Source organism: Rutidosis leptorrhynchoides, chromosome 9 (assembly GCF_046630445.1).
Source record: "Rutidosis leptorrhynchoides isolate AG116_Rl617_1_P2 chromosome 9, CSIRO_AGI_Rlap_v1, whole genome shotgun sequence".
NCBI classification, from domain to species: Eukaryota; Viridiplantae; Streptophyta; class Magnoliopsida; order Asterales; family Asteraceae; genus Rutidosis; species Rutidosis leptorrhynchoides.
Window position 1 is genome coordinate 357,374,731 of NC_092341.1, and position 72,089 is coordinate 357,446,819.

Genomic DNA, 72,089 nt, shown 5'->3' on the forward strand with positions numbered 1-72,089 from the left:
ATCTATATGATATGCTAACTTAATGATTTAAAACCTGAAAACACGAAAAACACCGTAAAACCGGATTTACACCGTCGTAGTAACACCGCAGGCTGTTTTGGGTTAGTTAATTAAAAACTATGATAAACTTTGATTTAAAAGTTGTTATTTTGAGAAAATGATTTTTATTATGAACATGAAACTATATCCAAAAATTATGGTTAAACTCAAAGTGGAAGTATGTTTTCTAAAATGGTCATCTAGACGTCGTTCTTTCGACTGAAATGACTACCTTTACAAAAACGACTTGTAACTTATTTTTTCATCTATAAACCTATACTTTTTCTGTTTAGATTCATAAAATAGAGTTCAATATGAAACCATAGCAATTTGATTCACTCAAAACGGATTTAAAATGAAGAAGTTATGGGTAAAACAAGATTGGATAATTTTTCTCATTTTAGCTACGTGAAAATTGGTAACAAATCTATTCCAACCATAACTTAATCAACTTGTATTGTATATTATGTAATCTTGAGATACCATAGACACGTATACAATGTTTCGACCTATCATGTCGACACATCTATATATATTTCGGAACAATCATAGACACTCTATATGTGAATATTGGAGTTAGCTATACAGGGTTGAGGTTGATTCCAAAATATATATAGTTTGAGTTGTGATCAATACTGAGATACGTATATACTGGGTCGTGGATTGATTCAAGATAATATTTACGATTTATTTCTGTACATCTAACTGTGGACAACTAGTTGTAGGTTACTAACGAGGACAGCTGACTTAATAAACTTAAAACATCAAAATACATTAAAAGTGTTGTAAATATATTTTGAACATACTTTGATATATATGTATATATTGTTATAGGTTCATGAATCGACCAGTGGCCAAGTCTTACTTCCCGACGAAGTAAAAATCTGTGAAAGTGAGTTATAGTCCCACTTTTAAAATCTAATATTTTTGGGATGAGAATACATGCAGGTTTTATAAATGATTTACAAAATAGACACAAGTACGTGAAACTACATTCTATGGTTGAATTATCGAAATCAAATATGCCCCTTTTTATTAAGTCTGGTAATCTAAGAATTAGGGAACAGACACCCTAATTGACGCGAATCCTAAAGATAGATCTATTGGGCCTAACAAACCCCATCCAAAGTACCGGATGCTTTAGTACTTCGAAATTTATATCATATCCGAAGGGTGTCTCGGAATGATGGGGATATTCTTATATATGCATCTTGTTAATGTCGGTTACCAGGTGTTCACCATATGAATGATTTTTATCTCTATGTATGGGATGTGTATTGAAATATGAAATCTTGTGGTCTATTATTATGATTTGATATATATAGGTTAAACCTATAACTCACCAACATTTTTGTTGACGTTTTAAGCATGTTTATTCTCAGGTGATTATTAAGAGCTTCCGCTATCGCATACTTAAATAAGGACGAGATTTGGAGTCCATGCATGTATGATATTGTGTAAAAACTGCATTCAAGAAACTTATTTTGTTGTAACATATTTGTATTGTAAACCATTATGTAATGGTCGTGTGTAAACAGGATATTTTAGATTATCATTATTTGATAATCTACGTAAAGCTTTTTAAACCTTTATTGATGAAATAAAGGTTATGGTTTGTTTTAAAATGAATGCAGTCTTTGAAAAACGTCTCATATAGAGGTCAAAACCTCGCAACGAAATCAATTAATATGGAACGTTTTTAATCAATAAGAACGGGACATTTCATAGGCGTTGTTGATTTCAAAAGTACTGAATGATAATTTCGGTGGTTTGATGTGATAATTCATCATAGAATACGAATGAATATAATTTATGAATGTAGTGATCTTTAGGAAGATAACACCTGCTAAAGATTTACTTGGATTCTGATATGTCAAAATCAGAATATGTAATTGAATTTGTATGAGAATGGTTGTTCCTTAGTGAACGGATACATATGTGGATGTAAGTAGTATAGTTACTGATTATTGAATCAGAATTGGAGAATGTACAATGTAACATATTAATGTGAGATATAAGTATTTCTCGGGTTTTACCTACCCGTTAAAATATTTTCACAGTTAACAGTTTGTACAAAAGGATTTTTAATTACCATATTTATGAAGATATACATTCATATATGTATTCTTCAGGTATAATATAGATTTAATGAGTTAATATAATATTAAACTCATTTGATTTGCGGTTAGAACGAGAATAAATAATCTTCAAAACTTGAGAGATTACATAATCGTCGCGGAATATTTCTTTAATGAAGTTATGAATCAATACTTCATCGTTCATTGTTATTGATATACCTTGGTATATGATGTTGGTGCTCGTGGAATCCTTTTGAACTTCGCAAGGCACGAATAATGTTTTCTAAAGAGTTTCGAGTACATCGAAATTGAAAGTATACAATCAAATAATGCACTTGGTTTATTATGAAATGGAGTTTATTGTGCTGAAGCAGTGATTAATAATTGTTAAGTTATTAACGAAGGATGTACATCATAGCATATTAGTGATATGAATTAACCAAGTAGTACATATTAGTTAAGATTCACACGTAATAGCTTAGTACGAAAAGATTTATTATTGTTCCAATCCATATATATAAAGTATACATATATATAATTCTTCAGGAAGAATGAGTCAATACATCTTAACTCATTGTTACTAATATTCATTGGTATCTATGGGGCGTATGATGTTGATATCCGAGGTACCGAATGTGATGTTGAGGCGTGGGATGCGGATGTTGTTGTTGGTGGTGCTGGTACTGCTGGTGGTGATGCTGATAGTACTGGTGGTGCTGGTCATGCTGCTGGTGCTGCTGATGCTTGTATATATTGCACCATATTCTCCAGAGCCACCACTCGAGCGCGAAGCTCGTTAACTTCTTCTATTATACTAGGATGATTGGCGGTTCAGACAAGGGGACGAATAAGATCTAGAATTATAGATATTATATAATCGTGGAGGGATATCCTGGAAATGAGGGTGAAAATAGTGTTCCGGACGGGTTCGCCGGTAAGCGCTTCAGGTTCTTCGCCAATAGAGAAATGTGGTGGGTGAAAAGGATCACCTTCTTCACTTCTCCATTGATTAAGTAGACTACGAACCCATCCCTAATTCATCCAGAAAAGGTGATGGCTAATTGGTTGGTTCATTCCGGTTACGCTGCCATTGGAGCTCGAGGAATCAGATGAGAAATCCATATTATGTGATCGGATAAGGGTTTCGATATGATATGAGTTGTTGAATACTGAATGATATATTTGTCTCCTTGAATATGTATATATAGCAAAAGGTTTCTGTAATTTACGGAGAAAATTTAGGAAAAGTGTTAGACAAAGTCTATTGGGATAGATATGATAAGATATGGTAAGATATGATTTGTCTATACTCCAATAATGGCAGTATGATGTGTCGAGATCATAAAATGATAAGTATGTAATCTAATAATCTTTCGATTAAAGACTTTCAATTCGTATACTGTGATAACCCAATGACATTTTCCGATTCGCAAACCGATGCATAAAGGCATAAGGCATATAGGTACGTGATATATAACAGGGAGTTATATACGTTTGAGTATGAATAGTAACAATTATAGGAGTTTCAAAAATCATGGATAATGTTTCATGTAATACATATGTAATACACAAAACCATGATAAATGACATGGGAATGTCAAGAATTTCTGAAATCATGGTGTTGCATTTAAATGCGGTGGCGGAATTGGATGGTACTTAGGAAAGTGAGCAGAGTTCTTAGATTAGCTCGGTATTTTAAGATAAGTAAAGTTTCTAAAGTATAGTGTAGCATTTAACATTTAAAGGCAACAATTAAAGGCACTATAGTCAAGGAAAGTTGTAGTCCTACATTGCTAAGGTACCTAATTGTATAAGGCACACATAAAATGCAATCCTGGTTCTCTACAACAAACTACTCTGATACCAATCTCTGTCACACCCCCAAATAGGGCCTGGGGTATTTGTGACTAATTATATCAAATCACAATTGTATAAACAAGAACGACTCTATATGAGACGTTTTATTGAGTTTTGCAGCGGAAGATAAATAGATTACATTGTATTTAATGAACAACGCATTAAATGTCTTTAATTGATATGATATGTAATGAAGACTCCAATCATAGCAAGCAATCATCATCAATTTAGCAAATGCAAGTCTTTCAATTTATCCATGAATGACTCGTTGAAATGTTGCTTTCAATTAGCAAATACACAGCGGAAGCATTATGTAGGACCTGAGAATAAACATGCTTTAAAGTGTCAACACGAGGTTGAGTGAGTTCATAGGTTTGTCATAAACAATGATTTCATTAATAGATATAGACCACAAGATTTAGTTTATAAAGTTGATCTCGCAGGGACCAAAAAGTTATGCCAGTTCGTGATATTTAGACTAAACGTTTATAGTTTGCCCCAATGACAAGTTGTTCTATCCTTGTCGGTTTAATTTCATTATTAAGCAATACAAAGACTTAGTCAAATGTACCGGAGACGTTACTCCCGATAGGCCTACCCCCAATAATTAAGAATGCATTCAACGAGCAATTAAAAATATCACTGTAGGGACTTTGTTGGACATAGCCAGGTATATCATAGTTTAACAGTTGGTACTTGTGTCTAACGTATAAAACAGTTATAAAAGTTGCGCATGTATTCTCAGCCCAAAAATATATGTAAAAAGAGAGCTATGAAAACTCACGATACTGTATTTCGTATTTTACGAGTATGATGGTACTGAACAAGTGCAGAGTTGTCCTCGGATTCACGAACCTATATCAATTATTTATATATTAACATGTATATTGAACATATAATGTTAATCAACCCAGTTTGTGTATAATATATTACTTATAGTAATATATTTGTTATTTAAATTATATATGTTTATATATATGTGTATGTTATTTTTATATGTTATTTGAAAATAATACATTAAATATATTTATTATAATTAATTAAGCAGTGTTCATTATAAAAATATAAATATAGTTCTGTTGTAGGTTTTGAATATATTTTTATACAACGAGTATTTATTTAGTAAAATAATATTAATAAGTATAAATATAAAGTTGTATCTTTTTACGATAATAATAATAACCTAAATGAAATTATAATTTTAATAACAATGTTAATTTTTAATAAAATGATAGTTTTATTAGAAATGATAAATTTGATAACTTTAATTAAAGTGATACTTTTTAATTATAATTATGTTTTAAATATTAATGTTTATAATAACTTTAACATTAGTAATAGTAATAATATCGATAATAATATATAAAATGGTATATTTGATTACGATAATACTTTTAATAATAATAATACTAATAATAATAATAATAATAATAATAATAATAATAATAATAATAATAATAATAATAATAATAATAATAATAATACAAACTATTACTAATTATAATGATAGTAATACTACTAATAATAATACTAATACTTATGATAATAATAATAATAATAATAATAATAATAATAATAATAATAATAATAATAATAATAATAATAATAATAATAATAATAATAATAATAATAATAATAATAATAATAATAAAAATAGTAAGAAAACTACCTTAGGAGCCCTTTCTAAAAAAATGCACAAGACGGGACTCGAACCCGTGACCTTTTGCTAACCCGTCAACACTCTAAACCATCACGCTATACCAGTTTTTTTGATTATAATCTTCACACCTATATATTTATCCTATTTTTCTCTGTGTTCATCTTTTTCACAAAATCAACTAAGCAGAAATCAACAATAGCTTCGAAATGTTTTTTTTTAATTATAAACGAAACATAACAATTAAATGTGGGTTGTTTGAATTATAACAGAAAAAAATATAAAAAAAAAAAATTTAAAGAGTGCAGCTGCTGCTGCTGCCGTCGGTTTGAAAAAGAAAAAATAAATTGATTTCGATTTAGAAAACGTATTAGCTCCTGATTCCTAAATGAAAAAGGTTTTAAATCATTCTTAGAAACTTTAGGAATCATCAATTTTAACAGAAACACTAACACGATAACGAATTTCTTGATGAACAAAAAGGTTGACTTTTTATTTAAACTTTGACTTCGGAATTAGAAATCGATAGAACGAATTGGAATCTAAGATTTAACAGACAGTTTAAGTGAAGAATTCCTAACATGACTGCATTTACAGTTTTTGAAATAAAGAATCAAATTTGGGTTTTCAAATTTGAGTTATGGCGAATAGGGGAGTACCAGGTCTGTTTCCCCTTTCTTTCTTTTTTTTACTGAAAAAATTAGCAGAAGGGAGGATAAATTGATTGGTTTTCATTAACACGACATGGTCGATTGTTTATAACAAATGAGGATGTTGACAGTTTTCAAATCAATGAGGAAGAAATATATATAAAAAAAATAGAACAGGTATCACGATGGAAAAAAAAATAAATACCTAATCAGCTTTGTATAAAATATATGGAAAGTCAAAAGCAGATCACAAAAAAATAAAAATACGTGACCTAATACCTACTGTTATTATCTGTATTTTTTTTATAAAAGTATATATAAAAATAAGAAAAGCAGATCTCCTTTATTTGACTTTAAATAATTAATAATTATATTAATAATAATAATTAATAATAACTATATTAATAATAATACTAATATTATTAATGATAAATAAGAATAATGATAATAATCTTAATATGTCAATATTAATAATAAAAATGATAATTTTAATTATAATTAATAATCATGTTAATAATCATGTTAATAATACTATTAATAATAATAATAATATTAATAATAATCTTAATAGTGATAATACTAACAATATTAATGTTATTAATAATTATTAATAATAATAACAGTAATAATATTTGTAAATGATAATGATTAGTGATAAAAATGATATTAATAATAATATTAATATAACGAATTAATACAAATGCAAAAATTATCTATGAATAATTGTTCGTGAATCGTCGAAATTTGTTGAAGTTTAAATGAATCGTCTCAAAGATTTTGTTCAAATTTTGTCGAAAATTTTCGGGTTGTCATATAATCTCTACAGGAATTATCACTATTGACTATGTGAAGTCAAAGGATAATATTGCGGATCCGCTGACAAAAGGCTTAAGCAGAGAGTTAGTGTATAAGTCGTGCGTGGGAATGGGACTGAAGCTCCTGAAAGGCTAAGTTTGTATGAAGGAAAACCTAACACAGTTGACTGGAGATCCCAAGATCTGAGTTCAATAGGACAACCTACTTGTATGAACTGGCGAAGTCACTGTGGGGGTGTTAATTACTAAACTAGCAACCCCTACACCTTTTAAGAGAGTTTACTAATTATGAGTAGACTTTCTAGTTCATTCCTAAAAGTGGCATGTAAGAGGATAAGCCCTTGGCTTTTAAAGATTCAACCGAAATAATCATGCGTGGTTATTCAATAGCCATTCGGTGGTGAATCACCTATGTGAGAGAGAAGTGGGGTCGCTTCGAAGGGTATTGTTGGAGCACAATACTTGATAAGCTCTCGCAGAACCAGGCTAATGTTCATGACCATAACGAACATAACTATGAGGACTTGAGATTGTCAGGGAGAGTCTTGTATGAAGCATATTGTCGCCTACACAAACGGCAGACGAGTTCAAAGACATCGCCGTCTACTCAGAGCCAGTAGACTAAGTGCGTTTTCACAAGCGAAAGTTCAAAGGGTAACACCTACTTATCGTATGCAAGATTCAACCGCTGAAATTTAATCGGAATATAGTTGTTACTAAGAAATGATCTCCATTCATGTGGGGGATTGTAGGAAAACTTGGTTAAATAAAGTGTGTTTTAACCAATTCTGGACACGAATAAATATATAATAAAATATTATATATGAGCGACTATTTAGTGGGTTTTGTAGTCCATAACAAGGGCTTTAAAACGAACTAATACGTGTCCAAAATGGATAAATAGTGAATGAGATATCGAGTCGTAAAGTTGTGTGTTTGATGTAAAAATGTGGAAAAAATAAAGGGAAGACAACTTGTCCCACATAGGAGTGGAGATGAACTTATGAGTGGTATATAAGTTCTTAAACTCAAAGCTATGTCAAGTTATGTTAGGTTTAACTCCAACACCTACGTGCGCGCAGGGGGTGCAAAAACGTGAATTTAGGCTTGGGATTTCTGATCCAATGTGTGCCCGCACGGCCTGCGGACACGAATGCAGCTCCGAAATTCCGGGTCCGTGTGAGGCCTTTTTTTGCAATTCGGGTTTTTCAGCCCAACTTGCCTCCACATTTTTAAACAGGTTAAAGAAGGAAAAGATCTGACTTATCAACCAAGGAAAATAATTTTTTTGTCCACCAAGAACAATATCATTTTTTTTGTTTGATTTGGTAAATCTTTTCTTTTCTAAAGAGATCCTAACTGCACTATAAATACCATGCTACGGTATTGAGAAAAACGCATCCAAAAACATATACAATTCGTATTACTTCTTTTCACTTTTCTTGCTTCTTCGAACAGCAATCGGTCTCCCCGCTTCATGTCAATTTTTCAGGCAAGTGCTCTCGTCCGACAGTACAATGCTTCGAACCGGTGTACCCTGGGAACAGCCGTCGAATCTGTTTAAGGGAATTGTGCCAAACACAAGCCCAGTTCAACCCTTCATCTCGGTTTGATCGATTTATTTTTCAGTTTATAATTATGTATTTATATAGCATGTTGTTTGTATGAATATTAATGATAATCATTCTTATGTTCTTTGTTTCGTATGTATAGTTTTTCTATACCAACATATTATTATTAGTTTTTTTATCCCTAACTCCATGCCTGCTGCAAACAAAATATTTCAAGTTTACTGTCTTCGGCCCATCTACATCCATTTGACATTTAACTGATTTATGTGTTGATATTCTAATTTCAAAACCGCCTTTTTGTGCATACTATTGATAAAATCGGTATGCATCACCAATACTATCAAAGACGGAACCTGTAATCGGTTTGTAAACATCGCACACTTGAGGCAGCAAATGTGAAATGCCATTATCCGACACGTTCTCGGTCTCGATCAAAAGCGTAATGTTTAAGAACGAAGTCACACTCTCCAGTTATTTTAAAGGTTGAGGTATAACTCATGATTATACTATAATCGAGCAAATATATATCTAATATTGAATATTGATATAAGTAATGGCAAGTGAAACATTCCAAAGTTAACAGTGATCATATGACTCTCATATATAAATACATGTAAAATGTAAACAATACATATGGAAATCGTAAAACATTAGATGAATACGATGATTTATTTATATTTCACATAGTAAAATAGGATGAATTATTTTGTTAAAGAATAGATGCAAAACCATAAATAAGATCGACTTACCATCATCCAAAAAATTCTTCGTTAAATTCTCCGTGATTCGACATCCTTAAAGTAATCGATAACTGCTGTTGTTACTTGGGGTAAGGATGAACGTGTAGTGTTCTGAATATTATAAAAAAATTAACGGAAGTTTGATGTTAAAATTTGATCAAGTTGGTGTAGTTGTTCATGGTACTATAAAATAGGAAGTTGTTTGACCCTTAATTTTTCAAAGCCTGTATTTGTGTGTAACCGCCAAAAAGAATTACGGAATACCATTATACCTTTAATCATGTTTTTGAATTTAATTAAAAATTAATTTAAATTAAATAAATGATTGATTGAGAAGTGTTCTCACAGAAGTTAAAAATGAGAATGTTCTCATTTAAATACATTTCTTACCTTTATATATATATATATATATATATATATATATATATATATATATATATATATATATATATATATATATATATATATATATATATAGTAAGGATCCACAAGGAACCAAGGGTGGGAGATAACCCATGGAACCAATACACACTACCTTCGATCTGTCTGCAGACCCTCAATCTGTATGCAGATTGATTGAAACTTTTTTTTTTTATAAAAAAAATTCAGTCTGTATGTTCAATCTTTGTACAGATTGAACCCAATCTGCACACAGATTGAGTTCAATCTGCACAGAGATTGAGTTCATCTATCATATTCACCTACCATATTCATCTTGCTCATCTTGCATATGCATCAATGAACAACTTTTGTGATGATGTTAACTCCAAAACATCATTAAATTCGCAAAAAATCATGATGAACAGGAGGTTCATTTGAATATGAACATGAAAAATTGGGAACTCGATTCAATCACTTTTAGGCCTCGATCCCTCTATGAAACTTGTTGCAATTGAACTCATTAACACTCGTCTAACACCTCTTCAGTTTGAAGATCACTAAATCATTCCAATTTGAATTCTCACTTTTCAATCAAAAACCTTAGATCCGAAAATCCATCAAATGATGTGTTTAATCAAAAAGGATTGCTCACGAAGCTCAAATGATCATAGAGAAACTCGAATCTATGAACAATTTGATCCAAGAGTTGCTGTAATGATCCAGAGAACTCGGTATGTTGACTTTTTGTTTGACCGACGATGAACAAAATTTGCAAATCGTTGAATCTGATAGAAATCTTTGGAATTGCTGAGCATCGAGGCTTAGATTGAGGTTTAGGAATGAGAAATTGAACAACATCTGTTGTAATGATCATGGATTTTGTTTTTTTTGAAGATGCAGATTGAAATACGATAAGGATGTAAATGAAATAACATGGTGCTATGAGTTCTGTCCCTAGTCAAGTTCTCTCATGATCCTTTCAATATATATATATATATATATATATATATATATATATATATATATATATATATATATATATATATATATATATATAAACAATATCAAATTCTTTCTACTAGTATGAAATATGCGTTTGTAAGATGTAGACAGGTTTAAGAAGAAAGTCATTTATGTATATGTTTATATAAATAAATATTCCTATTCCTGTGTCTCTTATTGTCGGGTTGAATCTCGCGACTACATGGACAATTCGTGCAATTTTTTCTTAATAAATTATTCCTATATCTCTTATTGCATTGGTGAATCTCAACTATTTATTGATTTTGTTGACATTTCATGAGTTTAAACTTGGAGAGTAACTCCAACTTGTTCCTTTTGTATCCAGTAAATCATTTTCCGTTTTGTTGTAACAAAGCCCTCGTTTATCTAAGATCAATAAGGCTTACTTGATGGACTAAACGGTAGATTATATTTGGACGTTTTACAACTAATGGGCTTGAATTTGGTTTTTCAGCTGTACTGAACTTCGTACATTTTAAATTTTGGGAAATTAGTCAACGTCATAATTTTCGAAAGTGCTTAACAAAATGTCCTTAAAAAATCATAATTGCAAAAATTCCCCTTGAACCAGTGGCGGATCTAGGAATTGTAGTCACGAGTGTCACTAGTTAAATGTTCAAAAAAATTTCACTATCCAATGGGGTCACTAAAAAATTTTTACATTATCCACTAGTGTCACTAGTTAAAAGTCCAAAAGGCTTTCCTACTAGATTGCGTATTTCAGTGGTAGCCCGTGCAACTACTAGAACATATATACACCTGCCCCTGCCCTGAACACACACCACGCACCCATATATGCTCTTAGTGCATATACGTGTTACCGAGATACTGATCGAGACAACTAATTTATCCCACGAACACACACCATGCACCAAAGCACCACACACGATGCGTGGTGCCTATTCCTAAAATTGGAGCAAAAACTGACGAACTTCTGGTCACATTGTATAAAAATCTTGAACATAGGAACACGTAGCATATATGCATATACGTATATCTTAATTTGTAAATAATACTAGTAAATTCTTAAGCCGTGCATTTGCACGGCTCAAAAACTTCGGCAAATGCAAAACTGGCTTTAACAATTGACTTTCAAACATTGTATGTATTATATATTTAATTTATTTCAGAAGTCAAGATTGAAGACAATCGCCTTGCTCTCACTTCCATTCATCATTGTGTCTGTCATTCGATTCGACTTTTGATTCCATGCTCAACGTTACCATAAAAAACCTCCATACAGGGTCAACTACTATATTATGTGAGTAGATAAATGGCAGCCGAGGTAGAATCACAGTGGGACTAAGAACAAAACTTGACATCATGTGAGTTGTATGTGCGTTTGCAAGTTTTAGTTGTTTTCTTTTTGCTTTACCAATTGTGTCATCTTCCATGAGATTCTTGTTAACTGAGAATTGAAGGCAAGAAAAAAAGTCTCAATATTGTCTTCGGTGACAGATCCATATAACCTCTAGTAGCATAACTTGCATCGGAACGAAAATTATTTTTGTATCTATGACACCTTGTTTTGCTTTTGACTGATCATGAAGTAACACACAAAGTAAACGCAGATGCACATAGATTATTCTGCAATTATATAACATCCTTCATTATGTAAAAAGTAAAGATGTGTTATATACTTACATTCAATAACTAACTTTACACATAATTTTTTAAACTTGAACAAATATACATATTTGATACTCAGATACATAATAGTGAGTCAATACGTGTTGGTTAAGGTAGCGTTCAACTGCCTCTTATGTTCGCCCTTGAAGAAACTTCCATGCCGTTGTAATATCTCGATCATCAAATATCTATGTGAGGAGCACTTTGATTCTTTAAAGCACAAGAAAGAATTCAATTCAAAAAGTAATTAAATTACAAAGGAATACCAAATGAAAGTTAACAAATATAAATAATAAAAAATTGCACAATATGCGTAAATTCATCATGCAACAAACATAAATGACATTGAAATGGCATAACCAAATGAATTTCTCAACTCTATGATACGTAATATGCCTATAGCTTTACCTACTATTGGGTTACCAATGTTAAGCGTAAAGTTCATGACGCTATTGTTTGTACAATTCTTGGCACACCTTGTTAGCTGAACAAGGAAGTTGGGATCTGATCACTAAATGGACGATATGGGGTGATATGATGGTGGATGTATGCTTGTTGGCGATTCCCCGAAGGTAGTACGAAGGTATCGTACTTTACGCCACCAAGATACGGAGGTAGCTCATTGAGAGTGTTTATGTATGAGTGATTATGACTGAGTGTGTATGACTTGTCCAGGGATCATGCTCCCTTTATATAGAGTTAGATAATAGCCTTGTCATCATTTTTCTAGGTAGATTCAGTCTTCGAGGCAATCTCTGATGAGACAAAGGGGACTTTCCCTTCGGCTGACTGTAATCTCTGGTGGTTCAAGAAAGTTAGCCTGCAGCATTCCTCTTTTGTCATTTGGATGTTAGTGGTAACGAGTTTGGTCAACCCGTTAACTCCTCTCCTTCAGTCTAGGTGATCTCGTGACCTTAGGAGAGGTCCCTGTCCATTGGTAACCGTGATCCCTTCGTCAATACTTTCCTTCGTTACGATTGCTTCGTATGACGGAAGTGAATTTGTACCAACTCTGAATATTGGGATTCTTATTTGATGGCATTCTTCTTCTCTCCTTTGAGCGCCATTATTTGATTTCAAGGATATCCCGCCTTTAGTTTGTATTTGACATATGCGTTCTTGTGATCCAACCTTATGTCATCTATCATCGTTAGGCGTGATACCTTCGTTATCGTAGCTTCGTGTGTCTTGACGGGGGATACACTATCAAGCCCCCAGTTTAATTTTACGAAGCTTTTTAACCAAGCTATGTTGAATTAAACTCAATCTGCCACATGATAGCTTGATTTGACGCCTCTGATCCTTGCAATTAATTACCCGGATGCGATTACCTTTCTGCCCATACGAATTCTTTACTGTTAGAATAGGGTTGAAGGGTGAAATGGTAATTTCCTGGTGCGGTTACCAAAGTAATTCTGTAATTGATTTGACGGTTGCTGCTCAAGGGTAATAAAAGGTTAATCTCTTAATTTTCTCTTTCTTTTTTCCCTTTTCTTTTTCTTTTGCTATTCTTCATCGTCCGATCATACTTCCTATTTCTCAAAAAAGGTATTGCTCCCCATCTTGTTGTTTTTTTTGTTATTTTGTTATGGCTAAAGTAGGGCTTCGATCGATTTCTAGTGCCGTGACCCCTGAGCGTTTAAAACGCCTCTGTAAAACCCTAGGTCTCAAAGGAGACGACATTATTTTGCCGGAATCTGGTAAGTTCATGCTAGATTTTCCGGCGAATTACGTCGGAATGTACACGCAATCATTTACAGAGTGTGATAAGGCTAAAAAGGAACATATATTTCATAACATTATTCCCCAATAAAGACAAGATTTCAGTTGCAATTGTTCCATTTTCAAGTAATATTCGTTTATTTTAAATAAGTGCGAAGACAAAAGGCGAAAACGACGAATTGAAGACGGAAAGGTCCAAAAAGTTCAAATGTACAAGATACAATTAAAAAGGTTCAAAATATTGATGAGGAACGTCTAAAAATGACAAGAGTACAAGTTACAACACACAAAGTACACGATATAAAATAGTACGCAAGGACGTTCGAAAATCCGGAACCGGGACCCGAGCCAAGAAGAAACGCCCGACGCAATGGACCAAAAATATCTAGTCTACTATGCATATAAATATAATATAATATATAAATAATTATTAAAATTATTTATATTTTATATATATTTAATAAATATGTCGACGAACGTAAAAACAAAATGTATGTGAGCTGTCCCTGGTAGCCATGCGAGTCGCATGGCTGGAAGGCCATTCTCATGCGAGTCGCATGAGCCCAAAAATCTGGCCAGGTCTATAAATTGCAACGTTTTCTTGCCAGTTTACAACACCACACACACAAATACATAATAATACTCCCTAGTATAATATAAATAAATATATATATGTATATATAGTATAGATTAGTGTTATATTAGATTAGTTTGGGTTATGTAAAAGTTATTTTTACGGGTTTTTAAAGTCGGAGCTCTGTCCGTGTAACACTACGCGATAAATAATCAATGTAAGATATGTTCTCCTTTTTAAATTAATGTCTCGTACTTAAGTTATTATTATGCTTATTTGAGCCAAAGTAATCATGATGTTGGACTAAATATTAAATACGGAGTAATTGAGTTTTGTACCATAATTGGGGTTTGGACAAAAGAATGACACTTGTGGAAATTAGACTATGGGCTATTAATGGGCTTTATATTAAATTAACGATACCTCGTTAATTTAATATAAAGGTTATGATTTGAAGTATCTATATATAACCACATACGCTTAATCGGACACGATGGGCGGGATATTTATAAGTACGAATTATTGTTCATTTGACCGGACACGGGGATTGATTAATAGTCAATGGACTCATTAAAACAGGGGTGGATTACATTCAAGGGTAATTGGTGTAATTGTTAACAAAGTATTAAAATCTTGGTTTACACACAGTCGATAACCTGGTGTATTCATTAAGCAAAGTATTAAGACCTTATTACAGTTCGAATCCCCAGTTAGTTGGAATATTTGACTTCGGGTATAAGGTTAAATTTGCCGAGAAGTTTATAATTATGACCGATGAACTATTATGGACAAAAACCAGATAGGTTTCAAATACATCCAGGACAAAGGACAATTAACCCATGGGCATAAAACTAAAATCAACACGTCAACCATCATGGTTACGGAAGTTTAAATAAGCATAATATATTTTATTTCATATTTCCTCGTACTTTTATTTATTGTCATTTTAATTATTGTTATTTATTTTATATTGTTATTTAAATATCGTCATTTACTATACGCTTCGCTTAAAATATAAAATCGACAAACCGGTCATTAAACGGTAAACTCTCCTTTTATATATTATTATATATATATTTATATATTTTTGTACAAATATAATTATATAAAAATAAGCGTTTCATAAGCCCGTCTCCCTGTGGAACGAACCGGACTTACTAAAAACTATACTACTCCGCGACTAGGTACACTGCCTATTGTGTTGTAGCAAGGTTTTGGTATATCCATTTTGTAAATATTTAATTAAAACTTGTTAAATTTTGTAGCATTCCGTATTAAAAATATAGTATATTTCGTAACCCCACGCTACGACATCAAGTTTTTGGCGCCGCTGCCGGGGAGTCGGCGAAATATTTATTTACATTTTTAGAAAAACAATATAAAATCTAAAAAAAAAAAAAAAAAAAAAAATTTAAAACCGAAAAAAAAAATATACTTATATATATTTTTAAGATTTTTATTTACAAAATTATCAAATATTTCTATTTTTAGTTTTATAAAAATATAAGTTTTTATTTAAACTATATAAATATTTTATATTAAATTTTAAAACAGAAAAATTAAAAAATAGAAAAACAGAAAAAAAAAAATAATAAGTAATCGGGCCAAGGTACTGTAGCAGCCCAACTTTTGGCCTGGATCCGAACACCATGCGAGTCGCATGATATTTCAACTGAACCCCATGCGAGTCGCATAAGGTCTTCTGACAGGCCACCATTCAACCCTACTTTTGCATTAAATACGGTATATTATTTAATTTTATTATATTTAACCCTAGTTAGTTTATTTGTTTAATATAATTAGTTTTTAGTTTTATTTGTATTTTACTTTTAATTAGTTTTATTAATATATAAATTGATATCTTTAATAAATAATAATATAAAAATTATATTTTTATAAAAATTGTACTTTTTACCATTTTTTTTATATATTTTTATATTTTGTATCTTTTTATCGTTTTAGCGTAATTTGTGTATTTTTATTCGTTCGTGCTTAGTTTTAAGTCTAGTTTTTGCCGTAGTTTTAATTTTTATTTCTAGAATTTTTAGGCTTTGCCGTAAAATCCCTTAAGTGCTTATTCCTTAGACTAAGATTTAGGTGCTTTAGAATTTTGCGACGCCGTGTTTCGACGTTTTTCTTTCTTATTTTTATTTTTCGACACTTTTCGACGCGCAATCTATTTCTTTCTATTTTCTCGACACTCTAATTTTTAGGACCTAGAATTTTCTCTATTTCTTATCTAATATCTCAAACGGAAAGAAAAATTATTTAAGTGGTTAAATTAATGGACGTTGACATTTTTCTGGTTCGTAGTAATAGTTGGATTTGTTAGTGGCTAGTTGTGGGCTTCCGATTTAAAGGGTCCTGGCTACCTGCTGCATCTTTTGGCTATTCGAAACGTGGGCAAAAATCAGAAAAGTCTATTAATTGGACAACTTATTTAAGTTTTTCTATTTTTATAACTAATAGGAATTGCGCAAAACTGTAGCTAAAATTTGGCCATCGCAATAAAATGGAAAATTTTGAAAACAAGGCCTTGGAAACTCTTTTTGAACTCCAAAATCAATTAAATCAATACTCTCAAACGAGTGTTGATGACAATTCGGTCAGTCAATCTTGGATCGCGAACGACGAAACAATAACTGGTTGTGAAATCTGTGGAGATTATCACTCAACATGGGAATGTTACTATTACGTTCCTATGGAAAATTACGCACCCACGGAACCTGAATGGAACGATTATGAAGAACACAATTCAAATTGGGATTATTCCCAAGAATATATCCAAACTCAACAACCAGAAGACGAGGAAAATTACGTGTCCGAAAATTCTTTAGATTATATGAGAATCAAACTCGAAGAACTTGATGCTCAAAAGGAACAAATGAGAGAGTTTGTAAACCGGCAAGCTGAAACTCTATCAGATTATACACCTGTTGATCTGAGGAGTATTGTGCAAGAAAATTTCAAATCATCGAATTTTGATGAATTCGAGAGCTCCGAAATCACCAACTATCCCGATGATACTTTTTATTCAGTCTTACCAATTTCACAACATATCGACACATTAGCCTCTACCGACGAAATCATCAATCCATCAATGGATAAAGATGAAGTAAGGGAGACAAATTGGTACTATTGGGAAAACGATAACGTTGAAAATTTTACCCTCGAGACCAAACCGAACTTCACCATTCCACAACCTTCCAACCCAATATTCTCAATAGAGGAGTCATCTACTGAAGATGAACCACGAGATGTAATAGATAATGACACCTCGGATTTTACCCAATTGGGTAATAGAGGTGAAAACTTTGATCCCAAGAATAAACGGAAGGAAATATTAGGAATTGTCCGCCCTATAATAGGTATGTCGGTGTATATCGATCCATTTGACCAAGAACCAGAAAAGAGACATATCCATTTACTAAAAGCTACACTTAAAAAAGAATTAAGTAGTGACGATCGGGTGAGTCTAAACTTTAAACCCATTGATATATTATACACCACCCGAGATATAAATAACTGGCTCACTATTTTAATTCGAGGAACTTATTCCACCGACTTCACATATCGTCAGCTAAAGTGTAGGGAAGTCTAACCCCACTTAACGTTAAATTAGGGGTTCGGGTTAGAGCATAACTCGTTAACAAAAATGCATGATAAGCTAGGGTAAAAGACGCATTTTCAAAGATTAGCAAACAGTTCATAAAAGCAGCCATTTTTGAAGAAAAACATGTGTGATAAAACAAGAAAGAATAAACGATGAGACGCACCATCTATCATTCGACGAACTTTGTAATTACAAACTGGGTATTTTCAATCACTTTTCTACACTAATCACCCTCATAAATTTATAATTAGAGTCTGATTTCATGCAAATGAGGGCATTGCATGATCTCAAGTGTGGGGAAGGGTTACAAATTCTCTCGGGTTTACACTTGGTTTATTTGCCAAATTTTGTGAAAAATTGAAAAAAATTTCAACTAAATATATTCAAAATCATGTTTATACATATTTATGAACGATGAAAACTAGGTGATAATACCGAAATTATCGTTACCTCGAAAAGGACATAAATTGAGAAACACCCTAAAACGCTTGAATTCATTTAAAATGGAATAAAGGAGAATAAAAAGGCAAAGAAAGAAACTAAGTGTGGGGAGAATGTACCTAGTTATTCAATTAAAAACTATCTAGCACATGTTTCTGTAAAGTTTATTGCAGATGCTTTTGTTTTGGACTAAATTAACTATTTTACCAGATGAAAGAAAAGAAAAGATGGATCTACACGATGAATCAATTCCATCATTAAAAGGAAGTAAAGTCTTCCGAAAAAGACACGCGCTTCTTGATTTAGGTCAAGAAGTTGTCGTCCAGACCAGCTGTAGGTTGACGAAAAATCTAGAAAAGTCATCACTAAAATCAGCATGAAATCCACGGACCTCAGCATAAAACAGGGTCGCCAAGTGGTCAGATTTATCCTAACCATGAGAAGGATTTATCTCGTACAATGGGGAGGCACCGTGCAAATTAGCTTGATAAGACTAATGAATCAGATCCCCAGAAAGGATAATCTCCTTAAAAGATTAAAAATCAGCTTTTAAGCCTGATATTACTCAATCCTTGAGATTGACCTTAAAGATTGAGAATTACAAACTCATGGAATTCGATGATATCTAAACTCGAGCTTGAACGAGAAAATATTTTGATCAAAAATACAAACCGATTTGTTTTCTGAAAACCCATTTTCAATGCGTTCATTACCATTGAACGTAAAATCCTAGGAATTCACCTAGAATTCATTAGGTCACCTGAACCAAATCGGGTGTCAACCGTAAGAACGGTGGTTGCATAGCATGGTCGGAGACAGGACCTTGTGCCAGACCGAAAAATTATAGGATGATCTTTACTATTGCTCCTACCAAGGATAGTTCTAGCATCCGACACGTTTTTAGACCATGAACAAATGCATGTCATTAGACATTGCCTTAACAGTTTCTTGTTTATCGCTTTCCTTTACAACCGGACGGTAGTTTACCGAAAGGTAATATACGGAACAAGTAAACTGGATGTGTGCTTTCCGATACCAGGATAGCAGTGGATTACACGAACCTAAAAGTTTTAAGCCAAAATATTGATCCACAAATATATTTTGCAACACCAAAGAATGGATTAAATCAGAAAACTTGTCTAGGGTAAAATCTAGCTTGAATTTTCAAAAGATCAAATGTTTTCATAAAGATCTAATTTCCTTAAGGATCTACATTTTTATAGTCATGTGGGACTGTAAACCGCCTTTCAAATGTGCACTTTGCTTTGGAAACCGAAAGTAAATCGGCTATTTGATTGTAAGTGTCGTTGACCTAAACCCAAGGCAACTGTGGATGACACACCCACCTTTAACCATGGTTCTATCATTACTATCATTGTTTATACCGCTCTATCAAAATTACTGATGTACAAAGTGTGAAGAATAAAGAAGTGATTCGTGTGATGTATTATATTATTTCAAGACTGTATTGCTTGAGGACAAGCAACGTTCAAGTGTGGGGATATTGATAAGGCTAAAAAGGAACATATATTTCATAACATTATTCCCCAATAAAGACAAGATTTCAGTTGCAATTGTTCCATTTTCAAGTAATATTCGTTTATTTTAAATAAGTGCGAAGACAAAAGGCGAAAACGACGAATTGAAGACGGAAAGGTCCAAAAAGTTCAAATGTACAAGATACAATTAAAAAGGTTCAAAATATTGATGAGGAACGTCTAAAAATGACAAGAGTACAAGTTACAACACACAAAGTACACGATATAAAATAGTACGCAAGGACGTTCTAAAATCCGGAACCGGGACCCGAGCCAAGAAGAAACGCCCGACGCAATGGACCAAAAATATCTAGTCTACTATGCATATAAATATAATATAATATATAAATAATTATTAAAATTATTTATATTTTATATATATTTAATAAATATGTCGACGAACGTAAAAACAAAATGTATGTGAGCTGTCCCTGGTAGCCATGCGAGTCGCATGGCTGGAAGGCCATTCTCATGCGAGTCGCATGAGCCCAAAAATCTGGCCAGGTCTATAAATTGCAACGTTTTCTTGCCAGTTTACAACACCACACACACAAATACATAATAATACTCCCTAGTATAATATAAATAAATATATATATGTATATATAGTATAGATTAGTGTTATATTAGATTAGTTTGGGTTATGTAAAAGTTATTTTTACGGGTTTTTAAAGTCGGAGCTCTGTCCGTGTAACACTACGCGATAAATAATCAATGTAAGATATGTTCTCCTTTTTAAATTAATGTCTCGTACTTAAGTTATTATTATGCTTATTTGAGCCAAAGTAATCATGATGTTGGACTAAATATTAAATACGGAGTAATTGAGTTTTGTACCATAATTGGGGTTTGGACAAAAGAATGACACTTGTGGAAATTAGACTATGGGCTATTAATGGGCTTTATATTAAATTAACGATACCTCGTTAATTTAATATAAAGGTTATGATTTGAAGTATCTATATATAACCACATACGCTTAATCGGACACGATGGGCGGGATATTTATAAGTACGAATTATTGTTCATTTGACCGGACACGGGGATTGATTAATAGTCAATGGACTCATTAAAACAGGGGTGGATTACATTCAAGGGTAATTGGTGTAATTGTTAACAAAGTATTAAAATCTTGGTTTACACACAGTCGATAACCTGGTGTATTCATTAAGCAAAGTATTAAGACCTTGTTACAGTTCGAATCCCCAGTTAGTTGGAATATTTGACTTCGAGTATAAGGTTAAATTTGCCGAGAAGTTTATAATTATGACCGATGAACTATTATGGACAAAAACCAGATAGGTTTCAAATACATCCAGGACAAAGGACAATTAACCCATGGGCATAAAACTAAAATCAACACGTCAACCATCATGGTTACGGAAGTTTAAATAAGCATAATATATTTTATTTCATATTTCCTCGTACTTTTATTTATTGTCATTTTAATTATTGTTATTTATTTTATATTGTTATTTAAATATCGTCATTTACTATACGCTTCGCTTAAAATATAAAATCGACAAACCGGTCATTAAACGGTAAACTCTCCTTTTATATATTATTATATATATATTTATATATTTTTGTACAAATATAATTATATAAAAATAAGTGTTTCATAAGCCCGTCTCCCTGTGGAACGAACCGGACTTACTAAAAACTATACTACTCCGCGACTAGGTACACTGCCTATTGTGTTGTAGCAAGGTTTTGGTATATCCATTTTGTAAATATTTAATTAAAACTTGTTAAATTTTGTAGCATTCCGTATTAAAAATATAGTATATTTCGTAACCCCACGCTACGACATCAGAGTGCAACCTTAGGATTCTCATTTCATCATTCTTTCTTAGTGTTCTTGATTACTTCAAAGTCCATGTTTCGATTGTCCACCCCCTCACCGTTAAAAAGATCTTGGCTTTTGAATATATGTGTAAAGCTTATGGCGGTCAGCCCTTAGTTGACTTGTTTCGCTGTTTCTTTCAAACTGGTGACGCTGGGAATTGGGTTACCATTGCCAAGCGCCGCAAAAAGAGGGGTAGCTTGACTGATACTCCAATGTGTTTTGCTTCTTCCATTCCTGATGTAAGGAATTGGAAGGATTCCTACGTTTATATCAAGAAATCTTTTTTCTTTCCGGATAAATATCCTAATGCCGTTGACATCAGATGGGCCACCGTTCCCAAGCAATATAGTGATCCTATTCCTGAGGATGCTAAAGATGATCCTCTCTTTAGTAGGATTTGTCGTCACCCTATTATTCCTTCAACTCTTCCGGATTCTCTTCTTTTTAAACTCGGCATGGCACCTTCCTGGGAAAAAGGCGAAGCTATCCCTGTGTACTTTTGTGGGGAACGGGGTAGGTGTTATATGTCTTAGGTTTTATCCTTGCTTATACTTTCTTGTGTTAATTTTTTCTAACCTTGCTCGCTTTTGCAGAGATGTCTTTGCGAAACGTTATCAAATCTTTTGGGGTGAAACAGATGACCGAAGCCGTCCGTGCTAGTACTGTGGTTAAAGAGCTTGGCTCTCCCTCCTGTTCTGGTTTTATGGAGGTGGACAGCAAACCGGAGAAAGTGGCTGAGTCAAGTGCCCCCAAGGTTCAACCCAGCACTAAGGTGGAGTCAAGTGCCCCCAAAGTGCAACCCAGTGCTAAGGTTGCCTCAGAGCACGAACCTATTGATGTTGATGCAGAACCTGACATATCTAAGAGCATTTGTGACGACCCCGTCAAAACACTTAACGGATCCGTCAGTTGGTCCTACAGCTTGATCGGACTTAAATGAATTAAGTAAACAAAGTTGCATTCTTTTATTTCAAAAGTTTCCCAAAAAGGAAACAAACCAAAATAAGTAGTTTCAAAACAACCAACCATAGTAATAAACCAAAAGTTGACACAAAACCTTGCCAACAAACCCACAAGTTTAAATTATCCAAAAATAGAATGCAAGCTTAAGTTTCATAAATCGTTTCATAAAATCTGCCCAAATGCATGCAGACTCTTCTAAACACAGCGGAAGCATCACAAAACTCAAGTACCTGTGAAAACATGCAAGTAAACAATCAACACAAAGGTTGAGTGAATTATAGGTTTAAATAATAAGTAAGCTTTAGACCACAAGATTTAAAAAAAAATGTTAGAAAACATTAAACATTATTCCATTATCAATGAGCCACCTGGTAACCACTTAACCCTTTATTTACCCTTGCCAAACACAATAAAAATATACACTTGGACAGTGTATCTACGACAAATTACGAAGTACTAAACATTCCGATTATAAATTGCTAGCGCGACTAGCTCGAAATGGGGTTGTCAAACCCGATAGATCTATCCGTAGGATTCGCGTTCACCGGTAGAAACCAATGATTACAGTTACCAGACTAGGGAATATTTTTGTCCAACTCACAATGAATAATTAAATTTAACTGTTACTTGTGTCTAAACATAAATAAAAATGCATGTAATCACATCCCAAAAATATACTTTGAAAAGTATGTAAAAACGGGACTATAACTCACCTTAAAAGCAACTGAAGAAACCACACAAACAGGCGAACAGCAAATAGAGTAAAGTGATCAGGAATGATCACAACGCCGACCTATAAATAAAGCAGGTCGATATAAATAACTAACTTAGGTCAAGTCTTAGTATGATAGCTATTGTACATGTTGCAAGTAGACATAAAACAATACTCGGCAAGCATCGGTTTGACTGGAACAGCGTACGGACACATACTTTCTATTTATAGAAAGTTTCTATTTTTAGCAGGTTTCTATTTTTGGAAAGTTTCTATTTTTGGAAAGTTTCTATTTTAGGAAAGTTTCTATTTTAGAAAGTTCTATTTTTAGAAAGTTTTTAAGTTAGGAAAGTTTCCTTATTTAGAAAGTCAACAAAAGTCAACTGAAAGTCAAAGTCAACCGAAAGTCAACTCAAAAGTCAACCTTGGTCAAACATAGTCAACATTAATTTGAAAAGTGTAAATTATAATAATAACATAAGTTATAATGTTTATTAAAGTTAAAAGTGTATAATTAAGTCATAACATAAGTTTAATTAAATAAAATGAATTATTAAAGTTAATATAAGTTGAAGTGATATAATTAATATATCATAAGTATTTAATTAATTAATTAAATATTAATCATAATATAAGTATTATTAATTAATAATAAATTTTTAAATCATATCATAATTATTATTAATTAATAATGAATTATTAACCATATCATAAGTTTCTAATTATAATTATTAAATCATAAGTATTTAATAATTAAATCATAATTAAATAATAATTAAGTCTTATAATAATTAAATAATTATTTAATCTTTATTATAAGTCTTATAATAATATTCTCATAAAATAAATTTAATACTTATCATAAGTATTTTCCAATACTAATAAAAGTATTATTAATCGTAAGTTAAATTAAAATGTTAATTAAATCATAAATAATAATTAAATGATATAATAAATATTTATATCATAAGTCTTAAATAATAATAATTACTTCTTTTATCATAAGTAATTAATTAATAATGAAATTCATTATTTTTATCATAAGTTTTAGAATTAATCATAAGTTTTAATTCAAAAGTTCATCGGATCGTATCTTGAGCCCCGGGTGTCGATTTCTGGCGAGCCTTATATGCATCTCCGCCTATTCAAACCACCCAACACAATGGTGCACTCAAGAACACACCAAGAACAGTCCACAAGTCGTGGTAATCAGCCATGACACCACTTGGACCTTCAATTTACTCAAAACCGTGTTTTAGTCAAAACGGGTGAACCGTGGCTCGGATTTAGGTGACCCGAACATGAAAGTTCGTCCCACCATCAGTCCTAACACACTAACACACCATAAAGACTCCAAGGAAGGTCACAAAGTCGGACCAAACCTGGTTCATGTCAATATCAAAATTCAATCTTTACAAAATACTAATTTGATCGTAACTAGGGCTCCGGGAATCGAAACGACATGAATTCGGAGTCTAAAATTAATGTCTTGATGAGAGGAACTCATCTAAATAGTTTATTTTAACATTTATATCAGTCACAAACTCAGAATACACGAATTAGCTGCTGTCCAGAATTTTACAAACCGAAAACATGTGATTTTGAGTACATCTATGCATACAAACATCATTACAATAATCCACAAACATCATACTACTAAATAAACATCAAAATAAAGAAAATAATTGAAAATTTGAAAGTTCTAGGGTTAGGGTTTATACCCTAATCGAGAAACAATCTATGTAATCGCGTAGAGAACGAAGAGAGGAACGCGTTTATACTAATCAATCCTTGATCCAAGCTTTAATTTTTGATGATGATGGTGATGTTGGGTGATGGTTGGCGACGGCTAGGCAAGGAGGAGGAAGAGAGAAAAGTTGCAAGTTAGGTTTTGATTATTTTGTGGAATGATTAAAATGAATTGTCAAAAAAAAAAAAGAAACCAAGGGAATTACTCCCCCCCTCCCATGACGCTTCGGATGAAAAAATTAGTGGGGTGGGCCCCACTTGGTCCATCTCACTTAAATGTATAATCCTTGTGGCCCGAAAGCCCGAACGAGTCCCGAAACGCGAAAACGCACTTACGCGATTAAAAATCCGGAAATATAACAAACGCGCGACGAAAAATAAATATAAATATATTATATAATAATATGATCTTAAAATATCATATTTAAAATATTTAGGATTTAAATGTCCCAAAAACTCGACCGTTGGTTTGAAAACCAAAAAGATTCGCCGGATGGAAATTCGCGAGACGTAGAAACGTATAAATTTAAAATATGAATACAAATATTCACATAACACACAATAATTAATATATATATATTATTACAAATATAATAATATAGGTCATAGAAATGACGTGGCACACTAACAGTTAACGGCCGTTAAATAATTAACTGAAAAAGATAACGGAAAAAGTAGGGTCGTGACAGCATTCCTGTTAGGGTCTCTAGGCGCCAAAAGATTGCCAGGAAGATGAAAGAGGTTGTTTCTGGTTCCCCCTTGAAGAAGGCTAAGTTTTCTCTTCATGACGAAGATACCGATGATGAAGCTCAAATTGAAGGTTCCGGTGACAACGTTCCCTTGGGTAAGCTTCTTATTTGTTAGCGTTTTTTATATTAACTGCTCTTCTCGCTTGAACAAATTTATGTGCTTTTGTAGGTGATATTTCCGCTATCCCTTCTTTAGAAGCTTGTTTCGATGTGTTCGATGAGATGATTCCTTCTGAATTCGAAGATGCTTTTGTGGATACCTCTAAGCTCATTGATGTTTACACCGCCCATAACTATCGTTCTGCCATCTATAATCATCTTGTCCTTTCTCATTTGAAGCAGAAATCTGGCGATGTTATATGTTTAGAGAAGGAGGTGGAAGAGCTTAGGGATGTCAATGCATCTTTCAAGGAGTCTGCGAAGAAGTTACAGGAACAATTATTGTTGAACACATCTTAGGAAGAGGAGGTGAAATCAGCCAAGAGTGAGATTCTGAGCATGCAGGAGACGCAGAAGCTGGATGAGAAGAGGATAGCTGACTTGGAGGAGGAGAATAAGGTTCTTCGTCAGGAAGCAAAATTGCTGGCAGATCAGAAAATGAGGTTTGATAGTTTGAAGACATATTATTCTGCTGTTATTACCCAGGTTATTCCACATGTTTGCAAGCAGGTTATCCGTAGCAAAGAGTTGAGCGCGTTGGTTGGTGATGTTGTCCTTACTAGCAAACTTGAAGAGAGGTTTAAATTGTTGACTGAGTTGTCCCAGCAAGGCAAGCTCGAACTTAGCAGTTATCCAGAGTATACTGATCAGGCTCCAGACCTTGTTGATGTTGCGTGTGCTCGCTTTGCCGATGCTGAACTTAATTATGTCGCCTCTGTTGCTGCTCACTCTGATGCTAAGCCTGTGGAGCTTCTTGCCTTGGTTGCGGAGCAATGATCTTTGCAGTTTGTTTGTGTTATGACCAACTTTTGATGTGATGATCTGTAATCTAATTACTTTATGTTAACGTACTTTTACCAGGTCTGCGTGCCTGTTGGTTTGGGGCTATGTTACCCATAAACAATCTCCTTTTGGTACTATGTGGGTTATTGTACCCGTTTGCTTATTACTCTACTTATTAAGCAGGTCACCTATTTTGGCGTTATGATTACCTTTTCTTTGTCTTACTTTGGATCTCCTTTATTCAAGCATAAGCACTTATTTACTTGTAGAATATGCCCTCTCGCATATTTCTTAAATTTAACAAGTGTTTCCTCCGGGGGTACTTTGCAATAGCTTCGGTAGTCTCCTGGGTTACCTTTTGCTTATTGCTAAAGTTTTATGGGTATTCCTCTTGGGAATACCTTGCAATAGCTTCGGTATACCTCCTGGGTTACTTCTTGCTTATTGCTAAAGTTTTATAAGTATTCCTCTTGGGAATATCTTGCAATAGCTTCGGTATACCTCCTGGGTTACCTCTTGCTTATTGCTAAAGTTTTATAAGTATTCCTCTTGGGAATATCTTGCAATAGCTTCGGTATACCTCTTGGGTTACCTCTTGCTTATTGCTAAAGTTTTATAAGTATTCCTCTTGGGAAAATCTTGCAATAGCTTCGGTATACCTCTTGGGTTACCTCTTGCTTATTGCTAAAGTTTTATAAGTATTACAACACTTAAGATTGATGTTTCCAAAAGATAGTAGGATTTCATTCAAATTCCTTGTGGTAGGAAGCGTATAAGTTTCGACTACCCATTACAAATTTTCCCACTTACATGCAATTAGAAATCTAGATATAGAACTTTCGAAGGTTTACCCCATTCCAGGTTCTGGGGATCTGTTTCCCTTCTGTGGTTTCGAGCTTGTATGAACCGTTCCCGAAAGCTTCGGAGATTACGTACGGACCTTCCCAAGTAGGACCCATCTTTCCTTCGTATTCAACTTTGCTAGTGCTGTTGAGCCTTAGGACATAATCTCCGACCTTGTATACCGACGGTTTGACTCGCTTGTTGTAATACCTTTCGATTTTTTTCTTGTATGCTGCTTCTCTAATCAGCGCAGCTTCTCTCCTTTCTTCCATGAGGTCAAGATTTAGACGGAGATTCTCCTCGTTTTCTTCGAGGTTGGCGGTCCTGTTGGTTAATACTTGTATCTCCGCGGGCAATACCGCCTCAGTTCCGTAAACCAAACTGTAAGGGGTTTCTCCGTTACTCCTTTTGGGTGTGGTTCGATGAGCCCATAGGACCAGGGGGAGTTCTTCCATCCATCCTTGGTGACATTTACCCAAACGTTTCTCGAGACCTTTTAAGATATCCCTGTTGGTTACTTCCACCTGTCCGTTCCCTTGTGGGTGGTAAACGGAAGTAAAGGTTTGCTTTATCTGTAGCATTTCACAGAACCCTTGGAAGATACCTATAACAACCCTCATATTTCCATACTTGAATTGACTAATTTTCCTATAGGGTTGTTATCCATACGTAATATATAATTAAATTAGACGTTGATCAAATATTTATTTTTGGTCGACACTTTTTGTTAACTAAAGTTTACACTAGTTATATAAAATAACTTTAGTTAATATTAATATTAATGCGTATTATATTTAAAACTATATGTAACATAATTATTAATTAAATGATAAGTTACTTTAATCATTTTATATATATATATATATATATATAGCTTATAAAAAAAGATATTTTTTTTTATAAATTAAATAATGAGCCCATGAATTTGGACTAAATATTTTCAAAAATAAAAACTTATTAAAAACATTTTTAACATGTTTTTATTTTTTGTCAAAACTGGCACCTTTATTTTATTTATATTTTTTTCTTTTCACCAACTATTTTTTCCTATAAATACCCACTTCCATTTCATAAAAACTTGTATCAAATCTTTGGAAAAACTCTCTCACAAACTTGGGAAACTACTTGAGGTATTTTCTATATTTTTTTATCGAATTGCTTTTATTTTTTGTAAATTCTTTATAAATTCGAAATTAATATATATAAATTATGTCTATATGTTATAATTAGTATTAAAAGTATTATAATGTATAAAAATAATTTTGATAAATTATGGAATATTATTTATAATTAAATACTAATTATGTAGTATTTAAACGTAAAAACAATGTAAAATTCGTAATAAATATTTTTAAGCAAAAATAAAATATATATAATTTTTTTTTGAGTTTATAAAACTTATATAGATCTGCAAAAATTATAAAAATAATTATTTGGGTCGAATTAATATTTATTCCATAATTAACTCTTATTATGTAATAACCGAAAATATAATCAAAGATAAATACAAAATAAATATAAAAATAAGGTATAATATTTTTATAAAAATTTTCTACAGATTTATAAACTTAAAGAAACTTATAAAAATTATAACTTAATTATTTTATATGTAATTAAATTAAAAACAAATTTAGGGAAGTTTATATCTATTTTTGGAATATATAATGTATATGAAATATAAAGTAATTAATTACATTAATTCTGAATATAAAAATCTGCAAATAAACAGTTAAATAATAATTAAATATTTATTTAACATATATAATAAATATTTAATATTATACATATACCTTGTAAAATATAATATATATTATACATACATATACTTTATTAATTCATAAAATATAATAATATATATAATAATAAACCTAAACTTATATACACTTAAATAAATAATAAAGATAATCGAATTATTAATACAATAACAATAAACTTATTAATATCATATTATTAATACATAAACATGTCGTATTTCTATACGCACATAATGGGTGAAAGTTATGATTAAAAGATAACGTATGACTTATACGAATTCAATGCTATTTACGGTGATGTCTTGGTTGCCATAATGGGAATAAGGTTTTGGATTAAACGAAAGGTTGTAGACTTACAGTCCAACTGAAAGTTCCTGACCCCTGGTTACATCTGGTCATCCCGACTTACTTAATAGCAACGAAGTTTGGACAAAGTTGTACAACGTCTTAATGTGGAGGATTATAACCCAAACTTTCTAAAACTATAAACCTGCTTTAAATGGAAACTTTTCAAAAGTAGAAACTCTTACTATAAATTGTCACTATTAATATAATCCTTATATTAATAAACATACTTTTTGTCTGTTAGAACATAACTGACTAAACGTTATATCTCTAGGTTGAGATCTCCGTTACTTACTTTCGTCATTTCTTTTCTTTGTGGATTATCTTCAACTGCTATTTAAGGTGATTTTCATAGCCTCACTTTTACTGTTTACTTAACTATTTATAACTTTTGGGGTGAGACACATGCTTGCTTTATAACTGTTTTACACTTAGACACAAGTACTAAATTGTTAACTATGCTGTCATGATTTGATTCATGCTAAATTCCTACCGTAATATCGTCAATTGCTACGTTTAAATGCAAACTTAATTATTGTGAGTAGGCCTATTGAGAGTAACGTCTCTAACCATTTGACCGCTGGTCTTTGGTTACATAATAATGATTCCACGACACTGACAGTACAAGGTGTCATAGGGTAAACTTGTTTAGTAGCGATATTACAAACTGCAGCAACACTTTTAGATTGATATTTCTATATCAATCAATCTTAAACTAAATCTTGTGGTCTAAAACTTTGGATATTATTTATAAACCTGTGAATTTCACTCAACCTTTTTGGTTGACACTTTAAGCATGTTTTGTCTCAGGTGATGATTGAGCTAGCTGTTTGCAACTTGTGATGATAGATTTGATGCTTGCATGGAGTCCATATCGCATATTATATTTTAGTTCATAAACATTTATTTTACATTTTAATAATAATGTAAACATTTATTACTGCTTCCGCTGTTTTATTAACAAAGGTTTTATTTAAAAAAGTCTCATATAGAGTCGTTCTCGTTTATACAACTGTGGTATGATATGATTGGTCACAATTACCCCCGGTCCATTTAGGGGGTGTGACAATACCTTCGGCGAATTGTTTTCCATTATCCGAAACGATTTCTTGGGGTATGCCAAACCGACACACGATGTGTTCCCAAACAAACTTTTCTATTTGTTTCCCTGTTGTGGTGATTAATGGTTTTGCTTCCGTCCACTTGGTGAAGTAGTCTATCGCAACCACCAGCCATTTGTAACCTCCTGGTGCTTCTGTGAGTGGACCTACTAGATCTATGCCCCACTTTGAGAAAGGTCACGCTGATAACACCGATATCATGTCTTGCTTTGGCTGTTTCTGAACTTTAGCGTGGATCTGACATGGCTCACAGGTTCGTAAGAGCGTGACTGTATCTTCGTGCATGGTTGGCCAATAATACCCCATCCTTAGCATTTTTGCCACTATTGACCTTGGTCCGGAATGAAGTCCACAGATACCTTCATGCATTTCTCTGATAATCATCGAAGCTTGGTTTGGTCCGACACAGCGAAGCCACGGGGTGAGGAAAGATTTCCTATACAAGGCTCCGTTCATTATCTTGTATGACGGTGCTTTGATCCGGATCTTTCTTGCTTCTTTTTTATCCTCGGGTAAGATTTCGAGCTCCAAATATTCCCTTAATGGCTTCATCCACGTGTTTTCTTCTTCGATGATTAAGTCGTGGACTTCTTGAGCTTCGATGGACCTTTTTTCTAATACTTCGACCAACGCTTCCTTCGCCGGGTGTGCGAAGGTGATAGAAGCTAATTTGCTCAGAGCATCTGCTTTTTTATTCTGACTTCTTCTTACATGCCCTATTGTGAAGCTTCTGAAACTCTCTACAAGTTCCCTGACCTTTGACAGATAAAGTTGTATGATTGACTGTCTTGCTTCGAAGATACCTAGGACTTGGTTCGCCACTAGTTGTGAGTCTACGAAGGCTTGTAAGTGCTCAATTTTCATCACCTTTGCTATTCTGAGCCCAGCGAGCAGAGCTTCGTATTCTGCTTCGTTATTAGTTGTGCTGAACTTGAAACGAAGCGCGTAAGTAAACTCTTGTCCCTCTGGGTTGATTAGCATAAGTCCTGCCCCTGAGCCATCAGAGCTGGAAGCTCCATCGGTGAACAGTTTCTATTCCTTCGTTTCAACAGTCGGGGTGATAATTTGCGCGAAGGTGGAGTTGTTTTCTTCGTCTGTCTCCATTGTTTCTGCCATGAAGTCTGCTGGTACTTGAGCTTTGATTGAATGGCTAGCTTGGAAGTCGATGTCATGTTCCCCGAGCTCTATTGCCCATTTGGCCATTCTGCCCGACTTTTCTGGCTTCATAAGAACCTGTCTAATTTGCTTGTTAGTTAACACAATGATAGGATGGGCTTGGAAGTACCTTCGTAGCTTCCTTGCGATGTGGACTAGGGCAAGCGTGAGCTTTTCGAGCTCTGGGTAGTTGACTTCTGCGCCCTGTAGAAATCGGCTTACGAAATATATCGGGACCTGTATCCTTTCACGTTCTGCCACTAGCACCGTGCTGATGCACTCCTTGGACGTTGCTAGGTAGAGATATAGTGTCGCTCCTATCTTTGGTGATGTCAGGGTTAGCAGATTAGCTATATGTGCTTTCATTTCAACGAAAGCCTTTTCGGCTTCTTCAGTCCATGATATTTTCTTTGCTCCCAAGCATCCTTTCAGAACTTTGAGAAAAGGCAATTGATTCTCAGCTCCCTTGGACAGGAAACGGCTTAATGACGCCAGCTTCCCATTTAAACTCTGCATTTCTTTGACCGTGGTTGGTGTTTTGAGTTGTTGGAATTTGTCTACTTTCTATGGGTTTGCTAAGATTCCTTTCTTAGTGATGTAATACCCTAGGAACTTTCCTTCCTCTACCCCGAATGAGCACTTTTTGGGGTTTAGCTTCATATTGACTGTCTGAAGGGTGTCGAAGGTTTCTTGAATGTCTCTCAACAAGGTGCTTTCCTCCGGACTCTTGATTACCATGGCATCAACATATGCTTCCACATTTCTCCCTAGTTGCTTACGAAAGACTTTGTCCACCAACCTTTGGTATGTGGCTCCGGCATTCTTCAATCCGAAGGGCATTTTCTTATAGCAATATATCCCCTTGCTTGTGAAGAAAGACGTCTTTTCCTCGTCTTCTTCGGCCATTTGGATCTGATGGTAGCCTTTGTAGGCATCAAGAAAACACTTATACTTATACCCGGTTAGGGATTCCACTTTCCAATCGATTTCCGGTAGGGGGTAGCAATCCTTAGGGCAAGCTTTGTTGATATTCATAAAATCGACGCACATCCTCCACCCTCCGTCGGATTTCTTCACCATGACGGGGTTTGCAACCCAGGTGGGGTATTTCGCTTCCCGGATTATGCCAGCCTGGAGTAGTTCTTCAACCTCTTTGCAAGCAGCCTCATTCCTCTCGTTAGCGAGGTTTCTTTTCTTCTGATGTATCAGCTCTAGGTGCTTGTATTCGTTGAGCTTGTGTTCCGTAGAGAAGGTAGTTCCGTCGATACTGAGCATTCGAGGAATGCCTGTCATATCTTCGTATTCCCAAGCGAAGATGTCGATGTTCGCCTGCAGTAGCTTGCGAAGCTTTTTCTTCGTTTTCGAAGATAACGAACTTCCGATGATTACTTGTTGATCAGGGAATAGAGGGTTGACGGAGATTTTCTCATCGTTCGAGCCTTCTTCTCTAGTTTCGAGGATGCATTCACTTGGTGTTTCCTCTGTTTTCCTGATTGTCATGATAACCTTTTCTCGATCATAGGTTGAAGCTAGAGTGCCAATACCTTCGGATGTGTAGAACTTCACCAATTGATGTACGGTAGACGCGATTATCCCCATTTTCATCATGGCTACTCTTCCTAGTAGGATGTTGTGCTGCGAGACGGCCCGAACCACTACAAAATCCAGCGTTTCGGTTCTGGTCAGTGGTGGCTCTCCGATGGTGAAGTCGAGGTCAACCTCTCCGATTGGCCAGCATCTTTCTCCAGAGAACCCAATTAGCGGTACCCTCGGTGGGTTCAGGCGAGCCTTAATGGTGGGGCTAAGCTGATCGAAGCAATGTTCATACATGATATCACATGCGCTGCCACCATCCAAGTACACTCGACGTACCTCTCTCTCGAAGATTTGCCCATTGATTGTGACAGGTTTGTCGGAGGGAGTGATCGTGTCAAGTGCTGGGAAAGAGATCTCTTCCCAATCTACTACTCCGCTCTTTCTTTCCCTCTTGTTGGTTCTTGGCTTCTTAACTGCGAAGCATTCTGTGACCGTAAGTATGGCATTGTCCATATTCGGTTTCTTTTCTTCGGTTCTGGGCTCTTGCTTCGGTGCCTTCGGGTTGCGAATGCCCTTCACCAAATGTGTTAGTTTCCCAGATCTGACTGCCTCTTCGATAGCTTGCCTTAACTGTATGCAGTCATCCGTTTCATGGCCGAAATCATTATGAAAGTCACAAAATTTACTTGTGTCTCTCATTTTTCCTTTACTATTTAGCTTCGGTGGAGTTTTGAAGGCTTGGGCGGCCTTTTCGGTAGCTAGAATTTCTTTAGGTGACTTTACCAGCGTTCCGAGGATACCAGGGGTGTTTTCCCTTCTATAAGGGGAGAACTTATTCGCTCGTTTCTTCTTCCGGATTTCTCTTCACGCTGACTTGGTTTTTCTTTTCGCTTGAAGCCTTGAGTTTCTTCGTACACGAAGCTATTCGCGGTGTCTTTCGCGTCAAGCCAAACGTATGCTTTGTCTAGCAATGCTTCGTAAGTGTCAGGGAGATCCGACTAAGATGTTCCACCAATGCTCTGGTCCTGCAACCGTATAAGAGTCCCGAGATCCTTTGTGACTCGGGGAGTCCTGGAATCTGCTGGGTTTCGTCCGTATATCGAACGAGAAAAGCCCTTGAAGCTTCACCATCTTTTTGTTTGATACTGTGGGAAGCGACGTGATTCTTCTTGTGTTTCTTTTGCTGGCTAAACTTCGACCTAAAAAGTCGTTTAAGGTCCTCGAAGCTGGAGACAGAATCTTTTGCTAAAGAGTCGAACCAGATCCTTGCATCACTTTTGAGCACGTATGATAATGCGTGACAAGCCACAGTTGTATCCCATCTTGACATTCGAGCCGCACCTTCGAAGATATTTATAAAATCATCGGGGTCGTCTTTTCCTTCGTAATACCCCAGGTGGGATGGTATCTTCATCCCGATGGGTAGCGGGTGGTTTTGTATTAGAGATACGAAAGGAGTTTTCTGACTCTTCCAAGGTTGGTCTAAATATCCACCAGCATTTCCGCTAGCTCCGTGGTGGAGGTTGTTCGCTGCGGAGGTACCTCCGATGTACGTACCTTGGAAGGGCAAACTGACCCACGGATTACTTCCGTTCCATAATTGTGACCCTGGGGGCAACGAAGCGCTCTGCTGAGTTACCAGGGGAATGATTCCCGCAGCTGGTAAGATAGTGCTGGCGTTGGGTATGTTTTGTGGAGCAACGGGGAATGGGCTCCCGAAGGTATACTGCTGCGTAATTGGTCCTCCTGAGTGGCTCAGAGGGACACTGGTGGCGGTCATTGAATGAGTCGGCTGTGAAGGTATCGGTTGAAGAGTGATACTCGGAGGGACTGCCGGTTGTAAGATCTGAGGCTGGCTGGTAAGAGGGAGACTTCTTGCTGGCCTGGCCTCCATTTCCATTTCTTCGTCGACATCATCGCTGTCATACGTCAGTGTTCGCCGACTATGTAACTGCCCTTCTTCTCGCAACTTTTTGATAACAGCGCGTATGTTATCATAGTTGTTGAGTATGAAGGTTATATCGATTAACGGTGGTGGTTCGGAATCATTCCGGTTTGTAGTTATTGGCATAGCATGAGTGATAGGTGTCCGTGTTCCGATTTCAGGTTGATCTACCTCAGATGGTAGAGAGAAACCGGGCGGTGGATGATCAGATTCCGCCATGATCTTGTGTTTTTCAAACAAAGTAAGTATTGAAGTGGGGTCCCACGGATGGCGTCAATTGTTTGTACAATTCTTGGCACACCTTGTTAGCTGAACAAGGAAGTTGGGATCTGATCACTAAATGGACGATATGGGGTGATATGATGGTGGATGTATGCTTGTTGGCGATTCCCCGAAGGTAGTACGAAGGTATGGTACTTTACGCCACCAAGATACGGAGGTAGCTCATTGAGAGAGTGTTTATGTATGAATGATTATGACTGAGTGTGTATGACTTGTCCAGAGATCATGCTCCTTTATATATAGTTAGATAATAGCCTTGTCATCAGTTTTCTAGGTAGATTCAGTCTTCGAGACAATCTCTGATGAGACAAAGGGGATTTTCCCTTCGGCTGACTGTAATCTCTGGTGGTTCAAGAAAGTTAGCCTGCAGCATTCCTCTTTTGTCATTTGGATGTTAGTGGTAACGAGTTTGGTCAACCCGTTAACTCCTTTCCTTCAGTCTAGGTGATCTCGTGACCTTAGGAGAGGTCCATGTCCATTGGTAACCGTGATTCCTTCGTCAATACTTTCCTTCGTTACGATTACTTCGTATGACGGAAGTGGATTTGTACCAACTCTGAATATTGGGATTCTTATTTGATGGCATTCTTCTTCTGTCCTTTGAGCGCCATTATTTGATTTCAAGGATATCCCGCTTTTAATTTGTATTTGACATATGCGTTCTTGTGATCCAACCTTATGTCATCTATCATCGTTAGACGTGATACCTTCGTTATCGTAGCTTCGTGTGTCTTGACGGGGATACACTATCAAAAAAATAATAATATAATAATAAGATTTGGAAAAAAAGCATCAAATTGAGAAATGCTTCTTCGGCGGTAACAAACTTTGCATATATGAGATGTTGAAATAGATTTCATAGATTTATGGATATTAACACTGAAAACGAACTTAGTAAACATAATTATTCGTATTAGCAAATTTAGCATCAAATTATATAAATTGACTTACAAAAACAATTACACATGTACCAAACGAATTATCATTGATAATAAGCAAATAAAAAAAGTGTCGCAACAAACCTCGGGAACAACTATTGCTGCTCACTGAATGAACAGACAAATAAGGAACCTAAATTAATGAATTTATGAACACTTAGTGCAATTACTAAGCCATACAAAAAATAAGGAAGTAAGTAGGAGTGTCATATTCAATTGAAGCAGATTACCTGAAATTGTTTCGTCAATATTTGATGGAAATTGGGGATCTTACGGATGGAAATGGAGTGATGAGAGTGAAACATTAGGAAGGCGATATAATGATATTGAAGACGACAATTAATAGTTGAAGAACATGTATCAAGCTCCCGTCTTTATGCTCTGTAGAGTGTACACGTGGGAGGAAGAGATTGAACTCTGGAAGTTCATATATATCTGGAAGTTTAGTAGACAAAAGGACAAGATATATGTATATTCAAAGTCGTAAAAGCCGAAATGGATAACAATGTCCAGTAAATTTAGTAGTGGAGTCCAAAGCCCAACCTAGATGGATCCAGAAGTAGCAAAATATGTGTCGTAAACCGACCTATAAATTTCTTTGTTAGGAAAGCTTAAAAGACTGAAGATAAAAAGAACAACAATTGAGCCAAAGAGATGCTCACACGTGGCATTCATATAAGCTACTACAGTAAAAAGCCTAGTGCCAAACACACTGGTGAATGTAAGAATACATAGGCATAGCAGCTGGTGTAATTAACCCTTATATTACTAAAAGGATGGGGAATCCGTCGTTTGATACCCACCCCAACTTAAAAACGGTCAAAACGACATTGACCCAAAATCTACAAGAAACCCCCCTCAAATATAACTAACTTACAAAAACTACCCTTAACTTCAGGGGGTAAAACATAAATTCTCTTAAATAAAATAAAAACTCCACCAAAACACTTCGACAGCCCGTATCTTCCTCCTCGCCCCGAGTTAAATTTCACCGACCACACCGTTAAACTCGAAATATTTTTATGAACAAAACGAAATTAACTACATTCGAAACGGACACTCTTTAAAAAACGCTAAACTAACGAGTTAAAAAACGAAACTAACGTACACGACAGCCCGTATCTTCCCGCTCGCTGCGAGTTAAATTTTTTCGACAGCAGCGTAATACTCGAAATAATTTTATGAACAAAACGAAAATAATTACGTTCGAAACGGACACTTTTTAAAAAACGCTAAACACAACAACAGCCTGTATCTTCCTGCTCGCCGCGAGTTAAGTTTTTTTGACAGCACCATTAGACTCGAAATACTTTTATCAACAAAACGAAACTAACTACATTCGAACCGGACAGTTTTTAAAAACCGCTAAAGACGACGACACCTACAACGATGCTTAACACATGAGCCGTTTTCCTTTATGTAAATACATAAAGCTACGTTAAATATGAATATGCAGGCCGAAAGTCCCCGCCGCATCGCGCGGACCAGATCCGGACTAGTTTGTTTTTAATGGTAAAGGGGAAAATTGAAATAGAAAGATGAAAATGAACGATGAGAGCTCCCACGTGTCACTTAATCACGCCTTGAATAGTAAAAGCTTCATCTTCTTATATATATATATATATATATATATATATATATATATATATATATATATATATATATATATATATATATATAATATAGAGTAAATTACATCTAAACTATGTGTTGTAACTCATTTAGTAGTGGTTTGAATCTTTAGTGACATGTAAGACCCTGTTTCCTTTTGCTGTTATATGGGACGCCGTCCAACTTGGGGGACGCCGTCCAGTAAAGAAGAGTGGGACGCCGTCCAAGCTTTGGGACGCCGTCCAACAGAACTGGCGGGCCAGCTGTGATAATTTGAGTTAATAAGGGGTATTTTGGTATTTTTCACTTGAGGGTCGGTTTATGATCCACAAAACTGATCCATTGGCTATCTTATCGTCATTTCACCTCTTTTCACTCACATACTTGCATCTAGAGAGAGAGAAAGGGTTTAGAGAGAGAGAGAGAGAGAGAGCTTGATTTGGAGAACATGGAGTTGGATTCTCGCCAAAGCTCGGGTTTTAAAGTTGTTCATCTCGTTCACGGCTACGTTGTGGTAGTATTGGTAAGTTCAAACTCCGAATTTCATTTGTTAGAATTGATATTCAAGTTAGGGTTTGAGCTTGATTAGTTGTGAAACCCTTTTAGATGATGAAGTGGGTTTATGGTGACTAGTTATTTTTGTCACTTGGCGGGTTTTGGGTTGGTTGATGTTTTGGCCATGATTAGGCTTTGATAATGGGTATAATCACTAGTGTTAGTGATTATGGAAGTGTTGGAACCCATTTGGGGGCATTTGGTTAACCAATTTTGAAATGGGTCAAAATTAAGGTTTTGGTGTCAATTTGGGGAAGATAAGTGTTTGACACTTATGGTTGGGTTTGATTGGTGTTTTAGGACCATTTTCACTTGTGTTAGTGATTATTGGTTAGTTTGGGCGCGGTTTATGCTTGGAAGTGCATTTGGGTCGAAATTTCACTAAGTGTCAATTGGGTTGGTTTGTAAATCCACCCTAATTGTGTTGGTTGATATGTGTTAAATGGAATAGGTACGTTCCATTGACGAGTTGCGGGATTGGATTGCACTTCATCGAGGCGTTTGAGGTGAGTGTAAATTTACTATACGTGTATGTATGCATAGGATGTGTGCGTGTGTGTGGAGTGACCCTTGCTCGAGTTTGCTCTATGTATGTGTGGGCGAATGGAATCCTCTTGTGCTTCGGGTCCATGTGATACACTTATACGTTTTGGGTTACCACCCTTGATGTTGTGATTGGCTAGTGTATTGGATAAACCCTTTGGCGATGGGTTTTGCTAGCTTTTGTCGTGGTGATGATTCGGGTAGTGAATCGCGTGATGTTCGGATTCACTAAGGCGCGTGAAGTTCGGCCAACCCTATTGTGATGTATGACTAAGGTATGAATCGCGTGAAGTTCGGATTCATAAAGGCGCGTGAAGTTCGGCCATCCTTAATAGTCAAGTGGTTTGGAGGTAGTGAGTCGCGTGAAGTCCAGATTCATTGAGGCGCGTGATGTTCGGCCAACCTTCATGTGGTTTAGGTTAAGGGGTTAACCTTGTCAATGTCGCTGAGTATATTATTTGTGTATGTACGTATATAATTATTGTTGTGTTGTAGCTAATCTTGTAGCGTTAGCTTGGAGTTTTCGTAGCGTGTAGCTACTTTGTGTATGTGCCTATTTATAGCTTGCTTGCTATGCGGTGGTGGTATGTGTTTACTCTTTGTGCTTGGTGATGCGTAATCGTTTTATGCATATGTATGTGTATAGTATCTTTACATTCACTAAGCATTAGCTTACCCTCTCGTTGTTAATATTTTTATAGGTTCGCGTGTTGGCGGCTCGGGTAAGCGTGGGGATTAGAAGATCTTGCTTTTGGATTTTATTAGGATTGGGTAGCGTATCCCCAATCACCATGCTCGGTCTTTAGTTTATGTTAAAACTCACGTGGTCAAAAACTTGTAATTTTGTACGAAAGTCGTAAAACGGCCGATGTGGGGCCCGTGTCGTAAAACTCGGTTTTATTGTGGAAAACTCTTAGTTGATACGACGTGTGTACAACTGGATATCATCAAGCATGGAAAACTCAGTTTTATAAAATAGTCGTTGCGAATATCATCAAGCAAAATAGTCGTTGTACTAACAAGTTGATACGAAGTGTGTGCGTAATAAGGACTTGCAAACCTTATTACGGGTGCAAATCGTGTCTAATAAGTGAGGTACGACGAGTGTTGACCAAGATGGGGCGGTTTGGTGCGCGTGATTTTATTTATTTTTCCCGTGTTTAATCGTTTTTGCATTCTTTAGAATGGCGACGGGAAATGATACATCAAGCGGAGAACGAAATAACAACGATGAGTTTGCGGCGAGGGTTGAGGCCGAGGTTGCAAAACAAGTGAAAACAATTCGAGAAGAGTTCGAAAGAAGGCTTATCGAGCCTCGGGGTAATGGTAAGAAGGAGTTTAGTTACAAGGAGTTTCGAACGACTAAACCACCTATGTATCATGGAGAACTAGATCCATTAGTGAGTACTCGTTGGATCTCGGCGATCGAAGGATGTTTTCGTACAAGTGAGTGTCCTCCGAACAAGAAGACGAGAATCGCTACTAGTTTGTTGCGAGATGGTGCGAAAGATTGGTTGGATGGTAAGATTGATACGGTCGGAGAAGAACCGTTCATGAGTTTGTCATGGGGCGATTTTAAGAAGGAATTCTTTAAAGAATTCCGAACGCAAGCCGACTTGACAAGAATGCGTGAGGAGATACGCGTGTTGAGACAAGGATCTATGGACTTAAATTCTCTACGGGCTACCTTTATGTCTAAGGCGCGATTTTGCCCCGAGTATGTGAATAACATAAGGTTGTTGATGCAAGACTTCCGTAAGGCTTTAAATGATGAGTTACGTGGGAAGATAAGCCTTGGGCAAGTGAACTCGTTTGCCGAGCTATTTGCCGTGGCTAAGGGTTTTGAGCCATATCCTTGGGAGATAATCGATAATGCTTCGAGTAAGAGAACGGTTGACTCGTATGGCGCTCCGAGTAAGAGAATCAAAAGCGCAACTGGAGGTACGAGTGATGTGGGGAAAGGAACATCGAGTTCAAGTGCGTCTATATGTTTCAAATGTGGCAAAAGAAGCCACAAGTTTTGGGAGTGCCCGGCATCGGGTGATGGTGATGTTGTCTGTTTCAATTGTCGTGGAAGAGGGCATCGCAAAGCGGAGTGTCCAGCGCTAGGGACAGCGAACGTCATGAGGAGACGATGAGGTACAATTATGTTGTTTTTTCATAACGTACTTTTGTGTTAAATGCAGTGTGAATGTAGGCCTTAGCTAAATTTTGTGAAGACCCGTCCTAATCCATCCGGACGAAGTCCACATCGATTATAAACGATTCACAACAGTTGATTACATCGTGAGGTTCTTGACCTCTATATGATACATTTTACAAACATTGCATTCGTTTTTAAAAAAACAAACTTTCATTCACATTGAAAGTTGACGACATGCATACCATTTCATAATATATCTAAACTATAAATGACTTAATAATAATCTTAATGAACTCAACGACTCGAATGCAACGTCTTTTGAAATATGTCATGAATGACTCCAAGTAATGTCTCTAAAATGAGCAAATGCACAGCGGAAGATTTCTTTCATACCTGAGAATAAACATGCTTTCAAGTGTCAACCAAAAGGTTGGTGAGTTCGTTAGTTTATCATAAATAATCATTTCATAATTTTAATAGACCACAAGATATTATATTTCCATTTCTCATAAACATACGTCCCATTCATAGAGACAAAAATATCATTCATATGGATTGAACACCTGGTAACCGACATTCACAATATGCATATAAGAATATCCCCATCATTCCGGGATCCTCCTTCGGACATGATATAAATTTCGAAGTACTAAAGCATCCGGTACTTTGGATGGGGCTTGTTGGGCCCAATAGATCTATCTTTAGAGTTCGCGTCAATTAGAGTGTCTGTTCCCTAGTTCTTAGATTACCAGACTAAAAGGGGGCATATTCAGTTTCGATCATTCAACCATAGAACGTAATTTCGATTACTTGTGTCTATTTTGTAAAACAGTTATAAAACTTGCGCATGTATTCTCAGCCCAAAAATATAAAGAGTAATCCTAATAATAATACTTTTATTCATAATAATAATGATAAGTCTGAAATGATACTAATACTTTTAATTATGATAATAATAATAATAATAATAATTATGATACTTTTAATAATATTTCATAATAATAATAATAATAATAATAATAATAATAATAATAATAATAATAATAATAATAATAATAATAATAATAATAATAATAATAATAATAATAATAATAATAATAATCATAATTATAATAATCATAATTATAATAGTAGTACTACATATATTAATATTAGTGATAATAACAATAATATTAAGTAATGATAATAATATTTGTACTAATAACAATTTTAACAATAATAATTACCACTAGCAATAATAATAATAATAATAATAATGAAATAACTACCCTAGATGAAAAAGGCTTTAAAAAAAAAGAACTGCACCGAACCGGACTCGAACCCCCAACCTCTCGCTAACCCGAACACCCCCTTAACCACTTAGCCATTTCTGTCTTTCTGTATAATTACTCCTCAAAATTGTATTTACCCCGTATTTAATCTGTTTCCCTTTTCATCTTCTTCATAACAACAGTTGGCCAAGGTTCAAAATCAAACACGACACTAACACCTTGGATTTACTTTTAGATTCATAAAATAAACAGAATCTAGAGGTGGTTGATGGCTGAATCGAAACAGAAGGGAAAAGAAAGAAAAAAAAATTATAACTGAAACAAATAACCCGTATATATGAATGTTCTTCTTCATCATCAGAAACAAATCGTTTGAGTATAATTTGAAATCATTACAGTTAAAACTCGTTTATTTTAGATTATATAAATGATACAAAACAACAAGTGACCGATTAAGTTAATTAAATCAGAAGACTGAAACTTAAAATATTAATGTAACAGGTTCTTGAACACGATATGAACTCAAGATTAGAATTCGAGTTCTAGCTTGTTTTAGAAAAAAACTTATAACATGAAATAGATGTTAAAACGTTCCTAAAAACTTTCTGAGCATTCAATTTAATCTGAATCATTGAAACAAACTCTAATTTCTTGATGAACCCAAACGTTTGACTTCTGAAAATAAAAGTTTGACTCTGAAATTCGGTTTCGTTTTGTAAAATTGATCTCTGAAAGTTTGCAGATAGTTTGCTCAAAGGATTCCTAACAACTCTACGTTATTACATTTTGAAAATTGTTTCGACTTTGAGGTATTGATTAAAAGGTACAAAAACAGAGGTGTTCGAGCTGTTTCATTAATTCTTTTTTGTTTCAATTTAATACTCAGCAACGATGTAAATTTGTAAGTGGTATAGAAGATGAATATTTGAGTGATAGTGAGAGTAATAACCGATACACCTTTAATTTAAAATAAAATGAGGTCGCCTGTTGAAATTTTATTAAGAATCAGATACGTGAATGAAATAAAATTAAATTAAAATAAAAGTCGAATGGGATTGATAACCGAATTTGGACTGGTTCCAGTGTTAAAGTTGATTTGTACGAATTTTGTAAATCAATTACAGTATGAGTGTGAGAGGAACAAGATTCTTACCAGCTCTTGTTTTCTTTTTCTTTTTTTTTTTATAATTTATGTAATTAAATTAATATTACTAATTAAGAACTATATGTATTAATAAAAATAATAATAGCAATAATTATATTAATATTAATAAATAATAATGATAAAAAATGATAATAATATTATTAATAATAATAATGATAAACTGTATTATTTTCTCCTAATAGTAATAATAATAATTTGTATTATATTTACAATACTTATAATAATTTAATGATTTTACTAGTACTAACAATATTACTTATAATAATATTAGTAATGATAGTAATAATTAATAATAATAATACTGATATTAACAATGATAACAATAACAATTCAACTGTACCAATTGATATTAATAATACATATATTAGTATTAATATTAATATTTATTAAAGTAACAACTATATTTTTAGTTTGTATTACATATTATTAATTATGTAATACTTATATCATTTTTGAATTGTTAATATTCATATATTTTATTTTTATTACAATATACATATAATATCAATTATGTATAAAAGTTATATATATATATATATATATATATATATATAGATATAGATTCAGTTTAATTATTTTATATCTTACTATACATATTTAACTTTAATGTATATATTATATTTCATTATCTCCAATTATTATTATATATATACTTACATTTATATTTACATATTTATTTACACATAATTGTTCGTGAATCGTCGGAATGGTCAAAAGTCAATTGGATATATGAACACAGTTCGAAGTTTTTGAGATTTCAACATTACAGACTTTGTTTATCGTGTAGGAAACATATAAAGATTAAGTTTAAGTTTGGTCGGAAATTCCCGGGTCGTCACAGTACTTACCCGTTAAAGAAATTTCGTCCCGAAATTTGAGTGAGGTGGTCATGGCTAACAATAGAAATGTTTTCATGACGAATATGAGTTGATAAATAGAATTTTATTACAGAGTGTAACCTGGATAAAATAATTCGATTATTCGAAGTTTACGAGTGAAGTTATCACGAAAGAATAAAATGAAGAAATAGAGATTCGTCTTAGCTTTTGACGTAACCAGAGTTGAATTTAGAACATAAGGTGCGTCTTAACTTTTGACGTTGTCTTGGTTGAATTCCGGAATTCAAGGGATTTAAAAGAAAATCTTGAAAACCTATAAGATTTGATTCTTCGGCAAATAAGGAAATTAAGATCTCTATAATTAAATACGGTGATCTGCCTTGGTTACTTTGTCTGATATTTCCATTATAAATTTACCTTTTCTGTTCCATTATTTTTCACCACTTTTATACTCAATTCCAAATTCAAAAGATTTTTGAAAATGCTTAATCCAGTTCTTATCCTTGTCCTTATCCTTAGTATCACCACACTCATTCTCCTTTTCCAACTTCCACCGGAGGAATCTGCTTACTTCTACTTTGCCCTTGGGGTTATAGTGCTTTTAATCCTCCTGTGTCTTTATGTTGCTATAAACATTGATATACACGGTTTGTAATTTATGTGTTGTTATCGGGCTTTATATCTCCCCTTATATTTCGAAGTTCCTTCTTCTATTTTCCATAATCATTGTCATCCCCAGTTAATGCTCTATTTTATTTACTGCGATTTATACCCCAATTTCTATTTCGGAGCTTTGTCCCTTCGTTTCTTCTTCTTGCGATTAAACACCGCTTGTAATGGTTCAGAATTCGCAGATATAAACTTCGGAATGAACATTGTTAATGTTCTAAGAAGGAAATTGTAATGGCACGATTTGATTTGTCAAATTACCAGAATCACTAAGAATAGAACTATCAAGAATATACTTTCTTGATATGTTCAGAGGTTAAGTAGAATGAAAAAGTTATGTAATATGGTTCATGATAATGTTATAGTCTGTGAATCATCACGTTCCATTAGAAACTCAGCATGACTTACTGTAATATAATCACGTTGATCAAGTGTCATTATATTATACTAACTCATGCATCAGTTCCCAACATTACTTCAATAACATTCATATTTTAAGCTCGAAAGTTTACAGAATATAGAAACTAACAGTTTCTATATGATGTAATACTGATAGCACGAAGAGATTAATGATTGCAGATAAGAATAGTTATAAACATATCCCCAGAAATATGGAGGATATTTATAATGAAAGATACGATAATATCTCGGAATATCTAAGATCAGAGGATGATAGAAACTATTGTCTGCAAGGGTTTAGAGTAAGGAGCAAGATATTCACTAAAGACTTTAGCAGACATTGAATCATTTGGATTCTTTGAAGTCAAACTTATTCTTTGTGATTTGTCCACGACTTTCTTCATAGTTTCGCATAATCTGCTTTTCGGTACTAAATTTTCTATTGAATGTTTCCAATATAATGATACACAGGAAGCACGAGGAGGTATATAATTTTGGACGAGAATATTTATGAAAATATCCTCAGAAATATCGAAGATATTGATGATGATATTTTGGAATTTCTAAGTTCGATGGTTAATGGAGAAAGATTTTCCGCAAGATTTTAATATGACTTCGGAGCAAGATATTCTCTAAAGATTTCAACGGATCCAGAATTACCTGAATCCTTTGAATATAGGGTTTGGTCCTTGTATTTGTCCTTGGTCTCCTTCATGGGTAGCTCAATCTGTTTTTCAATACCCAATCTTCTATCGAGCGTTCCTAACACTCCTTTCTTTATCATCAAACTTTTGGTCGTTTAGACCATCTACCATTTTTCTGTTTCCTCTGCATTTAATGCTATGATATCTGAATCATCGGTTATTAATCCGAGGTGGTTTCAGGAAAATTGTGTTTTTAGATGATTAAACGCTGATGGTAATATGGTGGAATATGAAAGGTTCTCTGGTAACAATAAAAGAGCACATGTATATATCAACGTTATAATAAGGTTGTTTCGTATGAAAAGTCAAAGTTGTCTTGCTGGAGCTGTGACAAAACTGGCTATCTCGAACAGCAGATGCAAAGTTATTTTCAGTAATAATAACGCTAAAGGAATTAGCACAGCTACGTGTTAAACGTTTACTCAGGTTCCGAGTGTTTTCAGGTGCATAACTATATGCATCAATCTTTTCTCCCGTAAATGAAGTGTGGTTGGTTCATCCCCTCGATTGAGGTGTTTTCAAGAATCATGAAAGGTTTGAATGTAGATTGTAATCGTCGAGATACAAACGAGGTTTAAGATGAAATCAAGTGGAAAACTTGAATAATTGTTTAGTTTCATATATTATAATCAATATTTTAATTCATTTTAATTGTCCAATGTCATTAGTTCACAGTCGATAGTCCACATTTAACAGTTCAATATTTCATATATAGTTTAATATATAATATCTGAATTAATTAATACGTATCGTGACCTGTGTACATGTCTCAGACTCGATCACAACTCAAAGTATATATATTATTATAGAATCAACCTCAACCCTGTATAGAGAACTCGATCATTACTGCATATAGAGTGTCTATGGTGATTCCAAATAATATATATAGATGCGTCGATATGATATGTCAAAACCTTGTATACGTGTCCCGATATTTAAAGTGCGTAAAATAAATAACAGAAAATAAATGACGATAAATAAAGTGCGTAAAGTAAATAATAGAAATTAAATGACGATAAATAAAATTGCGAGAATGTAAATTGCGATAATTAAATTGCGATAAATAAAATGTAATCAGTTAACTAGGAATAGTTAGCTAGGATTTTGTTAGCGTGGATTCTTAACAAAATTTTTCATAGTTAATTTGTTTGTTTCTAACAATTTTATTTTGTCCAATGTTTTCTTCATTATGCCACTTGTCGGATTCTGATAGGTCAAAATCCAAATATGAAATTGAATGAAAATGGTTATTCTGTGATGAACGGATTCGTATATCGGTGGTTGTAAGTAGGATAGTAAATGACTGTTGAATCAGCTTTGTCAAATGTACGGTGTAACTTATTAAAGTGAAATCTAAATATTCCTCAGGTATTACCTACCCGTTAAAATATTTTCACCATTAACAGTTTGTACGAAAGAATTTTTAATTACAATCTTTATGAAAATATACTTGTATAATTATTTTCTTCAGATGCAATCATGGATTTAATGAGTTAATATGATATTAAACTCATTTGATTTACGTTAGAACAAGAATATATAATCTCTAAAACATTAGAGATTACATATTCGCCATGTTGAACGAAGATAAATGATGTAGAACATCATGTAGAACGATGATTATGCTCGGGGTACCGATTGTGATGTTGAGGCATGTGTTGTTGTGGTTTGTGTTGTTGCTGGTGGTACAGTTGATGCCGTTGATGTTGTTGAAGCTGGTACATTTTGCACCGTATTTTCCAAGGCTACAACTCGGGTGCGAAACTCATTGACTTTATTACTCCGGGATGATTGTCGGTATGAACGAGCGAATGAATAAGGTTTTGAATCTGACTTGTGATATAGTCGTGGCGAGACACTCTGGAAATGAGAGAGAAAATGGTGTTACGAACAGGTTCGCCGGTAAGTGCTTCAGGTTCTTCACCAAGTGCGCAGGTTGGTGAGTGGAAAGGATCGCCTTCTTCTCGTCTCCATTGATTTGGTCGACTACGAAACCATCAGATGAATTGGGGATGGCTGATTGGTTGATTCATTCCGGTGATACTGCTTTCGGAGCTTGAATGAAACTCTATGTCGAAATAGCTGTAGGAATAACTATCAGAATAGTTATAGGAATCTAAGGGACTCGAACTGATTGAGGGACTCATCTCGTACAATCAGATGAAGGATTTTTTGATAAGGAATAGAATAGGATGTAGATTAGTACCCTGCAATACATAATTTACATATGCATATATAATACTAAAATCCCATAAGTTACGGAGGAATCTACGGAAGCTGTCAGGCGAAGGAAACAATAACAGATACGCTAAGATATGAATTTATCTATACACTGTCTATGCAATAGAGGCAGTAAGATGTGTCTAGACTTTAAGGATGATAAGCAAATAATTTTCGACACTAATGATAAGCAAAACTTTTGACATGCAGACACGGTCGAAGTCCAGACTCACTAATGCATCCTAACGACTTATCAGTTATACACACTAATGCAGACCTGGTTCGCTAAGACCACCGCTCTGATACCAACTGTGAAGACCCATCCTAATCCATCCGGATGAAGTCCACATCGATTATAAATGATTCACAACAGTTGATTACATCGCGAGGTTCTTGACCTCTATATGATACATTTTACAAACATTGCATTCGTTTTTAAAAAAAAACAAACTTTCATTTACATTGAAAGTTGACGACATGCATACCATTTCATAATATATCTAAACTATAAATGACTTAATAATAATCTTGATGAACTCAACGACTCGAATGCAACGTCTTTTGAAATATGTCATGAATGACTCCAAGTAATGTCTCTAAAATGAGCAAATGCACAGCGGAAGATTTCTTTCATACCTGAGAATAAACATGCTTTCAAGTGTCAACCAAAAGGTTGGTGAGTTCATTAGTTTATCATAAATAATCATTTCATAATTTTAATAGACCACAAGATTTCATATTTCCATTTCTCATAAACATACGTCCCCATGCATAGAGACAAAAATATCATTCATATGGATTGAACACCTGGTAACCGACATTCACAATATGCATATAAGAATATCCCCATCATTCCGGGATCCCCCTTCGGACATGATATAAATTTCGAAGTACTAAAGCATCCGGTACTTTGGATGGGGCTTGTTGGGCCCAATAGATCTATCTTTAGAGTTCACGTCAATTAGGGTGTCTGTTCCCTAATTCTTAGATTACCAGACTAAAAGGTGGCATATTCAGTTTCGATCATTCAACCATAGAACGTAATTTCGATTACTTGTGTCTATTTCGTAAAACAGTTATAAAACTTGCGCATGTATTCTCAGCCCAAAAATATAAAGGGTAAAAAGGCAAATGAAACTCACCTAATGTATTTTGTAGTAAAAATACATATGACTATATTGAACAATGCAGGGTTGGCCTCGGATTCACGAACCTATATCATTTGTATATATATATTAATACACATAATCGTAATCGAATAAATATATGAATAAATTTCTTAGTTATTTCGTTTTTAATAACTTATATGTTCTGGGTATTTATTTTTATATATTTTAACTAAATAAGATATTAAGTTTGTTATATTTTATATATTAAATATATTTACATATTTATATATATATATGTATATCATTTGTTTGTTAAAACAGTATTTTAATAATACTAATATAATATTTGAAGTTATATAATGATAATACTAATATTAAATATAATGAATACATTAGTAGTTTTAATAAGATTGATAATTTAATAATAATGGTAATGAAATTAATAATTTTGATATTACTACATAATACATAATAATAATAATAATAATAATAATAACAATCTTATTAATAGTGGTAATCCTAATAATAATACTTTTATTCATAATAATAATGATAAGTCTGAAATGATACTAATACTTTTAATTATGATAATAATAATAATAATAACAATTATGATACTTTTAATAATATTTCATAATAATGTTAATAATAATAATGATAATAATAATAATGATGATGATAATAATAATAATAATAATAATAATAATAATAATAATAATAATAATAATAATAATAATAATAATAATAATAATAATAATAATAATAATAATAGAAATGATCATAATTATAATAGTAATACTACATATATTAATATTAGTGATAATAACAATAATATTAAGTAATTATAATAATATTTGTACTAATAACAATTTTAACAATAATAATTACCATTAGCAATAATAATAATAATAATAATAATGAAATAACTACCTTAGATGAAAAAGGCTTAAAAAAAAAAGAACTGCACCGAACCGGACTCGAACCCCCAACCTCTCGCTAACCCGAACACTCCCTTAACCACTTAGCCATTTCTGTCTTTCTGTATAATTACTCCTCAAAATTGTATTTACCCCGTATTTAATCTGTTTCCCTTTTCATCTTCTTCATAACAACAGTTGGCCAAGGTTTAAAATCAAACATGACACTAACACCTTGGATTTACTTTTGGATTCATAAAATAAACAGAATCTAGATGTGGTTGATGGCTGAATTGAAACAGAAGGGAAAAGAAAGAAGAAAAAAAATTATAACTGAAACAAATAACCCGTATATATGAATGTTCTTCTTCATCATCAGAAACAAATCGTTTGAGTATAATTTGAAATCATTACAGTTAAAACTCGTTTATTTTAGATTATATAAATGATACAAAACAACAAGTGACCGATTAAGTTAATTAAATCAGAAGACTGAAACTTAAAATATTAATGTAACAGGTTCTTGAACACGATATGAACTCAAGATTAGAATTCGAGTTCTAGCTTGTTTTAGAAAAAACTTATAACATGACATAGATGTTAAAACGTTCCTAAAAACTTTCTGAGCATTCAATTTAATCTGAATCATTGAAACAAACTCTAATTTCTTGATGAACCCAAACGTTTGACTTCTGAAAATAAAAGTTTGACTCTGAAATTCGGTTTCGTTTTGTAAAATTGATCTCTGAAAGTTTGCAGATAGTTTGCTCAAAGGATTCCTAACAACTCTACGTTATTACATTTTGAAAATTGTTTTGACTTTGAGGTATTGATTAAAAGGTACAAAAACAGAGGTGTTCGAGCTGTTTCATTAATTCTTTTTTGTTTAAATTTGATACTCAGCAACGATGTAAATTTGTAAGTGGTATAGAAGATGAATATTTGAGTGATAGTGAGAGTAATAACCGATACACCTTTAATTTAGAATAAAATGAGGTCGCCTGTTGAAATTTGATTAAGAATCAGATACGTGAATTAAATAAAATAAAATTAAAATAAAATTCGAATGGGATTGATAACCGAATTTGGACTGGTTCCAGTGTTAAAGTTAATTTGTACGAATTTTGTAAATCAATTAAAGTATGAGTGTAAGAGGAACAAGATTCTTACCAGCTCTTGTTTTCTTTTTCTTTTACTTTTTTATAATTTATGTAATTAAATTAATATTACTAATTAAGAACTATATGTATTAATAAAAATAATAATAGCAATAATTATATTAATATTAATAAATAATAATGATAAAAAATGATAATAATATTATTAATAATAATAATGATAAACTGTATTATTTTATCCTAATAGTAATAATAATAATTTGTATTATATTTACAATACTTATAATAATTTAATGATTTTACTAGTACTAACAATATTACTTATAATAATATTAGTAATGATAGTAATAATTAATAATAATAATACTGATATTAACAATGATAACAATAACAATTCAACTGTACCAATTGATATTAATAATACATATATTAGTATTAATATTAATATTTATTAAAGTAACAACTATATTTTTAGTTTGTATTACATATTATTAATTATGTAATACTTATATCATTTTTGAATTGTTAATATTCATATATTTTATTTTTATTACAATATACATATAATATCAATTATGTATAAAAGTTATATATATATATATATATATATATATATATATATATATAGATATAGATTCAGTTTAATTATTTTATATCTTACTATACATATTTAACTTTAATGTATATATTATATTTCATTATCTCCAATTATTATTATATATATACTTACATTTATATTTACATATTTATTTATACATAATTGTTCGTGAATCGTCGGAATGGTCAAAAGTCAATTGGATATATGAACACAGTTCGAAGTTTTTGAGATTTCAATATTACAGACTTTGCTTATCATGTAGGAAACATATAAAGATTAAGTTTAAATTTGTTCGGAAATTCCCGGGTCGTCACAAATTTTATCCTCCGTTGGAGATAATAGTAGCGGGTGGTCGGCCTACGATTGTGATATTGTTATGCTCTCAGTAGAGTGTATGAGTGGTGTGTTGCGCCTTGACTCTATTGTACGAGTCTTCAGGTGCTCAGGCATTCGGTTGATATCGGGTCGTTAAGCTCGTTCTAGTGAGACCCTTAAGGTTCCGATTGTGTTGTGCGTATTGTTCATCATGGGTAATGTTCCTAGTGGAATTTTCCTATGGTGACGTTTTGATTGGCGGACGAAGGGCGTAAGACTTGATGTAACCAAGCATTCCTTAGTGCTTGGGAAACGTTTCTACCAAGCCATGGGAATGGGCTTTGGTGTTCGGTTATGACGCGTGTTCACTTTTGTGTTGAAGATTGTGATGACCTGGAAATTTCCGATCAAATTTAAACTTTAATCTTTATATGTTCCCGACACGATAAGCAAAATCTGTAATATTGAGTCTCCAAAGTTTTGAAATCTATATTCATGTAATCAATTACCCTTTGACCATGCCTGATGATTCACGAACAATTATGTGTAAACAAATATATATACATATACATATGTGTGATTTTAAATTGAGAAATATTAATAAAGCATTGAATGGATTAGTTGATATGAATATAAGCTATGAGATCTATTTTATGAACTTGGAAATGCTATCAAGGTATTGAATGAATAATATGTTACATAAACGTATTTGTCCGATGTAAGTTTATCGACGAGATTAAAATATAATATCAAATGATTGAATTAACAGATACATTGAATTATGATTACGAGTCTTGTTCTGAGGTCCACGTTGATTTGAGAAATTAATTCTTTTTAACGGTATTCGGAATAATTGGTAAAGTGATTTACAAATGAGAACAGAAGTGTCACTTATCGAGAGTTAGACAAAAGTTAGTGGAGAATTGAATTTCATAATATTTGATTGATCTAATTTCAAACGTACGAAAACATTTTTCGATATAATAGAAATTGTTATTAAAATGTCTTTGTTCATATAACGCAATTTGGAACTTTGGTTAATGAATATATGAATAACTTGCAACGGGTATTTAAAACAAATGATAAAAACATTTGTTATTTGATTCAATCGATATTAAAATATTTTACTTAGAAAGTTTAAGGAAATCAAAATAAATGTTGGAGCATAAACGAATTATATCAAATTAAGTTTTAAAATATAAACGTTACGTGTTATAAGATTTTCTAAACGAATTTAAAATAAACTTTTGAACCATTAATAGTTTTGAAAAAAAAATTAAATAGTATATTATTACATTAACATTCCCATTATATACGATATGTACAAGTATATATTTTTAAAAGGAAATATATTTACAAAGTAATAAATTATAATATTAAATTAGTCATAAAACGTTTTGACTTAAACTAACATCGTTAAATGGGTTTTGATAAATAACGAGACTATGATTTATTATAGTAAATGACCAAAACACTCAAAAGATTAAGTTACACTTTGAGTGGGTTAGTTTCCCATTAATTTAAGTCTAATTATTAATAAGGGTACGAGTCACAAAACGTAAAAGGCTAGTTTTCTAAACGTACGAAAGTGCACTCGAAAAACCGAAAGTGGTACATGATTCGTGAGACCACGCCCGTGTCATTTTTGTAAAAATTATAATTTTACCTTGAACGTAAATATAATATAATATTTAATTAATTCTAAAGATTAAATATAATATATATTAAATAAATTATAAATCTATATATCATACGTAATGTAAGGATTCGGGTGTCGGCAGCCTCAATTGAGTGGATATGAGCTGGCTGCGTAGTTCATGCTAGTGCATGGATGGGAATGTTAGGCTAGTTGTATAAAATGAACTCGTATCCTAATTCTCTAAATCATTTATCTCACAATCTCGTTAAACTCTCTCTATATATGTAATTATTATTATTATTATTATTATTATTATTATTATTATTATTATTATTATTATTATTATTATTATTATTATTATTATTATTATTATTATTATTATTATTATTATTATTATTATTAATATTAAGATTATTAATTTTAGTATTAGTAGTATTAAGGAGCAATATTATTAGTAATATTACATAAAATACTACGACGAGGTCATGAACGAGTAATTTCAAAACTAGTGTTCGAGTAGGATAGGGCTAAGGAAATTATGGGTTATAGCTATGGAGGTGATGGGTATGGTTCATGGGTATGCTCATGAGGTCAATCTAGTGTTTATCGTCTCCGTTGCGTTTACGTACCTTTCCTGCAATATTGAATCTCAATATTGATACGTGAGTACTCGTAAATTAATTTTTACATATTAATAGTGTATCCCTTAATAGTGCTCGAGAATATAGGATTATACATGCTTGTATTTTTGATATTGCCCTTAGATATATTATGTTGAATATTGAATTAGTTACACATGCGGCTGAGATAAGGTATAAGATATGCATGTCCTTGGAAAGCTAGCGAAAAATTAAGAACTTTTCCTTTAGATGACGAATGGATTCGATGAATGGATTAGAAGTTATAGTCAATTGAATTTTTGATATTATTATTAAAAATGATTATTATCATCGTCGTTATTATCGTCGTTCTAGTTTTTATCAAATTATTATTATTACTATTATTATTATTATTATTAATCATTAAAATAGTTATTAGTAATATCATTATCATAACATTTATTATCATTAGTAACACTTAATTATTATAACTACTATTATTATCATCAAAATGAACGCGATATAAAAGATGATTTAAAAGTTACTAATAAATCAATTAAGAAATAATGAGTATGGGTATCTTGATGAAATTTAAAATATTGTAAGAAATTGATTTAGATAAAATTATTGTTGTTCATTATTTTTATCACTATTACTATTAAAAGTATTATTAATATTAAAAATACCATTTTTACAAAAATTATTATTTTTAAGAATAATATCATTGTTAATATAAAAACTTCATTATTTTTATGAATCAGAACTATCATTTTATCATAATATCATTTTTAGTAAATTTAAAAAAATTAATATTTTTATTAATAAATAATATTAATTATTATTACAAAATAATACAACTTTTACTTATTATTATTACCAATGTTATTTTATCAAATAAATATGTAATACAAAGATATTTTACTACGTGTAATATAATTACGTTAATAATACCTACCATATTATCTTTATGATACTAAATAAACTTTATAAATTTTATTACCTAATATATATAAAAGTATAATTTATTATATAAATCTTAATATAAAATTTTATTTATTAATAAATGAATTATATGATTTACTCTATTAAATCTTTTAAAAATATAGAATGACGATATTTAAACTATATAGTAATCATGTATAAATTACGGAAATCATTTTGAGTCAAACTGACTTTTGTTAACTTTTGCATATTAGTCTCGAGCATTAAGATTGTGGTACACTATGACCTTACTTAAATTATTAGACAAATATTGACCAACATATAAATATATATAATTAATTTAGGTTCGTGAATCCGAGGCCAACCTTACACTTATTCAATGATGTTATATGTATTTTTACTACAAAATACAGTATTGTGAGTTTCATTTGCCCTTTTACTTTTTACATTTTTGGAGCTGAGAATACATGCAAATGTTTTATTAACTGTTTTACAATAATTATATGCGTGAGTTTCATTTGCCTTTTTATCCTTTATATTTTTGGGCTGAGAATACATGCGATGCTTTTATAACTGTTTTACGAAATAGACACGAGTAAATGAAACTACATTCTATGGCTGGATTATTAAATCGAATATGCCCCTTTTAGTCTGGTAATCTAAGAATTAGGGAACAGACACCCTAATTGACGCGAATCCTAAAGATAGATCTATCGGGCCCAACAAGCCCCATCCAAAGTACCGGATGCTTTAGTATTTCGAAATTTATATCATCTCCGAAGGAGGATCCCAGAATGATGGGGATATTCTTATATGCATATTGTGAATGTCGGTTACCAGGTGTTCAATCCATATGAATGATATTTTGTCTCTATGCATGGGACGTATATTTATGAGAATTGAAAAATGAAAATCTTGTGGTCTATTAAAATGATAAAAATGATTATTTATGTTAAACTAATGAACTCACCAACCTTTTGGTTGACACTTTAAAGCATGTTTATTCTCATGTACGAAAGAAATCTTCCGCTGTGTAATTGCTCATTTTAAAGATATTATTTGGAGTCATTCATGACATATTTCAAAAGACGTTGCATTCGAGTCGTTGAGTTCATCAAGATTATTGTTAAGTCAATTATAGTTAGATATATTATGAAATGGTATGCATGCCGTTAACTTTCGATGTAATGAAAGATTGACTTTTCAAAAACGAATGCAATGTTTGTAAAATGTATCATATAGAGGTCAAGTACCTCGCGATATAATCAACTGTTGTGAATCGTTTATAATCGATATGGACTTTGTCCGGATGGATTAGGACGGGTCACTACAAAGATGGTGAACCATGAGGTTCGTTGTGATGGCCCGCCAAAATCCCTATTGACGCAGCACATCATTCATCGGTCCCATTGCGAGGTTTGCCCTCTATATGATACGTTTTACAAACATTGCATTCATTTCAAAAGAAGCGCTTTCTATATAAAAAGTTTTAAAATCTGTAAACATTTTTAAAACATGTATATAAATGTTTTTGACTTGTGGTGATTTCTACATATAGACAATTCCAATAAATGATAGTTCATAATAATACATGAATAGACTAAACAGTCAAAATATAATACATATTAATGTTTGAATGCAAAGTTTCCTTGAAAAATATGCCGTGTAAGACTCCATGCACATAGCAGTTAAACAGCAGAAGCTTCTTTAATACCTGAGAATAAATATGTTTTAAAGTGTCAACCAAAAAGGTTGGTGAGTTCATAGTTTATCATAATCAATCATTTCCGTAATAGTAATAGACCACAAGATTTTAGTTTCCATAAATATCCGTACACTCGCAAGTGTATAAAAGTATTCTATAAGTTTTTGAGCGCTTCGGTAACCATACTTAACAATTAATGTGGCATATTCTCTTTATTATGAAATCTCCCTACACTGTACCAAGTGTAGTAAAAATGAAGTACTATGCAACCGTTTACGATACTAGAGCGACTAGCCCGGTTGGGGTTGTCAAACCCGATAGATCTATCAATAGGATTCGCGCTTACATGCTCTTACAACATGTAAATATTAGTTACCAAGCTATTAGGGAAAAATATGCAAAGTGGTACAACTCAACGTAGAATATGTTTTTAGTACTTGTGTCCATTTCGTAAAACAGTTATAAAATACGCATGTATTCTCAGCCCAAATATATATAAAAAGGGAGCTATGAAAACTCACGTATCAATATTGTGGTTCAATATTGCAGGAAAAGTTTGCAGACTCAACGAAAATGATAAATGCAAGGTTGACCTTTGATTCACGAACAATACCCCCGATCAATACCCATAACCTCCTTTTTTAATACCCATGAATTCCTTAGCTTTAACCCATTTGAAAAATCCATTTTGAAATCACTTGAACATAACCCCGTCGTAGTATTTTATGTATATTACTAATACTAATATTAATGATACTACTTAATAATAATACTAATATTAATATTAAGAGTAATAATAATAAAAAAAATAATAAGAATTTAGTACTACAGAGTAATATATCTATATCTATCTATGTGAATGAATTGAACCAGAAACATAATCGTTCCATATATATAGTATAAATATAATAATTTAATAATATTGAAATAAAATATAATATTATAATATTATAATAAAGTAATAATATAATAATATTAAAATAATATAATAATAAAAAGAATCAAACGTGTGAATTAGAATTCAATAATATCTGCCGACAGTTTTCACGGACCGGTATTTCGTACTCTTGTTGCTAATAATTGACGGGTAAAAGTATGAGTAAAAATTCCACTTTTTATATTTGAATACATATATATCTGTTTTGGTCTTAAGCTTTATGAAATTAGTTGTAAAAAGGTTCATTTATAAAGTTTATAAGCGTAATATGTGTTTTTCTAGTTTTTGACTGGACAAAGATATATAATAGAATATAAATTTTAATATAATAATATAATAATATTGAAATAAAATATAATAATATAATAATAAATTTAGAATCAAATTTGAATCGTAAACTTTTAAAAAGTCGTATTTATTAAATACTTCAGGGGTATATTATGTAACTTATAATTAATAATTTCTATCATGTCACTTTCATGTGAATAGTAAATTAATTAATTTCATTTCATTTACTATTCATATGAATAGTAAATGAATTAATTTCGATTCAACTATTTAAGCTACACGTTGTTGTACGTTGTGTTTTACAAATTGTACGTTTTTAATTTAACTTCGTTTCTTAAAAAAAATTACAAAAATTATATCATAAAAATAAAATGACTTAATGCATAAAATTTTTAATTTGAAATAGCATCGTTTAATAGTAAATTTTTATCATTTCATATATAAATCATGACGGGTTCGAGTTTTAAATTATAGGTTGTTCGTGAATCGTAGGGTAAAGTCCAATGGTTAATTAAATGTATGAAAAAAATATTTTAATGCAACACATCAATTTGCTTATCTTGTCGGAATTATCATAGTTTAAATTTGACCGAAATTTCCGGGTCATGACAGTACCTACCCGTTAAAAGAAATTTCGTCCCGAAATTTGGCTAAGGAAAGTTGATAACGAAAACGAGGATATTTTCGTATCACGAAATATGATATAACTTGAATTCTTTAAATAAATTCGATTGTTAGTATAATCATTATCAAAGAAAATGATAAGATCGATGAATGGAGTATTTCGAGTACCCTAAATGGGTCGGGTTCTGTTTTATGATAAGCACAAGTTCAATAAATTTCTCACTATTGAGAAATACAAATGAAATGATAAAGATTTCTCCGGAAATACGATATATAGGATTTCAAATGAGCATAACTAGTGTTATAAGCAGAAAGAAAAATGTAATGGCACAATTATATTAGCAAACTACTGGAATCACGGAAAGTATAGAACTATCAAGAAAATACATTCTTGGTATGTTCAGATGTTAAGTAAAATAAAAGAGTCGCGTAACATGGTACATGGTGAGGGTAATGTTGATCAAGTACTACCTTCACCATGTGCCATTAGAACTTCCGCATGACTTACTATAATATAAGCACGTTGATCGGGCGTCATTATATTACACTAACTCATGCTTTCATTCCAACACTACTCTATAATTTCAATGAACTTAAATTCGAATGTTACAAAAATTTTGAAACTAAAACAGTTTCCGTTATGATGTAATACAAATAAAGCGAAGAGATAATTAATTTCAGACAAGAATAGTTATGGAGGTATTTTTCAGAAATATTGAGGATATTTATAATGGAAGATATGATGATATCTTAGAATTTAAAAAAAAATTAAAATCAAAAGATAATGAAGAAAATTCTTCCGCAAGGATTTAGAATACGTAAAGAGATTGCATATCTTCTGAGATTTCCATCAGAAACTGAATTATCTAAATTCTTTAGGTACGAGTTTAGTCCTTGTGATTTGTCAACAGCCTTCTTCATAGTTTGCTCAATCCGTTTTTCAGTTCTAAATTTCTTTTCTAACATACTTTTCTTTATTATCAACTTTTAACTATTAAGATCATCAACAGCTTTGGCTGCTTCATCCGCATTCTCATATATAACGAGTCCAATTCGTTGATTTTCAATCTGAGGTACTTTCAAGAATTTTTGAATTGGAGTGTTTGAACGCAGGTTGTATCCGTTAGTATATAATGGTGGAGGTGAAATCATCGCGAATTATGAAAGATACGAATAATATTCTCCTCAGTTTTATGAATAACATTTTGAATTCAAAGTATGGTTTCGAAGGATGTAGGAATATAAGATTGATGACAATTCTTAAATCTTGACTTGGATTTTGATTTGTCAAAATCATAATATGTAATTGAATTGGCATGAAAAATGGTTGTCTTGATTTTTGTGAAATGATGTATATTGTTATGAAAGGAGAGAGTATAATTAATGATTGTCGAAACATCAGCGTAACATATTAATGTGAACTTAAGTATTTCTCGGGTATTACCTACCCGTTAAAATAAAATTTCACAAGTAATATTTTGTACAAAAGAATTTTTATTACAGTCTTTATGAAAATATATGTATGTATATTTTCTTCAGATGTAATATGGATTTAATGAGTTAATATTATATTAATCTCATTTGGTTTACGGTTGGAACTAGAAATGAATAATCCCTAAAACTTTAGAGATTATATAATCTTTGTGGAGTATTTCACTAATGTAATTAATACATCATTATTTATTCTTATTGATATTCCTTGGTGAAGGATGTTGATGCTCATGAAATACTTGTGAATTCCGCAAAGTACGAATGATGTTTTCTGGAAAGTTTCGAGTATATCGAAAATGGGAGTGTAAAATCAAACAAGTAGTTGAATAATACACTTGGTTTATTATGAAATGAAATTCATTGGTTTGAAACAGAGATTATAGTTAACTAAGAATGTACATCATAGCATATTAGTAATATGAATTAACCGAGTAGTATCTACCCTTTTTCAATTCATATTTAATAGCTTAGTACGAAAAAATATATTATGGTTTCCAAAATTCATATATAAAATATATAAATTCTTTGGAAATAATGAGTTAATACTTCATAACTCGTTATTCCAATATACTCCTCGGTGATTGTGGTGTCAATATCATCGGTGGTTATGGAGTTGGTGGAGCTTGTAGTGCTACAGGTGTTACTGGTGTTGGTGATACTAATGGTGATGCTGGTGGTACTTCTGGTGGTGCTTGTATAACCAGTCTAGCTTGTAGATCACACACCATTCTTGTCAGGGTTTCCTCTATCATCTCTATCCATCTACTCTTCTGGTTTATGGTTAGAACTAGAATAAGTAATCTCTAAAAAAATTTAGATATTACAAATTCTTTACAGAATATTGCTTCAATGAAGTGATGAATCGATACTTCATTGTTTGTTGTTGTTGGTACTCCTTGGTACCTATGGTGCATATGATGTTGATGCTCGAAGTACAGATTTTAGATGTGATATTGAGGTGTGGGATGCGAATGTGGTTGTTGGTGGTGGTAATGATACTGTTGATGTTGATGATGGTACTGTTGATGTCGATGATGATGTTGGTGTTTGTGGTATTGAGGCTTCCGATGTGGATGTTGTTAGCGGTACTGGTGTTGTTGATGGTGCTTGTAATCCTAGCACCATATTCTCCAAAGCCGTCACGCGATCGCGAAGCTCGTTGACTTCTTCTATTACACCGGGATGATTGTCGGTTCGGACGAGCGGATGAATAAGATTCAGAATTTGGGATAGTATATAATCGTGACGAGATACTCTGGAAATGAGAGAGAAATGGGTGTTTCGAATAGGTTCGCCGGTAAGTGCTTCAGGTTCTTCGCCAAGAGGTGAATGTGGTGGATGGAAGGGATCACCTTCTTCTTGTCTCCAATGGTTAAGTAGATTACGAACTCATCCCCAATTCATCCAGAATAGATGATGGCTAATTGCTTGATCCATTACGGTTACGCTGCTTTCGGAGCTCAGGTCGAATTCCATATCGGAATAGCTGTCGGAATCCGAGGAATTTGAACTAGATGTGGGATCCATCTTGTATAATCAGGGAAAGAATTTTTTGTATGAAATAGATTATAGGACTTAGATTTGGTATTCTTCAATACATAATTTACATATGTATATATAATATCAAAATCCCATAAATTAAGGAGGAATCTTTGAAAGATGTCAGGCAAAGTTCGCAGTAACAGATATGCTAAGATAGGAATTCGTCTATACACTATTTATGCAATAAATGCAGGAAAACACGTCTAGACTTAAGAACGATAAGCAGGTAATTTCTGACAAGAAATGATAAGCAAAATTTATAATATGCATATACGGTCGAAGTCCAGACTCACTAATGCATCCTAACAACTACTGGTTAGACACACTAATGCAAATTCTGGTTAGCTAAGACCAACGCTCTGATGCCAACTGTGATGGCCCGCCAAAATCCCTATTGACGCAGCACATCATTCATCGGTCCCATTGCGAGGTTTACCCTCTATATGATACGTTTTACAAACATTGCATTCATTTCAAAAGACGCGCTTTCTATATAAGAAAGTTTTAAAATCTGTATACATTTTTAAAACATGTATATAAATGTTTTTGACTTGCGGTGATTTCTACATATAGACAATCCCAATAAATGATAGTTCATAATAATACATCAATAGACTAAACAGTCAAAATATAATACATATTAATGTTTGAATGAAAAGTTTCCTTGAAAAATATGCCATGTAAGACTCCATGCACATAGCAGTTAAACAGCGGAAGCTTCTTTAATACCTGAGAATAAACATGCTTTAAAGTGTCAACCAAAAAGGTAGGTGAGTTCATAGTTTATCATAATCAATCATTTTCGTAATAGTAATAGATCACAAGATTTCAGTTTCCATAAATATCCGTACACTCGCAAGTGTATAAAAGTATTCTATAAGTTGTTGAGCGCTTCGGTAACCATACTTAACAATTAATGTGGCATATTCCCTTTATTATGAAATCTCCCTACACTGTACCAAGTGTAGTAAAAACGAAGTACTATGCAACCGTTTACGATACTAGAGCGACTAGCCCGGTTGGGGTTGTCAAACCCGATAGATCTATCAATAGGATTCGCGCTTACATGCTCTTACAACATGTAAATATTAGTTACCAAGCTATTAGGGAAAAATATGCAAAGTGGTACAACTCAACGTAGAATATGTTTTTAGTACTTGTGTGCATTTCGTAAAACAGTTATAAAATACGCATGTATTCTCAGCCCAAAAGTATATATAAAAAGGGAGCTATGAAAACTCATGTATCAATATTGTGGTTCAATATTGCAGGAAAAGTATGCAGACGCAACGGAAATGATAAATGCAAGGTTGACCTTTGATTCACGAACAATACCCCCGATCAATACCCATAACCTCCTTTTTTAATACCCATGAATTCCTTAGCTTTAACCCATTTGAAAAATTCATTTTGAAATCACTTGAACATAACCCCGTCGTAGTATTTTATGTATATTACTAATACTAATATTAATGATACTACTTAATAATAATACTAATATTAATATTAAGAGTAATAATAATAAAAATAATACGAAGAATTTAGTACTACGGAGTAATATATCTATATCTATCTATGTGAATGAATTGAACCAGAAACATAATCGTTCCATATATATAGTATAAATATAATAATTTAATAATATTGAAATAAAATATAATATTATAATATTATAATAAAGTAATAATATAATAATATTAAAATAATATAATAATAAAAGGAATCAAACATGTGAATTAGAATTCACTAATATCTGCCGACAATTTTTACGGACCGGTATTTCGTACTCTTGTTGCTAATAATTGACGGGTAAAAGTATGAGTAAAATTTCCACTTTTTATATTTGAATACATATATATCTGTTTTGGTCTTAAGCTTTATGAAATTAGTTGTAAAAAGGTTCATTTATAAAGTTTATAAGCGTAATATGTGTTTTCCTAGTTTTTGACTGGACAAAGATATATAATATAATATAAATTTTAATATAATAATATAATAGATATAATAATATTGAAATAAAATATAATAATATAATAATAAATTTAGAATCAAATTTGAATCGTAAACTTTTAAAAAGTTGTATTTATTAAATACTTCAGGGGTATATTATGTAACTTATAATTAATAATTTTTATCATGTCACTTTCATGTGAATAGTAAATTAATTAATTTCTTTTCATTTACTATTCATATGAATAGTAAATGAATTAATTTCGATTCAACTATTTAAGCTACACGTTGTTATACGTTGTGCTTTACAAATTGTACGTTTTTAATTTAACTTGTTTCTTAAAAAAATTACAAAAATTATATCATAAAAATAAAACGATTTAATGCGTATTATTTTTAATTTGAAATAGCATCGTTTAATAGTAAATTTTTATCATTTCATATATAAATCATGACGGGTTCAAGTTTTAAATTATAGGTTGTTCGTGAATCGTAGGGTAAAGTCCAATGGTTAATTAAATGTATGAAAAAAATATTTTAATGCAACACATCAATTTGCTTATCTTGTCCGAATTATCATAGTTTAAATTTGACCGAAATTTCCGGGTCATGACATTCGTCGGGTGGATAGAACCTTTGAGATCGAGTGTTTGATCTCGACGTATGTTGGTAATGGAGTCTATGTGACGCGATGTTAGGTGCCTCTTTCATACCTACTAGCGTGGTGTTCGACTCCGATGGTGTTGTGGTTACATTGTACTTAGGGTACCCTATAGAATCCCTTAGGTACATGAGTGACTAGGTGGAAATGTGACAAGCTATGGCAATCAGAGGATTGCAAGAATAAAGTTTGTGAAATTTGTGGTAAACATTTCGTTCGAAGTGATGAAGGATAGGTTAAAAATCCTTCGTATGCTCAAGGTTGGAGCAAGATGTGGTGATGGGTCGTGTGAACCCAATTGTTAGAAAAGTCTACCTTTCGGTAGAATTGTACGGTTGTACAAGGTGTGTTGTGTTGGTTTTGTGTCGTTGTTTAAATAAAGCCAACGGGTGATGGTGTGCATCAATTTCTAATGTACGAAATGAATTCGTGAGGATTCGAGTATTACGACCGATAGAGAAATTGGTCACGTATGTCAGAGAGTGGTAATTATCGCAGATGATGTTACCACGGCGATGCGGTTATGGAACGTAGTTCCAAGGGGGAGTTACACTCCCACACGAGGAGGTTTTAGTGTGAGATTTCAGATAATGCTCATAGTAGATACGGAATTAGCGTTGAGACCTACGTTGGTCGATTATGGTAAAAGTACGATTTGGAATAAATTGTACTTATGGTTTTGGATTTAAATTACCGCCAAGGTGGTAATGTAGTGAATCTCTTTGAGTGATAATGGACGTATTTGACGAGCAAAATGAGATCCTCGGTTAAGGGATGTGCGTGTCGGATTCTCTTCTAGAGAATTTTTGTTCTGTGCTTATGTGCGATATAGGTGTTTCTTGCCCGATTGTGGTGGCGTTGTGTACACGTACGTGTGGTGCGTGTGCAACGATTTTCGATGTGAGTGGAGTGTTTCTAAGTATGTGTCTATACTTGTTATTTGGGATGGATGGTTAGTGTATTCCGTTAGGATTCACTATGGTGTAGCAGTGCGCGATGTTACACTACTCGTTGATTGAGGCCAAAAGAGCGTATGTGATTGGTGGGTTATGGCCGTGACTCGGTCCGCTAACTTCACCATGGGAGTAGTGTTATATCGGTATGGTATAACGTTATCGGAATGGGAGTACCATTCATGCGGTTGTGTTGTGAACTATTGGTTGTCTTATACACCAATGGTGGGGTCGTGAGGACCATGTTGTGTGATTAGTGATGCGATAGCCGTGTTTCGCTCACATGTTGTTACGGGTGTGATAATAGTCGATTTTGTACACCTTGAGATCTGCGTTGCAATAGTCATTTTGGGCGCTGTCGGTTTTAGTCGTTTGCTTATGATGTTACGGTAGTTGCGTAATTGACGTGTTTGCACACTACAAGGGTTGTTTAGTGATAAGTGTTATCCGTAAGGATTCGTTTTGTTCGGTCTTCATCGTTCGGGTTATTGACCGTAGGTGGAGACATGGTTGCTATTAGCAATCTACTTGGTAAGGGTACGCTAAGGGATTGATATCTCGGTAAGAGATTGGTTGAGTTATTCCCGATGGGAGAGATTGAGCATGTTTTAGTGCTCGGATTTGTGAATTTGATCAATCGCGGGTGACAATTTAGTGTCAAGGACGATTCATTGAGAAGAATTGCCTAGAAATACTTTTATCAACAAAACGAAACTAACTACGTTCGAACCGGACAGTTTTTAAAAACCACTAAAGACGAAGACACCTACAACGATGCTTAACACATGAGCTGTTTTCCATTATGTAAATACATAAAGCTACGTTAAATATGAATATGCAGGCCGAAAGTCCCCGCCGCATCGCGCGGGCCAGATCCGGACTAGTTTGTTTTAATGATAAAGGGGAAAATTGAAATAGAAAGATGAAAATGAACGATGAGAGCTCCCACGTGTCACTTAATCACGCCTTGAATAGTAAAAGCTTCATCTTCTTATAAATATATATATATATATATGTATATATATATATAATATAGAGTAAATTACATCTAAACTATGTGTTGTAACTCATTTAGTAGTGGTTTGACTCTTTAGTGACATGTAAGACCCTGTTTCCTTTTGCTGTTATATGGGATGCCGTCCAACTTGGGGGACGCCGTCCAGTAAAGAAGAGTGGGACGCCGTCCAAGCTTTGGGACGCCGTCCAACAGAACTGGCGGGCCAGCTGTGATAATTTGAGTTAATAAGGGATATTTTGGTATTTTCACTTGAGGGTCGGTTTATGAGCCACAAAACTGATCAATTGGCTATCTTATCCTCATTTCACCTCTTTTCACTCACACACTTGCATCTAGAGAGAGAGAGAAAGGGTTTAGAGAGAGAGAGCTTGATTTGGAGAAGAAGGAGTTGGATTCTCACCAAAGATCGGGTTTTAAAGTTGTTCATCTCATTCACGGCTACGCTGTGGTAGTATTGGTAAATTCAAACTCCGAATTTCATTTGTTAGAATTGATATTCAAGTTAGGGTTTGAGCTTGATTAGTTGTGAAACCCTTTTAGATGATGAAGTGGGTTTATGGTGACTAGTTATTCTTGTCACTTGGCGGGTTTTGGGTTGGTTGATGTTTTGGCCATGATTAGGCTTTGATAATGGGTATAATCACTAGTGTTAGTGATTATGGAAGTGTTGGAACCCATTTGGGGGCATTTGGTTGACTAATTTTGAAATGGGTCAAAATTAGGGTTTTGGTGTCAATTTGGGGAAGATAAGTGTTTGCCACTTATGGTTGGGTTTGATTGGTGTTTTAGGACCATTTTCACTTGTGTTAGTGATTATTGGTTAGTTTGGGCGCGATTTATGCTTGGAAGTGCATTTGGGTCGAAATTTCACTAAGTGTCAATTGGGTTAGTTTGTAAATTCACCCTAATTGTGTTGGTTGATATGTGTTAAATGGAATAGGTACGTTCCATTGGCGAGTTGCGGGATTGGATTGCACTTCATCGAGGCGTTTGAGGTGAGTGTAAATTTACTATATGTGTATGTATGCATAGGATGGGTGCGTGTGTGTGGAGTGACCCTTGCTCGGGTTTGCTCTATATATGTGTGGGCGAATGGAATCCTCTTGTGCTTCGGGTCCATGTGATACGCTTATGCGTTTTAGGTTACCACCCCTGATGTTGTGATTGGCTAGTGTATTGGATAAACCCTTTGGCGATGGGTTTTGCTAGCTTTTGTCGTGGTGCTGATTCGGGTAGTGAATCGCGTAATGTTCGGATTCACTAAGGCGCGTGAAGTTCGGCCAACCCTATTGTGATGTATGACTAAGGTATGAATCGCGTGAAGTTCGGATTCATAAAGGCGCGTGAAGTTCGGCCATCCTTAATAGTCAAGTGGTTTGGAGGTAGTGAGTCGCGTGAAGTCCAGATTCATTGAGGTGCGTGATGTTCGGCCAACCTTCATGTGGTTTAGGTTAAGGGGTTAACCTTGTCAATGTCGCTGAGTATATTATTTGTGTATGCACGTATATAATTATTGTTGTGTTGTAGCTAATCTTGTAGCGTTAGCTTGGAGTTTTCGTAGCGTGTAGCTACTTTGTGTATGTGCCTATTTATAGCTTGCTTGCTATGCGGTGGTGGTATATGTTTACTCTTTGTGCTTGGTGATGCGTAATCGTTTTATGCATATGTATGTGTATAGTATCTTTACATTCACTAAGCATTAGCTTACCCTCTCGTTGTTGATATTTTTATAGGTTCGCGTGTTGGCGGCTCGGATAAGCGTGGTGATTAGAAGATCTTGCTTTTGGATTTGATTAGGATTGGGTAGCGTATCCCCAATCACCATGCTCGGTCTTTAGTTTATGTTAAAACTCACGTGGTCGAAAACTTGTAATTTTGTACGAAAGTCGTAAAACGGCCGATGTGGGCCCCGTGTCGTAAAACTCGGTTTTATTGTGAAAAACTCTTAGTTTTAATTATTATAACATGTTGTGAAAACCGTTTAGTTTAAAAGTGTCGGGAAGCGGGTTTTTCGTTCGCGTAAGTTGGAACTTGGAAACAGAATTTTACAGTGCATTTGGACGCCGTCCAAAACGATTGGACGTCGTCCTGTCTTTCACAACTGGACGCCGTCCAGATACACAGTCTCACAAAAAAAAAATTAGGTCGTGTTTTCGGTTGGATAACAGGTTGGGTCGTTACATGACAGATCAGGAGTTCGAATCCCGTGAGTGCAGCATTGCACACAAGGTTCTAGCGGTGATGTGTAGTCAAATGGTACCCTTTTTGAGTGATATGTCAATGTCATGAAGTGAAGTTAAATAAAGGGGAATGTCAAATTTGAGTGTTAAATTTGTGATGGGTGATGTGGTAAAATATGATTAGTAGTTGTATATAAATTAAATAAATAATATATAAAAATTAATGGTTAATTCTTATTGGTTAAACAAAGTCTGACGCCTTCGTTTTTCCCGTCGGATTCTTGATTGACGCCCCTTCAGCGTTAGGGGTGACGCCCCATTAGAGGCGTCAGGGGCGTGAGAGCACTATGACAACTCAACTGATCCAATTTTTTGACGCTGCTTTATATATGGTCTTATCCTTCAATTCCACCTAATGATGTCTACTACACATCTCGTTGTGGGGCAGTGGGGGAGGGGGTTTTACCGCCCATGTCCTCAGAATGGCCGGGTTTTCTCCTAAATAGCAGATGGGACGGATTATGCAACTGCGGGAGATGAACGCAGGGGTGATTAAGTCTTCATCGATGATGTCGTATAGCTATTCTAAAAAACAAGTAAATAAATATATAAATTACATCTAAGGGGTCGTGGGTAGTCGTGACATGGAATACACTTTGCATATATACATTTAATTGCCTTATATAAAGGAACAGGTTCGCATGAATGCATATACGAATGTGTTAAAAACCCAAAGATACAAAAGTTCCCACACAATGTAACACATAGTGATACCGAGCTATAATCCTATGTGTACATCACAAAACAAAACTCAAGATACAAGCACTGAAGATAGCAAAACTAATTACAAAACTAGAACATGAGGGTTGTGCAACTAATCTAGCCACTCGATGTTAACTTTGTTGCATATCTTCCCTATCCATTCGAAGCTCTTCACTTGAATATCGCATAAGGCAATCGGAGGAGACAAACTCGACTTTTTGAAGACCTTATTATTTATCTTTTTCCAAATTAGATACACACTAACCCAAATCATCACTTGCCATATCTACACACCATTTTCCGAACATTGTACACGAGAAGACCCATTTAAAATATTGTTTAGACTTTGTTGGTTGTAGACAAAACCCCACCATTTGAAGACTTTATCCCAAATTTCACGAACCTTCTTACATGAAAATAAAGCATGATCCACCGTTTCAACCGCGTCATCGCATAAAGGGCAAAGAACGGAATGTAGATCAATACCCCGCTTGTCAAGTTCGGACAAAATGGACAATCTTTCCTGCCTCACCCTCCATACAAAAACCCTCACTTCTTTTGGAACTAGTAAACCATTCATCGAACACTTTGAATGGTCTCAAGCCTAAACGCACAGTCTTTTCTATTACCCTTAATAGGTTGATCCCAAGCCTCTTTAATTACTTTATCCACATCAACACAATTAAACCATTCATCGAACACTTTGAATGGTCTCGGACCGTAATCTAACACCCTAACCCGAAGAACCAAAGGACAATGGTCCGAGAGATTTCTATCTAAAGAAACAATCGAAAGATCCTCCCATAAACTAAGAAAACCATCCGAGACCAAGAACCTATCGAGCTTGCTAAACTTAACGCCATCATCACTTATTCTAGTGAACTTTCTACCACTAATGGGAATTTCAATCAAACTATTTCTAACAATAAAATCATTGAATCTATCGGCCCGACCTTGATGAAATTTAGAATTCAAATGATTCGAGCAAGACCTAACCTCATTGAAGTCACCACATAAAAGCCACTTGGTATTAATACTATTAATTAACTTATCTAAATACTCCCACATAAGTTTCTTGCTACGATCATTATGAGGCCCGTAAACATTAACAATAGTTGACTCTTCACCTATAATCTTCCATTTTCCCCTAATGGCTAAAAAGAACTCACAAAAAGTATGACTATCTACTTCAAATGCCCCTTTATCCCAAACAACTAATAAACCCCCCGACTTTCCCACCGCACCCTTTTGAAAAAACCCACAGTTTGAATCCCCCCATAAAGAATATACCCACGAATCTGAAACCTCCTTGCACTTAGTTTCTTGAAAAACCGATATACAAGGTCGTTATTTCACACAAATACTACGAACCCACCCGAATTCCCTTTTACCGCAAAACCCCGAACATTTA

General features: G+C 33.4%; 2 protein-coding genes across 2 annotated transcripts; both read right to left on the minus strand.

Annotated features, from left to right (window-relative positions):
• Positions 1-31,532: 31,532 nt before the first annotated feature.
• LOC139869231 (uncharacterized) lies at positions 31,533-32,336 on the minus strand. The gene has a single exon (XM_071857549.1). The coding sequence runs from the start codon at positions 32,334-32,336 to the stop codon at positions 31,533-31,535; it is 804 nt and encodes a 267-aa protein (XP_071713650.1).
• Positions 32,337-33,074: 738 nt separating this feature from the next.
• On the minus strand, positions 33,075-34,745 carry LOC139869232 (uncharacterized). Its single transcript, XM_071857550.1, has one exon. It carries the CDS (start codon positions 34,743-34,745, stop codon positions 33,075-33,077), a length of 1,671 nt encoding a protein of 556 aa, XP_071713651.1.
• Between the last annotated feature and the right edge of the window lie 37,344 nt (positions 34,746-72,089).

Coding starts and splice junctions, on each gene's coding strand:
- LOC139869231 (XM_071857549.1), bottom strand. CDS start 32,336: ATGCTAATCAACCCAGAGGGACAAGAGTTTACTTACGCGCTTCGTTTC.
- LOC139869232 (XM_071857550.1), bottom strand. CDS start 34,745: ATGAGAGACACAAGTAAATTTTGTGACTTTCATAATGATTTCGGCCAT.